Genomic DNA, 72,089 nt, shown 5'->3' on the forward strand with positions numbered 1-72,089 from the left:
CCAGAAGGAAGTGGCAGGACATATTTAAAGTGATGAAAGGGAAAAACCTACAAGCAAGATTACTCTACCCAGCAAGGATCTCATTCAGATTTGACGGAGAAATTAAAACCTTTGCGGACTAGCAAAAGCTAAGAGAATTCAGCACCACCAAACCAGCTTTACAACAAATGCTAAAGGAACTTCTCTAGGCAGGAAACTCAAGAGAAGGAAAAGACCTACAATAACAAACTCAAAACAATTAAGAAAATGGTAATAGGAATATATATATCGATAATTACCTTAAATGTAAACGGATTAAATGCTCCAAGCAAAAGACATAGATTGGCTGAATAGATACAAAAACGAGACCCATATATATGCTGTCTACAAGAGACCCACTTGAGACCTAGGGACACATACAGACTGAGAGTGAAGGGATGGAAAAAAGATACTCCACACAAATGGAAATCAAAATAAAGCTGGAGTAGCAATTCTCATATCAGACAAAATAGACTTTAAAACAAAGACTATTACAAGAGACAAAGAAGGACACTACATAATGATCAAGGGATCAATGCAAGAAGAAGATATAACAATTGTAAATATTTATGCACCTAACATAGGAGCACCTCAATACATAAGGCAAATGCTAATAGCCATAAAAGGGGAAATCGACAGTAACACAATCATAGTAGGGGACCTTAACACCCCACTTTCACCAATGGACAAATCATCCAAAATGAAAATAAATAAGGAAACACAAGCTTTAAATGATACGTTAAACAAGATGGACTTGATTGATATTTATAGGACATTCCATCCAAAAACAACAGAATACACATTCTTCTCAAGTGCTCATGGAATATTCTCCAGGATAGATCTTTCTTGGGTCACAAATGAATCCTTGGTAAATTTAAGAAAATTGAATCATATCAAGTATCTTTTCTGATCATAATGCTATGAGACTAGATATCAATTACAGGAAAAGATCTGTAAAATATACAAACACATGGAGGCTAAACAACACACTACTTAATAACCACGAGATCACTGAAGAAATCAAAGAGTTAATCAAAAAATACCTAGAAACAAATGACAATGAAAACACGATGACCCAAAACCTATGGGATGCAGCAAAAGCAGTTCTAAGAGGGAAGTTTATAGCAATACAATCCTACCTTAAGAGACAAGAAACATCTCAAGTAAACAAGCAAACCTTACACCTAAAACAATTAGAGAAAGAAGAACAAGAAAACCCCAAAGTTAGCAAAAGGAAGGAAATCATAAAGGTCAGATCAGAAATAAATGAAAAAGAAATGAAGGAAACGATAGCAAAGATCAATAAAACTGAAAGCTGGTTCTTGAGACGATAAACAAAATTGATAAACAATTAGCCAAACTTATCAAGAAAAAAAAGGGAGAAGACTCAAATCCATAGAATTAGAAATGAAAAAGGAGAAGTAACAACTGACACTGCAGAAATACAAAGGATCATGGGAGATTACTACAAGCAACTATATGCCAATAAAATGGACAACCTGGAAGAAATGGACAAATTCTTAGAAAGGTACAACCTTCTGAGACTGAACCAGGAAGAAATAGAAAATATAAACAGACCAATCACAAGGACTGAAATTGAAACTGTGATTAAAAATCTTCCAACACACAAAAGCTGAGGACCAGATGGCTTCACAGCGAATTCTGTCAAACATTTAGAGAAGAGCTAACACCTATCCTTCTTAAACTCTTCCAACATATAGCAGAGGGAGGAACACTCCCAAACTCATTCTACGAGGCCATCATCACCCTGGTACCAAAACCAGACAAAGATGTCACAAAGAAAGAAAACTACAGGCCAATATCACTGATGGACATAGATGCAAAAATTCTCAACAAAATACTAGCAAACAGAATCCAACAGCACATTAAAAGAATCATACACCATGATCAAGTGGGGTTTATCCCAGGAATGCAAGGATTCTTCAATATACGCAAATCAATCAACGTGATACACCATATTAATAAATTGAAGGAAAAAAACCATATGATCATCTCAATAGATGTAGAGAAAGCTTTCGACAAAATTCAACACCCATTTATGATAAAAGCCCTGCAGAAAGTAGGCATAGAGGGAACTTAACTCAACATAATAAAGACCGTATATGACAAACCCACAGCCAACATCGTCTTCAATGGTGAAAAACGGAAACCATTTCAACAAAGATCAGGAACAAGACAAAGTTGCCCACACTCACCACTATTACTCAACATAGTTTTGGAAGTTTTTGCCACAGAAATCAGAGAAGAAAAAGAAAGAAAAGGAATACAAATCAGAAAAGAAGAAGTAAAGCTGTCACTGTTTGCAGATGACATGATACTTTACATAAAGAATCCTAAAGATGCTACCAGAAAACTACTAGAGCTAATCAATGAATTTGGTAAAGTAGCAGGATACAAAATTAATGCACAGAAATCTCTTGCATTCATATACACTAATGATGAAATATCTGAAAGTGAAATTAAGTAAACATTCCCATTTACCATTGCAACAAAAAGAATAAAGTACATAGGAATAAACCTACCTAAGGTGACAAAAGACCTGTATGCAGAAAATTACAAGGTACTGATGAAAGAAATTAAAGATGATACAAATAGATGGAGGGATATACCATGTTCTTGGATTGGAAGAATCAACATTGTGAAAATGACTCTACTACCCAAAGCAATCTACAGATTCAATGCAATCCCTATCAAACTACCACTGGCATTTTTCACAGAACTAGAACAAAAAATTTCACAATTTGTATGGAAACACAAAAGACCCCGAATAGCCAAAGCAATCTTGAGAAAGAAAAACGGAGCTGGAGGAATCAGGCTCCCAGACTTCAGACTACACTACAAAGCTACAGTCATCAAAACAATATGGTACTGGCACAAAAACAGAAATATAGATCAATGGAACAGGATAGAAAGCCCAGAGATAAATCCATGCACATATGGTCACCTTATCTTTGATAAAGGAGGCAAGAATATAGAATGGAGAAAAGACAGCCTCTAGAATAAGTGGTGCTGGGAAAACTGGACAGCTACATGTAAGAAGAATGAAATTAGAACACTCCCTAACAACATACACAAAAATAAACTCAAAATGGATTAAAGACCTAAATGTAAGACCAGACACTATCAAACTCTTAGAGGAAAACATAGGCAGAACACAGTATGACATAAATCACAGCAAGATCCTTTTTGACCCACCTCCTAGAGAAATGGAAATAAAAACACAAATAAACAAATGGGACCTAATGAAACTTAAAAACTTTTGCACAGCAAGGGAAATCATAAACAAGTCGAAAAGACAGCCCTCAGAGTGGGAGAAGATATTTGCAAATGAAGCAACTGACAAAGGATTAGTCCCCAAAATTTACAAGCAGCTCATGCAGCTCAATATCAAAAAAACAAACAACCCAATCCAAAAATGGGGAGAAGACCTAAATAGACATTTCTCCAGAGAAGATATACAGATTGCCAACAAACACATGAAAGAATGCTCAACATCATTAATCATTAGAGAAATGCAAATCAAAACTACAATGACATATCATCTCACACTGGTCAGAATGGCCATCATCAAAAAATCTACAAACAGTAAATGCTGGAGAAGGTGTGGAGAAAAGGGAACCCTCTTGCACTGTTGGTGGCAATGTAAACTGATACAGCCACTCTGGAGAAGAGTATGGAGGTTCCTTAAAAAACTAAAAATAGAACTACCATAGGACCCAGCAATCCCACTACTGGGCATATACCCTGAGAAAACCATAATTCAAAAAGAGTCATGTTCCAAAATGTTCATTGCAGTCCTATTTACAAAAGCCAGGACATGGAAGCAACCTAAGTGTCCATCGACAGATGAATCAATAAAGAAGATGTAACACACATATACAATGGAATATTACCCAGCCATAAAAAGAAACGAAATTGAGTTATTTGTAGTGAGGTGGATGGACCTAGAGTCTGTCATACAGAGTGAAGTAAGTCAGAAAGAGAAAAACAAATACCGTATGCTAACACATATATATGGAATCTAAAAAAAAAAAAAAGGTCATGAAGAACCTAGGGGCAAGATGGGAATAAAGACACAGATGCCGGCAATGAACTTGAGGATATGGGGAGGGGGAAGGCTAAGCTGGGACAAAGTGAGAGAGTGGCATGGACATATATACACTACCAAACGTAAAATAGGTAGCTAGTGGGAAGCAGCCGCATAGCAAAGGGAGATCAACTCGGTGCTTTGTGACCACCTAGAGGGGTGGGATAGAGAGGGTGGGAGGGAGGGAGACGCAACAGGGAAGAGACATGGGGACATATGTATATGTATAACTGACTCACTTTGTTACAAAGCAGAAACTAACACACCATTATAAAGCAAGTATACTCCAATAAAGATGTTAAGAAATAAAAAATAAATTAAAAAAGGAGCTCCAGAGATGGATGTGAGCCACAGCTATCAACACGGGCTCCAGAGACAGGCATGACATGCTAAGGCTGCTGCTGCAGCCACCAAGAAACCTGTGTGCAAGCACAGGTCACTATCCACACATTCCTTCCTGGGAGCCTGTTTAGCCTGCCACTGCCAGGGTCCCGTGATCCAGGGACAACTTCCCCAGGAGAACACATGGTGTGCCTCAGGCTGGTGCAATGCCATACCAGCCTCTGAAGCTCCAGGCTCACCCCGCACTCCATAACCCTCCCTCCCCCTGGCCTGAGTGAGCCAGAGCCCCCGAATCAGCTGCTCCTTTAACCCCATCGTGTCTGAGTGAAGAACAGATGCCCTCAGGTGACATACATGCAGAGGTGGGGCCAAATCCAAAGCTGAACCCCAGAAGCTGTGCAAACAAAGAAGAGAAAGGGAAATCTCTCCCAGCAGCCTCAGGAGAAGCGGATTAAATCTCCACAGTCAACTTGATGTACTCTGCATCTGTGAAATACTTGAATAGACAACGAATCATCTCAAATTGAGGAGGTGGACTTTGGGAGCAAGAATATATATATATTTTCCCCTTTTTCTCTTTCTGTGAGTGTGTATGCATATGCTTCTGTGTGTGATTTGGTCTGTATAGCTTTGCTTTTACCATTTGTCCAAGGGTTCTGTCTGTCCGTTTTTTTTGTTTGTTTGTTTGTTTAATATAGTTTTCAGCTCTTGTTATCATTGGTGGATTTGTTTTTTGTTTGGTTGTTCTCTTCTTTCTTTCTTCCTTTTAATTACTTAAAATTTTTTTTTAATAATTAGTTTTTGTTTTTTATTTTAATAACTTTTTAATTTTATTCTATTTTATTTTAATCTATTTTATCTTTTCCTTTCTTTCTTTTTTTCTGCCTTTTATTCTGAGCCATGTGGAATGACAGGCTCTTGGTGCTCCAGCCAGGCATCAGGGCTGTGGCTCTGAGGTGGGAGAGCCAAGTTCAGGACACTGGGTGACAGAGACCTTCCAGCTCCACATAATATCAAATGGCGAAAATCTCCCAGAGATCTCCATCTCAATGCCAAGACCCAGCTCCACTCAACGACCAGCAAGCTACCTTGCTGGACACCCTATGCCAAACAACTAGCAAGACAGGAACATAACCCCACCCATTAACAGAGAGGCTGCCTAAAATCATATTAAGGTCACAGACACCCCAAAACACACCAGCAGATGTGGACCTGCCCACCAGAAAGACAAGATCCAGCCTCATCCACCAGAACACAGGCACTTCTCCTCTCCACCAGGAAGCCTTCACAACCCACTGAACCAACATTAGCCACTGGGGGCAGACACCAAAAACAACGGGAACTACGAACCAGCAGCCTGGGAAAAAAAAGAGACCACAAACAAAGTAAGTTATGCAAAATGAGAAGACAAAAAAACACACAGCAGATGAAGGAGCAAGGTAAAAACCCACCAGACCTAACAAATGAAGAGGATATAGGCAGTCTACCTGAAAAACAATTCAGAATAATGATAGTAAAGACGATCCAAAATCTTGGAAATAGAATGGAGAAAATACAAGAAACGTTTAACAAGGACCTAGAAGAACTAAAGAGCAAACAAACAGTGATGAACAACACAATAAATGAAATTAAAAATTCTCTAGAAGGGATCCATAGCAGAATAACTGAGGCAGAAGAACAGATAAGTGACCTGGAAGATAAAATAGTGGAAATAACTACTGCAGAGCAGAATAAAGAAAAAAGAATGAAAAGAATTGAGGGCAGTCTCAGAGACTTCTGAGACAATATTAAACGCACCAACATTCGAATTGTAGGGGTCCCAGAAGAAGAAGAGAAAAAGAAAGGGACTGAGAAAATATTTGAAGAGATTATGGTTGAAAATTTCCTTAATATGGGAAAGGAAACAGTTAATCATGTCCAGGAAGCACATAGAGTCCCATACAGGATACACCCAAGGAGAAGTACACCAAGACACATATTATCAAACTATCAAAAATTAAATACAAAGAAAAAATATTAAAAGCAGCAAGGGAAAAACAACAAATAACACACAAGTGAATCCCCATAAGGTTGACAACTGACCTTTCAGCAGAAACACTGCAAGCCAGAAGGAAGTGGCAGGACATATTTAAAGTGATGAAAGGGAAAAACCTACAAGCAAGATTACTCTACCCAGCAAGGATCTCATTCAGATTTGACGGAGAAATTAAAACCTTTGCGGACTAGCAAAAGCTAAGAGAATTCAGCACCACCAAACCAGCTTTACAACAAATGCTAAAGGAACTTCTCTAGGCAGGAAACTCAAGAGAAGGAAAAGACCTACAATAACAAACCCAAAAGAATTTAAAAAATGGTAATAGGAACATATATATCAATAATTGCCTTAAATGTAAATGGATTAAATGCTCCAACCAGAAGACATAGATTGGCTGAATGGATACAAAAATAAGACCCATATATATGCTGTCTACAAGAGACCCACTTGAGACCTAGGGACACATACAGACTGAGACTGAAGGGATGGAAAAAGATATTCCACACAAATGGAAATCAAAAGAAAGCTGGAGTAGCAATTCTCATATGAGACAAAGTAGACTTTAAAACAAAGACTATTACAAGAGGCAAAGAACGACACTACATAATGATCAAGGGATCAATCCAAGAAGAAGATATAACAAATGTAAATATTTATACACCTAACATAGGAGCACCTCAATACATAAGGCAAATACTAACAGCCAAAAAAGGAGAAATCGACAGTAACACAATCACAGTAGGGAACTTTAACACCCCACTTTCACCAATGGACAGATCATCCAAAATGAAAATAAAAAAGGAAACACAAGCTTTAAATGATACATCAAACAAAATGGACTTGATTGATATTTATCAGACATTCCATCCAAAAACAACAGAATACACTTTCTGCTCAAGTGCTCACAGAACATTCTCCAGGATAGATCATACCTTGGGTCACAAATCAAGCCTTGGTAAATTTAAGAAAATTGAAATCGTATCAACTATCTTTTCTGACCACAATGTTATGAGATGAGATATCAATTACAGGAAAAAATCTGTAAAAGATACAAACACATGGAGGCTAAACAGTACACTACTTAATAGCCAAGAGATCACTGAAGAAATCAAAGAGGAAATCAAAAAATACCTAAAAACAAATGGCAATGAAAAGATGACCACCCTAAACCTATGGATGCAGCAAAAGCTGTTCTAAGAGGGAAGTTTATAGCAATACAATCCTACCTTAAGAAACAAGAAACATTTCAAATAATCAAGCTAACCTTACACCTAAAGCAACTAGAGGAAAAGAATAAAACAACCCCAAAGTTAGCAGACGGAAAGAAATCATAAAGATCAGATCAAAAAGAAATGAAAAAGAAATGAAGGAAACAATAACAAAGATCAATAAAACTGAAAGCTGGTTCTTTGAGAAGATAAACAAATTAATAAACCATTAGTCAGACTCATCAAGAGAAAAGGGAGAAGACTCAAATCAACAGAATTAGAAATGAAGAAGGAGAAGTAACAACTGACACTGCAGAAATACAAAGGATCATGAGAGATTACTACAAGAAACTATATGCCAATAAATTGGACAACGTGGAAGAAATGGACAAATTCTTAGAAATACACAGCTTTCTGAGACTGAACCAGGAAGAAATACAAAATATGAACAGACCAATCACAAGCACAGAAATTGAAACTGTGATTAAAAATCTGCCAACAAACAAAAGCTCAGGACCAGATGGTTTCACAGGGGTGAATTCTATCAAACATTTAGAGAAGAGCTAACACCTATCCTTCTCAAACTCTTCCTAAATATAGCAAAGGGAGGAACACTCCCAAACTCATTCTACAAAGCCACCATCACCCTGATACCAAAACCAAAGATGTCACACAAAAAGAAATCTAGAGACCAATATCACTGATGAACATAGATGCAAAAATCCTCAACAAAATATTAGCAAACAGAATCCAACAGCACATTAAAAGGATCATACACCATGATCAAGTGGGGTTTATCCCAGGAATGCAAGAATTCTTCAATATGTGCAAAACAATCAATGTGATATACCATGTTAACAAATTGAAGGAGAAAAACCATATGATCATATCAATAGATACACAGAAAACTTTCGACAGAATTCAACACTCTATTATGATAAAAACTCTCCAGAAAGTAGGCATAGAGGGAAGTTACCTCAACATAATAAAGACCATATATGACAAACCCACAGCAAACATCGTCCTCAATGGTAAAAAACTGAAACCATTTCCACTAAGATCAGGAACAAGACAAGGTTGCCCACTCTCACCACTATTATTCAACATAGTTTTGGAAGTTTTAGCCACAGAAATCAGAGAAGAAAAAGAAAGAAAAGGAATCCAGGGCTTCCTTGGTGGCGCAGTGGTTGAGAATCTGCCTGCCAATGCAGAGGACACGGGTTCGAGCCCTGGTCTGGGAAGATCCCACATGCCGCAGAGCAACTAGGCCCGTGAGCCACAACTACTGAGCCTGCGCATCTGGAGCCTGTGCTCCGCAACAAGAGAGGCCACAACAGTGAGAGGTCCGCACACCGCGATGAAGAGTGGCCCCCACTTGCCACAACTAGAGAAAGCCCTCGCACAGAAATGAAAACCCAACACAGCCAAAAATAAATAAATTAATAAATTTTAAAAAAAAAGGAATTCAAATTGGAAAAGAAGAAGTAAAGCTGTCACTGTTTGCAGATGACATGATACTATACACAGAGAATCTTAAAGATGCTACCAGAAAACTACTACAGCTAATCAGTGAATTTGGTAAAGCAGCAGGATACAAAATTAATGCACAGAAATCTCTTGCATTCCTATACACTAATGATGAAATATCTGAAAGTGAAATTAAGGAAACACTCCCATTTACCATTGCAACATAAAGAATAAAATACCTAGGAATAAACCTACCTAAGGTGACAAAAGACCTGTATACAGAAAATTATATGACACTGATGAAAGAAAATAAAGATGATACAAATAGATGGAGAGATATACCATGTTCTTGGATTGGAAGAATCAACATTGTGAAAATGACTCTACTACCCAAAGCAATCTACAGATTCAATGCAATCCCTATCAAACTACCACTGGCATTTTTCACAGAACTAGAACAAAAAATTTCACAATTTGTATGGAAACACAAAAGACCCTGAATAACCAAAGCAATCTTGAGAAAGAAAAACGGAGCTGGAGGAATCAGGCTCCCAGACTTCAGACTATACTACAAAGCTACAGTCATCAAGACAGTATGGTACTGGCACAAAAACAGAAATATAGATCAATGGAACAGGATAGAAAGCCCAGAGATAAATCCATGCACATATGGTCACCTTATCTTTGACAAAGGAGGCAAGGATATAGAATGGAGAAAAGAGAGCCTCTTTAATAAGTGGTGCTGGGAAAACTGGACAGCTACATGTAAAAGAATGAAACTAGACCACTCCCTAACAACATACACAAAAATAAACTCAAAATGGATTAAAGACCTAAATGTAAGACCAGACACTATCAAACTCTTAGAGGAAAACATAGGCAGAACACTCTATGACATAAATCACCACAAGATCTTTTTTGACCCACCCCCTAGAGAAATGGAAATAAAAACACAAATAAACAAATGGGACCTAATGAAACTTAAAAACTTTTGCACAGCAAGGGAAATCATAAACAAGTCGAAAAGACAGCCCTCAGATTGGGAGAAGATATTTGCAAATGAAGCAACTGACAAAGGATTGGTCCCCCAAATTTACAAGCAGCTCATGCAGCTCAATATCAAAAGAACAAACAACCCAATCCAAAAATGGGGAGAAGACCTAAATAGACATTTCTCCAGAGAAGATATACAGATTGCCAACAAACACATGAAAGAATGCTCAACATCATTAATCATTAGAGAAATGCAAATCAAAACTACAATGTGATATCATATCACACCGGTCAGAATGGCCATCATCAAAATATCTACAAACCAATGCTGGAGAGGGTGTGGAGAAAAGGGAACCCTCTTGTACTGTTGGTGGGAATGTAAATTGGTACAGCCACTCTGGAGAAGAGTATGGAGGTTCCTTAAAAAACTAAAAATAGAACTACTATACGACCCAGCAATCCCACTACTGGGCATATACCCTGAGAAAACCATAATTCAAGAAGAGTCATGTGCCACAATGTTCATTGCAGCTCTATTTAGAATAGCCAAGATATGGAAGCAACCTAAGTGTCCATTGACAGATGAATGAATAAAGAAGATGTGGCACATATATACAGTGGAATATTACTCAGCCATAAAAAGGAACAAAATTGAGTTATTTGTAGTGAGGTGGATGGACCTAGAGTCTGTCCTACAGAGTGAAGTAAGTCAGAAAGAGGAAAACAAACACAGTATGGTAACACATATATATGGAATCTAAAAAAAAAAAAAAAGGTCATGAAGAACCTGGGGCAAGATGGGAATAAAGACACAGACCTACTAGAGAATGGACTTGAGGATACTGGGAGGGGGACAGGGAAGCTGGGACAAAGTGAGAGAGTGGTAGTGTATATATGGACATATATACAATACTAAATGTAAAATATATAGCTAGTGGGAAGCAGTCGCATAGCACAGGGAGATGCGCTTGGTGGTGACCAGCTAGAAGGGTGGCATAGGAGGCTGGGAGGGAGACGCAAGAGGGAAGAGATATGGGGATATATGTATATGTATAACTGATTCACTTTGTTATACAGCAGAAACTAACACACCATTTTAAAACAATTATAGTACAATAAAAATGTAAAAAAATAAAAATAAAAGCAATGATAACAACAATAATACCATCTATTGAGCACTTACTACATACAGGGCACTCCAATAAGCCCTTTAAATACACAAGCTATTTTAATCATTAAAATAAACCTACAATGTAGGTATTAGGATGCCAACTTTGCATATAAGGACACTAATGAAGGTGAAGTGACTTGTCTAGGAAAGTCCCCAAATTGGGATTTGACTCCAGAACCCAGTTCCTCAACCCCTATGGCAGTGATTCTTAAGGTTCATCCACATTAGAACCCATTGTAAAAGTACACGTTCCCAGCCCCCAACCCAAGTTGACTGAATCACGCTGTCTAGGGCTTTGGCCTGAGACTTGCACTCCTACCTTCTGGCATGGGGATTCACTACACAACTGGGGCAGATAGTATTTTCCAAAGATGGACACATCTATACTTTTATTCCAGGCCACCTGCTTTTCTTGTGATGTGACTGACACTCTTCCATCATGAGATGGGGTTCTAGATCCCCTCCCCTTGAATCTGGATGAGGTCTGTGGTTTCTCCAAGCTGTGAAGTGCAGTGGAAGTTATCCTATGTGACTTCCAAGGTTAGCTCATCAAGAGGATACAGCTTCTGCCTGGTGCATTCTGGTGCCCTTGTGCTCTCCCTCTCTGTGTGCTCACCTTTGAAACCCAGCCACCATGTTGTGAGGGAGCCCAGACTACATAGAGGGGCCCCTTGTGAGTGTTCCAGCTAAGAAACCCAACTAAAGTGTCAGCCAGAATCAACCGCCAGGCATATGAATGACTGAGCCTTCAGCTGATCCCAGAGTCCAGCCTTCAGCCCTTCTGGCTGAGGCCTCAGACATTGTGGAGCAGAGGCGAACTGTCCTCATTGTGCCCTGACCCACAGGTTTGGCTTCTGACCCAAGAAACTGTGAGAGATAACACATGGCAGTTGTTTTAAACCACAAAGTTTGAGATAATTTGTTACAAAGCAAACGATAGCTAATAAGGCACCCAAGTTTGAGAGCACTGTACTGGGTTACACAATTCCCCAAGGCTTGCAGGGCCCTTGGGCAATACCCTACTGTGGCCTGCAGCCCTCCACCCTTTGCCCAGGCTGAGCTGTGTATGTGTCCACATGTAGAGCCTGCCAGGCTGTGTACAAAGATCCACTGACTCTCCTGCTGCTGCAGCCTGTTTTCACACCTTCCTGGATAAATAATGCCACAGCTGTAGCAAGATCAGAAAAGAACTAAGGGCCAGGGATTCCTCTGGTGGTGCAGTGGCTAAGAATCCACCTGCCAATGCAGGGGACACGGATTCAAGCCCTGGTCCGGGAAGAACCCACATGTCACGGAGCAACTAAGCCCGTGTGCCACAACTACTGAGCCTGCGGTCTAGAGCCCATGTGCCACAACTACGGAAGCCCGCGCGCCTAGAGCCCGTACTCTGCAACAAGGGAAGCCACCGCAATGAGAAGCCCGTGCAGCACAACAAAGAGTAGCCCCCGCTCGCTGCAACTAGAGATAGCACACACACAGCAACGAAGACCCAACACAGCCAAAAATAAATATAAATAAATAAAATTTATAAATAAAAAAGAACTAAGGGCCAAGTTCAACTCTGGGTTGAACTCCAGATGGAGTTCAAGCACTTTATCTCAAGTATTTCAGGTGGGGGTGGGGAGCTGGGAGAAAGCTGAAACAGAATGTGTTTGGTAAGGAATACCAGTCTCTCTCCTTGGAGGGATTCATTTGCTCAGGGAGCAAGTCACAGTCGTTTGTAATTGACATCTAGTTTCTATGCAAAAAGAGAGGCAGAGTATAGCAGAGTCTTTGAAGCCAACAGTCTTGAATCTTATCTTGGCTCTAGTTCTCCCTAACTGCGTCAACTTGGGAAAAATCCCTTCACCTCTCTGAAACTCAGTTTCCTCATCTGTTAAATGTGTATACCACTTCATAGGATGATTGTAAAGACTGAGCAAGATAAGCCCTACTAAATCCTTAACAGAACCTCAGCAAATGAGAGCTATTATTAATAAAGTAGATGTTCCCAAATTATTTGAAACATCTTAAATCTATTTGGATTAATATCTGAAATCCACAATGCCTAATCAAAACTAACTGGTTGCTCAACATAACAATTATAAGGCATTGGGGGAAGGAAATGCAGTTCCCTAATTTTCAGCACACATAGGGAAAAAGGTGTTTTAGTCTTCTCATGCTACTATAACAAAATACCATGGGCTGAATTGTTTAAACAGTATAAATTTATTTCTCACAGTTCTAGAGGCTGGAAAGTCTAAGATCAAGGTTCAGTAGGGTTCAGTTTCTGGTGAGGAATTTCTTCCTGGATTGAAGATGGCCACCTCCTTCTCATTGTATACTCATGATGTAGACACAGAGAGAGAGGAAGCTGTATTTTCTTATAAGGGCACTAATTCCATCATGAGGGCTCCACCATCATGACTTCATCTAAACCTAATCCCTTCCCAAAGGCTCTCCAAATACCATAACACTGAGAGTCAGAGCTTCCACATGTGAATGGTGGCGGGGACACAAGTCATCTTAACTCTTGTCATTCCCAAGGGCAGCATCACCCTAAGGTACTTTCATGCCACCTTGGGCTTCTGGGAACAAAATGGAATTTGGTGAGCTTTTATTCTGACATCTTCCTGACCTTCTTGATAGGTTGCCTTGGAGACCTGGCTATTGACTTCTTTAAGGTCTAAGATGGTCATCTTTGAGAGCTAGGTAATTACAATGCATCCTCTCCTTACACAAGAGTGCGTGTATTTCCAGGAACTTTTTGGGATCATTGGACCACATATTAAGAAGCCTTGCAGAGGTAGATTTGATTCTGAGCACTGCAGGGCCATGCAGAGTTGTGCCAGACAGAGCCTTAAGTCCAGAGTGTGGCTGAGGCTGCTTATGAGCCCCCAGGCATTATTTTTGAGGTCTTCTGTGTGCCACCAACAATTATATCTCCTTCACCCTACAGGTAATCACTATTTTGAATCTTGTTTAGTGATCATTTGCTTTTCTTATAGACTTTTTTTTACAATTTTTGTATGCTCAAAAAATTTATTAAGTAGTTTTACATGTTCTTGAAAATATTTGTATTTTTACACCATGTGTCTGTTCTACTTAACTATTGCCCAGTTGTATTGTATAACCAGCAATCCCCAAATTCAGTAGCATACAACTATCAGCAGTTATTTCTCACCATACCTGTAGGGGTTGGTTGGGTTTTGAGCCAGGTTCAGCTGGTTTGTGGTTTCAGTCCAGGCCTGCTTCATGTGTCTCCCATTCTCCTAGGACCAGTGTCTTTCTGAAGCATCCTCTTCACAAGACAAAAGGCAGGAGCACAAGAGCAAGCCCAACCATGCAGACACTTTTATTATTTTTTTAATGTAATTTTATTATTTTTTTAATACAGCAGGTTCTTATTAATCTATTTTATACATATTAGCATATACATGTCAATCCCAATCTCCCAATTCATCCCACTGCCACCACCAACACCACCACCCCGCTTTCCCACCTTGGGGTCCATACGTTTGTTCTCTACATCTGTGTCTCTGCCTTGCAAACTGGTTCATCTGTACCGTTTTTCTAGATTCCACATACATGCGTTAATATACGATATTTGTTTTTCTCTTTCTCACTTACTTCACTCTGTATGACAGTCTCTAGGTTCATCCACGTCTCTACAAATGACCCAGTTTCGGTCCTTTTTATGGCTGAGTAATATTCCATTGTATATATGTACCACATCTTCTTTATCCATTCATCTGTTGATGGGTATTTAGGCTGCTTCCATGTCCTGGCTATTGTAAATAGTGCTGCAATGAACATTGGGGTGCAAGTGTCGTTTTGAATTATGGTTTTCTCTGGGTATATGCCCAGGAGTGGGATTGCTGGGTCATATGGTAATTCTATTTTCAGCCTTTTAAGGAACCTCCATACTGTTCTCTATAGTGACTGTATCAATTTACATTCCCACCAACAGTGCAAGAGGGTTCCCTTTTCTCAACACCCTCTCCAGCATTTGTTGTTTGGAGATTTTCTGATGATGCCCATTCTAACTGATGTGAGGTGATACTTCATTGTGGTTTTGATTTGCATTTCTCTAATGAGTAGTGATGTTGAGCATCTGTTCATGCGTTTTTAGCCATCTGTATGTCTTTTTTGGAGAAATGTCTATTTAGGCCTTCTGCCCATTTTTTTGACTGGGTTGTTTGTTTTCTTAATATTGAGTTGCATGAGCTCTTTATATATTTTGGAGATTAATCCTTTATCAGTTGATTCATTTGCAAATATTTTCTCTCATTCTGAGGGTTGCCTTTTCATCTTGTTTATAGCTTCCTTTGCTGTGCAAAAGCTTTTAAGTTTCATTAGGTCCCATTTGTTTATTTGTGTTTTTATTTCCATTTCTCTAGGAGGTGGGTCAAAAAGGATCTTGTTGTGATTTATGTCAAAGAGTGTTCTTCCTATGTTTTCCTCTAAGAGTTTTATAGTGTCCGGTCTTACATTTAGGTCTTTAATCCATTTTGAGTTTATTTTTGTGTATGGTGCTAGGGAGTGTTCTAAGTTCATTCTTTTACGTGTAGCTGTCCAGTTTTCCCAGCAGCACTTATTGAAGAGACTGTCTTTTCTCCACTGTATATCTTTGCCTTCTTTGTCATAGGTTAGTTGGCCATAGGTGGGTGGGTTTATCTCTGGGCTTTCTATCCTGTTCCATTGATCTATATTTCTGTTTTTGTGCCAGTACCATATTGTCTTGATTACTGTAGCTTTGTAGTATAGTCTGAAGTCAGGGAGTCTGATTCTTCCAGCTCCATTTTTTTCCCCTGAAGATTGCTTTGGCTATTTGGGGACTTTTGTGTCTCCATTTAGATTTTAAGATTTTTTGTTCTAGTTCTGTAAAAAATGCCATTGGTTGTTTGATAGGGTTTGCATTGAATCTGTAGATTGCTTTGGGTAATATAGTCATTTTGACAATATTGTTTCTTCCAATCCAAGAACATGATGTATCTCTCTATTTGTTTGTGTCATCTTTGATTTCTTTCATCAGTGTCTTAGGGTTTTCTGAGTACAGATCTTTTACCTCCTTAGGTATTTTTATTCCTAGGTATTTTATTCTTTTTGTTGCAATGGTGAATGGGATTGTTTCCTTAATTTCTCTTTCTGATTTTCATTGTTAGTGTATAGGAATGCAAGAGGTTTCTGTGCATTAATTTTGTATCCTGCAACCTTACCAAATTCATTGGTTAGCTCTAGTAGTTTTTTGGTGGCATCTTTAGGATTCTCTATATATAGTATCATGTCATCTGCAAACAGTGACAGTTTTACTTCTTCTTTTCCAATTTGTATTCCTTTTATTTCTTTTTCTTCTCTGATTGCTGTGGCTAGGACTTCCAGAACTGTGTTGAATAATAGTGGCAAGAGTGGATATCTTTGTCTTGTTCCTGATCTAGAGGAAATGTTTTCAGTTTTTCACCAGTGAGAAGGATGTTGGCTGTGGATTTGTCATATATGGCCTTTATTATGTTGAGGTAGGTTCCCTCTATGCCCACTTTCTGGAGAGTTTTTATCATAAATTGGTGTTGAATTTTGTCAAAAGCTTTTTCTGCATCTATTAGGATGATCATATGGATTTTATTCTTCAATTTGTTAATATGGTGTATCACATTGATCGATTTGCGTATATTGAAGAATCCTTGCATCCCTGGGATAAATCTCACTTGATCATGTTGTATGATCTGTTTAATGTGTTGTTGGATTCTGTTTGCTAGTTTTTTGTTGAGGATTTTTGCATCCATATTCATCAGTGATATTGGTCTGTAATTTTCTTTTTTTTGTAGTACTTTTGTCTGGTTTTGGTATCAGGATGATGGTGGCCTTGTAGAATGAGTTTGGGAGTGTTCTTCCCTCTGCAATTTTTTGTAAGAGTTTGAGAAGGATGGGTTAGCTCTTCTCTAAATGTTTCATAGAATTCACCTGTGAAGCCATCTCGTCTTGGACTATTGTTTGTTTGAAGAGTTTTAATCACAGTTTCAATTTCATTACTTGTGATTGGTCTGTTCATATTTTCTATTTCTTCCTGATTCAGTCTTGGAAGTTTATACCTTTCTCAGAATTTGTCCATTTCTTCTACTTTGTCGATTTTATTGGCATAGAGTTGCTTGTAGTAGTCTCTTATGATGCTTTGTGTTTCTGTGGTGTCTGTTGTAACCTCTCCTTTTTCATTTCTAATTTTATTGATTTGAGTCCTCTCCCTCTTTTACTTGATGAGTCTGGCTAAAGGTTTATCAATTTTGTGTGTCTTCTCAAAGAACCAGCTTTTAGTTTTATTGATCTTTGTTATTGTTTTCTCTGTTTCTATTTCATTTATTTCTGCTCTGATCTTTATGACTTCTTTCCTTCTACTAACTTTGGGCTTTGTTGTTGTTGTTCATCTTTCTCAAGTTCCTTTATGTGTAAGGTTAGATTGATAATTTGAGATTTTTCTTGTTTCTTGAGGTAGGATTGTATTGTTATAAACTTCCCTCTTAGAACTGCTTTTGCTGCATCCCAAAGAATTTGGATCATCGTGTTTTCATTGTCATTTGTCTCTAGGTATTTTTTGATTTCCTCTTTGATTTCTTCAGTGACCTCTTGGTTATTTAATAACGTATTGTTTAGCCTCCATATGTTTGTGGTTTTTACATTTTTTCTGCTGTAATTCATTTCTAATCTCATAACGTTGCGGTCAGAAAAGATGCCTGATATGATTTCAATTTTCTTAAATTTACCAAGGCTTGATTTGTGACCCAAGATGTTATCTATCCTGGCAAATGTTCCCTGTGCACTTGAGAAGAAAGAGTGATCTGCTGTTTTCAGATGGAATGTCCTATAAATATCAATTAAATCTATCTGGTGTATTGTGTCATTTAAAGCTTGTGTTTCCTTATTAATTTTCTCTCTGGATGATCTGTCCATTGGCTTAAGTGAGGTTTTAAAGTCCATCACTATTACTGGGTTACTGTCAATTTCCTCTTTTATAGCTGTTAGCATTTGTCTTATGTATTGAGGTACTCCTATGTTGGGTGCATATATATTTATAATTGTTATATCTTCTTCTTGGATTAATCCCTTGATCATTATGTAGTGTCCTTCCTTGTCTCTTGTAACATTCTTTATTTTAAAGTCTGTTTTATCTGATATGAGTATTGCTCCACCAGCTTTCTTTTGATTTCCATTTGCATGGAATATCTTTTTCCACCCTGTCACTTTCAGTCTGTATTTGTCCCTAGGTCTGAAGTGGGTCTCTTGTAAACGGAATATATATGGGTCTTGTTTTTGTATCTATTCAGCAAGCCTGTGTCTTTTGGTTGGAGCATTTAATCCATTCACGTTTAAGTTAATTATCAATATGTATATTCCTATTACCGCTTTCTTAATTGTTTTGGGCTTGTTTTTGTAGATCCTTTTCTTTTCTTGTGTTTCTTAGAGAAGTTCCTTTAGCATTTGTTGTAGAGCTGGTTTGGTGGTGCTGAATTCTCTTAGTTTTTGGTTATCTGTAAAGCTTTTGATTTCTCCATTGAATCTGATTGAGATCCTTGCTGGGCACAGTAATTTTGGTTGTAGGTTCTTCCTATTCATATCTTTAAATATATCGTGCCACTCCCTTTTGGCTTGTATAGTTTCTGCTGAGAAATCAGCTGTTAACCTTATGGGAGTTCCCTTGTATGTTATTTGTCGTTTTTCCCTTGTTGCTTTCAGTAATTTATCTTTGTCTTTAATTTTTGCCAGTTTGATTACTATGTTTTTTGGCATGTTTCTCCTTGGGTTTATCCTGACTGGGACTCTCTGTACTTCCTGGACTTGGGTGGCTATTTCCTTTCCCATGTTAGGGAAGTTTTTGACTATAATCTCTTCACATGTTTTCTTGGGTCTTTTCCCTCTCTCTTCTCCTTCTGGGACCCCTATAATGTGAATGTTGTTGGGTTTAATGTTGTCTCAGAGTTCTCTTAGGCTGTGTTCATTTCTTTTCATTCTTTTTTCTTTTTTCTGTTCCATGACAGTGAATTCCACCATTCTGTCTTCCAGGTCACTTACCCATTCTTCTGCCTCAGTTATGCTGCTATTGATTCCTTCTAGTGTATTTTTCATTTCTGTTATCGTATTGTTCATCTCTGTTTGTTTTTTCTTTAATTCTTCTAGGTCTTTGTTAAACATTTCTTGCATCTTCTCAATCTTTGCCTCCATTATTTTTCCGAAATCCTAGATCATCTTCACTATCATTAATCTGAATTCTTTTCCTGGAAGGTTGCCTATCTCCTCTTCATTTAGTTGTTTTTCTGGGGTTTTATCTTGTTCCTTCATCTGGTACATAGCCCTCTGCCTTTTCATTTTGTCTGTCTTTCTGTGAATGTGGTTTTTGTTCCACAGGTTGCAGGATTGTAGTTCTTCTTGCTTCTGCTGTCTGCCCTCTGGTGGATGAGGCTATCTAAGAGGCTTGTACAAGCTTCCTGATGGGCGGGACTGGTGGTGTGTAGAGCTGGGTGTTGCTTTGGTGGGCAGAACTCAGTAAAACTTTAATCTTCTTTCTGCTAATGGGTGGGGCTGAGTTCCCTCCCTGTTTGTTTTTTGCCTGAGGCGACTCAGCACTGGAGGCTACAGGCTCTTTGGTGGGGCTAATTATGGACTCTGGGAGGGCTCATTCCAAGGATACTTCCCAGAGCTTCTGCTGCCAGTGTCCTTGTCCCCACAGTGAACCACAGCCACCCCCAACTCTGCAGGAGTCCCTCCAATACTAGTTGGTAGGTCTGGTTCAGCCTCCTATAGGGTCACTGCTCCTTCCCCCTGCTTCCTGATGCGCACACTACTTTGTGCATCCCCTCCAAAAGTGGAGTCTCTGTTACCCCAATCTTGTCAAAGTCCTGCATCAAATCCCACTAGCCTTCAAAGAATGATTCTCTGGGGATTCCTTCTCCCATTGTCGGACCCCCAGGTTGGGAAGCCTCACATGGGGCTCAAAACCTTCACTCCAGTGCGTGGACTTCTGTGGTATAATTTTTTTCCAGTTTGTGAGTGACCTACCCAGTGGTTATGGGATTTGATTTTATTGTGATTGCGCCCCTCCTACCATCTCAGTGTGGCTTCTCCTTCGTATTTGGATGTGGAATATCTTTTTTGGTGAGTTCCAGTGTCTTCCTGTCAATGATTGTTCAGCAGTTAGTTGTGATTCTAGTGCTCTTGCAAGAGGAATTGAACACACGTCCTTCTAATCCACCATCTTGAACCAATTTCCCATCCATGCAAACACTTTTAGCATTAGCTTATGTCTCGCCCACCAACATCTCAGTGGCCAAAGCAATCATATGACTTAGTTTAAAATTCAGAAGTGAGGAATTCCTCTCTGCCTACCCTGAGGCATTGGGAAAGGTGTGGGTCTGTAACACAACAGAAGGAAGTCATAAATGGATGCTGTAACTCAATCTACCACACTGACACAATTATGTTTATTATATAATTCCATCTAGGAACATGTAGGTGTACTTTTTCATCTTTTTTGTTTTATTTTATTTATTTATTTATTATTTATTTTTTAACATTTTTATTGGAGTATAATTGCTTTACAATGGTGTGTTAGCTTCTGCTTTATAACAAAGTGAATCAGTTATACATATACATATGTCCCCATATCTCTTCCCTCTTGTGTCTCCATCCCTCCCACCCTCCCTATCCCACCCCTCTAGGTGGTCACAAAGCACCGAGCTTATCTCCCTGTCCTATGCAGCTGCTTCCCACTAGCTATCTATTTTACTTTTGGTAGTGTATATATGTCCATGCCACTCTCTCACTTTGTCCCAGCTTACCCTTCCCCCTTCCCGTATCCTCAAGCCCATTCTCTAGTAGGTCTGCGTCTCTATTCCCATCTTGCCCCTCGGTTCTTCATGACCATTTTTTTTTTTTTTTTAGATTCCATATATATGTGTTAGCATACAGTATTTGTTTTTCTCTTTCTGACTTACTTCACTCTGTATGACAGACTCTAGGTCCATCCACCTCACTACAAATAACTACTTTTTCATCTTAACTGAGGTAGTACTCATTGTAATGATTTTAATGATGTTTCCATGATGCTCTTTATGGATATTTGAGTTTTGTTAATACAAACAATGCTGCTTTGAATACTTGTACATGTCTCCTGGGGCAGGTGTGTGAGAATTGCTCAATATTAAACTACTGTATAGCAAAATTACCCAAAAGTTGGAAATAAAGCAAAAAGATGATTGTATGACCTTTAAATAACATTCTAAGAGCATTTTTATTAAGCGTCCTGGAGATCATCTAACTCTCTCAGGGATGTAACTTTGTTGACTTATTAATAATTAATTTTATAATGAAGTTCTATAATTTAGGACAGGTAGAGATGAACTTGTAGGAAAATGATAAGTTGTGATGATTTTTGTATTTGGTAAAAATGATAACCCTGAAGGTTGCAGCTTTATTGTCCTTTGGTACAATAATATTTTGTATTCTATTCAGCAATTGTTCCTCTATATAAATCCCAGTTTCTCATATCGTCATGAAATTAGTTTTTGTCACTCTTCTGTTTCCTTAATTAAGCAGTTAAATAAAACTTTGACATATGCTCATCATCTATTTGTATGAGAATAGTTTTTATTCCCCTACTGAAGCCTTTTATTCTGAATTTGTTTGTGCTTAAGGAAAGCAGCTATGCCTGTAATTCATGTGCCCCGGTCTTATGACACCAACTTGTATTTGGCTAATTAGGAACGAAACAAAACTGCATTCTTCTTAGGTCTATTCAGTTGATAAATGTCATTTAACTGATTTCTTTGATATAATCTTTAACAAGAACTCGTAAGTCACATTAATTATGCCCCAAGAGATGAGGGACCTGTGGTAATTCAGGTGGGCACTTCTGAAAAGACTTGTCAGTTTTCTGTCCTGTTCTAGTCAGACTTTTTGGAAAACCTTGGGGAAAGACTGAAGTTTCCCACCAATCTGAGACTACATGTGAGTTTTTACAGCATTAACTGGGAAAACAAGATTCCCAACATGGCACCCAATAGACCTCCACAGACAAAGTCATGACCAAAAGAGCCCTGTGAGTCATAGTAGTAAGCAGATACTCCTTTTTTTTTTTTAAGGACCAATAACAAAGACCATTTATTACGGTATGTTTATGGTAATTGCACGGAGATATTAATTTCAAGAAGTTTCCAGTTCAAAGAACTCAGACCCTCACCCAATATAACAAATTCATACAGTATTTAGTGTACAAAAGCTCCTTTTGGTTAAGAGACAATACTAGGAAACTCATTAATGACACCAAAAGTGCCTGTCTCAGAAGAAGTTTGCCAAATCCATTTCTTCACTCTCTCATTGGTAAGAAAGTCCCCTCTGATACTCAGCACAAGATGAGAGTGTTTCTACACCAGATGTTGAAGCCTAGATTCAGAGTCCAAGCTGACAGCGGCCACTGGTCCTCAGGGCTTCAAATTCTGCTCCTGCTGCAGCATAGCCTCTTCTTGGGCTGGCTGGGTTACTGCTGCTGCCGTTAGCTTTAAAACTCTGCACTGTTGATTGCCATTCTTCAGCATTCAAAACCTCCTAGCAGGACAGATGCCGGGGAGCACAGTGTATCACTCTGCGTCGTGCCCCATCTGTCCCCTCATGTTGCCACCCACCATCGCCGTGTCATGACCACCCTGCAAATAGTCCTCCAGGGCCAGGGACCCTGGAGCTTCCGCCTTGTGGGGGGCAAGGATTTCAAACAGCCTCTCACTAGTTCCTGGGTCACTCCCAGAAGCAAGGCTGCTATAGCTAATTCTGTGTGTAATCACAGCCATTGATGGGGAAAATACCAGCAATATGATGCACTTGGAAGTTCAGAACAAAATCAAGGGCTGCACAGACAACATGACTCTCATAGTAGCCAGATCTGAAAGAAAATCTGATCTCCTCTGGTGACAGAGGAAGGGAAACATCACCCACACAAGATGAATTTAGTCTCTGAACCCCAAGAGGTCCTACACATAGGAAGCACCCACCACAAAAGTGCCATGCCCTTTACCGCCTCACCTGCCTCCAGCTCTGCCCCCAGGGTCATCACAAGCCAGTACAACAACCCAGCTGACCTCTACTCTGAAAACATCTCCAACTTCAACAACGCCTTGGAGTCAAAGAAGGCAGCCAGCGGGCAGGAGACGAATGGTAGAGCCTTAGACCATTCTCAGCTTCCAAGCGGACTCGTCATTGACAAACATTCTGAAGTCTTCTTCAGGAGAAACAGGAGTTAAATGAGCCTCTGAAACAGTCCTCTTCATTCCTGGTTTTGCAGGAAATCCTGGAGTCTGAGGAGAAAGGGGATCCCAACAAGCCATCAGGATTCAGAAGTGTTAAGGCTCCAGTCACCAAAGTGGCTGCATGGATTGGAAATGCTCAGAAGTTGCTCATGTGTGATAAAAGTGGCATTGGCATTGCTGGCATGTTTTGTGAAGCTGCGGGACCGTCCCCACCACCCTGAGTGTTATCTGTGCACGGACTGTGGCACCAGCCTGAAACAGAAAGGTCATTTCTTTGTGGAGGGTCAGATCTACTGTGAAAAGCATGCCCGGGAGTGGGTCACTCCACCCGAGGGCTCCGATGACATGATCACTGTGTTCCCCAAGTGAGCTGGCAGCTCTGCACCCAACACTGTTCTCCAACGAGCCCCTTCTGCATCTTGTCCTCTAAAAGTTCTGGCCTCTCTTTTCTTGAAAGTTGTCAATTACTTTGGTTTTATCCCTGCTCATTAAACGTCACGTGCCCCTTTGCTAGCTGACTCATGCTGGCTGCATGATGCCCGCTTTTATAATCAGCAGAGAATGGTTTTGTTCGTTGTCCCCTTGCCAGCGTCACTGTGTCTTCTCTTCACCTCCATTCATCTCTGCTGCAAATGAACATCAGCCAAATTTGAACCAAACTGAATTTAATGTCTGACAATGATTTCATTTTTACTCAATAAATTAATAGACTTCAAAAACAAACAAAAAAACGCCCCAACCCGCCGCCCCCCCCCCAAAAAAAAACCTCCTAGCAGGCCAATGTGCCTGTCCCATACTCAGCTGTTGGTGATCACACGCTGGCAGCCCTTCAACTAGTCTGCAGCACCGGTGGGGGGAGTTGGAGGGATGCTGCTCCCGCCTCCAGTACCCTGCAGTGGGTCTGCCATCCAGTTCTCTGAGCTGCTCACTCCCAGCGGTGAGCCCGGGCGGGGAAAGGGGTCCCGGCCTTCAAGGCCTTCAGGGTCCCGAGACGGTGGCAGCCCTGCTGGACAGACACACGCGGTCCTTCAACCTCAGCCACGCGGCCCCAAGACTCGGACACCCGGCCACGATGCCTGCCCGGAGGCCTGTGTGGACGCAGCCGTCGACCTCCCGCCCAACCCCCCACCCCAGCTTCACTTCCCGAGAACATCGTTCAGAGATTAGAAAGGCTCTGTCTGGTTCCCTCTCGTCACCGGCCGAGAGGCCTAGAAGGAAATACCACCCACCTCCATGATACCTACAGTGGAGACAGATGCTCCATAATGGGACCTCGAAGGCCAAAAAAAAAGAAAGAAAAGACATTGCTGAATCTGTTACAGAAAAGAATGGGCACCAAACCTCGATAAATACTAATTCCATGGCATTTCAGTGCCTTGAAAGCCTGGTAAGTGTTTGTAAATTTGTCGTGATGCTTGTGGTCTTGAAGCGATGTTTGAACTCTTTCCAATGGAGTGAAAATTCCTTCTGTTGACCCTGCAAGTACTGCCGCTGGGCTCAGGGTTGCAAACTCCGGGGAACTGATAGGCTTACAGGGAAGGCAAGATAAATCCTCATAGAGACAAAACGTAAGTGCCAACATAGCTGTCTTCTGCATTAATGGGAGAAGGATTCTAGGATACAAGTTTCGAAATCCATCCCTCCTCAACTGAAATACTGCATCCCAGGTTTTGATTCCATACAGCTGTCGCTGGAAAGAGGACTTTCCGAATGGGAAATGTGGCTGCTACATTGCTGAAAGCTCACAGCAGCCACACAAGTGATGCTTCATTTCGCCAACATTTGCAATATGAGGTGATATATCTCATTTTGAAGACGTTAGGATTGGAGGCCTCTTTTCATAAGCTTCTGAATTTGTGTTGCTTAAGATCTTTCTTCTTCAAGATGGATTTTTTTTTAACCCATTACCACAGGCGCCGGACTCCACACCTGATGGCCGCCCACTCACAAGTGGGGGAGCCCAGGAGCCCTCAACCCAGCACTGGCGCCAAGAATTACAGTTTTTTGTTGTTTGTTTTGTTTTTTTGGCCGTGCTGCCTGGCTCGTGGGATCTTAGTTTCCCAAACGGGGATCGAACCCGGACCCCAGCTGTGAAAGCGCAGAGTCCTAACCACTGGATCACAAGGGAATTCCCGAGAATGATGTTTTTAACAACTTGAGAATGTCACTTTGCAGTACCTGTGTCTGACACTGCCACCTGGTATACTCCATTTGAGAGACTGTCAGTGCTTGTTATTGGGTCCTAGTGGACACTGAAAAGCTAAAAAAGTAACAGCAGGTGGTACTACACCCTGACATCCCTATCCTGAGATGGGTCAGAAATAAGAACACCAACAAAGTGGGTATTGCCAAACAAGCCTCCATTACTAATGGAAATGGTATATCCAGGAAATTAAACCAGGCATTAATGACATCTTACAGGTACATGAAAAAGTGCCCACTCATTGGCCAAACATGGCTATCTCAGATGCAGGGTCTGTGCCAGCCACTCTGGCTTCTTCCAGGCTTTGTTACACCCAGTTTCCTGAGGCTACCTGGGCCTGGTTCACAGACAGACTGGCTAATTAAAGGATGATGGGGTATACCCAAATAAAACTGCTTAAAACTGTGCAAGGTAAAGGGAACTCTGCTCAGTGGGGGGAACTGCAGACTGTGATGCTTGCCTGGAAACAACCCCCCCCACCCCCTGCCCAAGTGCACCTTATTATATTTTCACTGACTCTGAGGCAACTGAGGCAATCACCGTGGTGGGACAACTGGCTGAAAAAGTTTCATTTTCTATGGGGACAAACCTTATGGCAGCACATTGCACAAGACCCAAACCCCCTGTTTGTGACCCATGTGGATGCCAAAGAGAAAGGATCCTTCGATGATGAACATCATTGGAATACACAAGCTTGTCAAACCTGTACTGCCAGGTAGCAGGTGCCCTTAAAGGATGGAACGGGCCCCTCTGAAAGGAGAAACTGACCAAGATAACTGACAAAGTAGGCTCAGCTCCCAGTGGAGCATACTCTTCATAAAGACACTTTGGGGTCTAAATGTAGCAATTCCTAGAAATAGTACTGCCTATTTAAACAGAATGTTGGTCATGTTAGGGGATGGAGGAGACCTAGACTACTTGTAAGATTCCCACACTGCATAATTAACCCTTCTTGCTGTACCTCCCATGCTTACCTCTTGGGAAACTGGGCTACTGGAGTTTCAGAGTAGCAAAAAAGAACTGGGGGTGGGTGACTCTAATCTGGTGTTTCTTTTGCCGTCTGGCTATATTTGTTGAATTGAGGCAATTATGCCTATGATAATGATCAGGAATATGAGGTTGTCATATTCCACCACAACTCCTAAGGTCGTCCTGCTGCGACCACACATCAGGGGGTGAGAGAAATTTTCAAGAGTAGTACAAAGTATATATACTGCTGAGCCACATCTGGATGAGTCTGAGTTTATGGTGTGGGTAAGACACGGGAAGGATTCTTCAAACATGATGGAGTGACAGCTGCAGGAACTGGTCATTCTGATTATCTGGCTGTGGAAGGACCCTGGCTGATGGGAAGAAAACACTTTAGAGCCTGGGATGTCAGGGGTAAAGGGAGGTACCTAATCTCACTCTGAGCTATTTGTCTGTAGGGAATTTGGCCAATTTAACCCAGACTGCCACCGCCACCCTCCAATATGCTGGCCAGCATTGAATCTTCATCAGAAACCTCCCAATAGCCACTGATACCAGAAAGGAATAGCCTCCACTTGAAACAACAGAAAAAAATTGACTTTGTGGACACTGATATTATTGTTAGACATTTTTGTACATTTCTCTTTGACTACTGATTCTTCTAAATTCTATAGCATAAGTGCACTGATAGAGGCTTAGACCAAATCTGTTTCATGTCTTGGGCAACACTGGACAAGAGGGTCTATGCTAGTATGACTCTCCATCTGGGCCAAGTCAGTTAACTATGTCATAAACCTAGGTGCAGCATGAGGTGTTGGCAACCACACACACACACCACAGTAACTGGCCAGCAGAAAGTCCAGGACAATGTGATTGTCCATTATCAGTTACTTAGAGCATGTGATAGGATGGCTTTTGCTACCAAGAATTCTTGGTTGAATATGTAAAAGGCCAAAGGGTGTGGACATGTAGGGGAATGGCTCCACCTGGGCACCCTGGCAACCTTGCATATATCAACATAAGCCTCACAGGCAAAGGTTTGAATCACAGGTAATCTGACTTTTGGCAGAACACCTTGTGACCCCCACCCTGGAACACAAGAGGATGCAATGTCTGTGAGAGCTGCTCTGGGCCATTTCCTACTCACTTCCCTATGTTCCCTGAAGGCTGCCACTGCCTCTTGTGTTCTGAGGAGGTATGAGGCTTCCTGTCCCATCCACCACCACCCCTCAGAATAGAGTTGCAGAATATAAAACTGCTTAGCTGCAGTCTAGAATTGGCTCCTCAGCAGTGGGTATACCCCAGCCTGTGCCTTGCCTTTTTTGGTGTGTAAGCTTGACAAATGAAAGACCCTGCAACTTCCCCTCCCTACTAAGAAGTAAAACAGAAAACCAGAAGAAAAACAGCATCACTCAGGGAACTCTATGGATTAATGCCACAGTCCAAGACTTGAAAGAAGCAGGGATGGTGATATCTATCATATTTAAATTCACCAGTTTGGCCTGTGCAGAACTCAAATGAATTTTGGAGATTGACTGTGGGTTATTATTAACTGAGGCAGGGACTCTAATTATGATTGCAAGCTCAGATTTAAAAATTTTACTGGAGGGACTTCCCTGGTGGTCCAGTGGTTAAGACTCTGTGCTCCCAATGCAGGGGGCCCGGGTTTGATCCCTGGTCGGGGAACTAGATCCTGCATGCATGCCGCAACTAAGAGTTCACATGCCGCAACTAAAAAGACCCACATGCTGCAACTAAAGATCCCACATGCCACAAGGAAGATCCTGCATGCCGCAACTAAGACCTGGCACAGCCAAATAAATAAGTAAATATTTTTTTAAAAATAAAAAATAAAAAAATTAAAATGTTCCTGGAGCAAATCAACATGGCCCCTGGAACTTTGTACATAGCTGCTGACCCAGCTAATGCCTTTTTCTTCATATCAACTTGCAAGGATGACCAGAAAGTTGCCTTTACCTATCAGTGGTCACCGCATACCTTCACAGCACCATGAGGCCAGGTCTATTCTTTTCTCTGCCATAATATAGTCTACAGAGATATTGACTTGACATTCCACAAAACATAACACTGGTTCACTATATTAAAATTATGCTTTTTGGATTTAATGAGCAGGAAGAAGAACTTTAGATGCCTTTATTAAGACATAGGTGAACCACATTAATGGGAGATACAGCCAATGAAAATCCAGGGAGTTGTCACCTGAGTGTAGTTTCCAGGGTTTCAGTAGTCTGTGGCAAAAGACCAGGTTCCACACCTTGTACCACCTACCATGAACGAAGGTACATAACTCTTGGTAGACCTTTTTGGAATTGAGAGGCAACATATATCACAGGTGAGTATACTGTCTTGACTCATCTACAGAGTTGCTCAAGAGAAGGCCAGTTTCAAGTTAAACCAGAGAAAGATGAGGCTCTGTGATAAGTCCAGGCTGTAGTACAAGCTGCTGTACAACCTGGTGCTTATGCTCCAGCAGGTCCAATGATACTCAAAGTGTGGCAAATACAGTTGATGTATAGAGCTTCTCACAAACATGAACAGGAGAACGACAGCTTGATTTCTGGGGGTTTTTAGAAAATATCCACTTCTGGAGATAACTATTCTCTTTCTGAGAGTAGCTTCTGGTTTACTACTGGGCCTTGGTAGATACTGAACTCCTAACTCCAGAACATGAGGTAGTCCTGTGGCCTGAGCTTCCCATCATGAACACACTTGGCCATAAGTTTGAGCATGTGCAGAAGCAATTTGTCATCAAATGTAAATGGTATGTAAGAGATCAGATTTGAGTAAGTTGGGAAAACCTAAGTAGGTTGCATGAGCAGGGGGCTCAGACTCCTTTGACATGAATTCCTGTTGCATTGTCTGCTCTCTTTCGATCCATGCCTATGACCTCATGAAATGTTCCTGATGACCAACTGACTGAGGAAAACACTTGAAACTGGTTTACATCTGGGTCTGCACAATTAGCTGGTAATACAGAAAAGTGGCCTGCTATTAGCACTGCAGGGGTGACCCTAAAGTACAAAGGATTTTCCTTCCTTGCCTGTAATGCTTCTGCCAGCAACAGCATCTGTGGACTCACAGGATGCCTTATGCACTTTCATGGTAATTCACCCACTGTTGTATTGAATCAAGGAGCTCATTTCACAGCAAAGAATGTTCAGCAATGGACTCATGCCCATGACATTAACTGCTCTTACCATGCACCCCATCACCTGGAAGTGGCTGGCCTAATTGAAAGGTGGAAGGGCTTAGATTCAGTGTGGCATCTGTTGGGAGAGGTTTGGCTGTGTTTAACAGTTTAAACAGTATATACTTTGTGTCAGAGACAATTATATGGTGTTGTCTCCCCCCATGGCCGGAATACATTGCTCTGTGAGTGAGGAATAGAATTGGGTGTGTCTCCTGTGACAATTACATCTAGTAACCCATTTGCAGAATTTTTGCATTTTGTCCCAGAGAATTAGAGTTATGATAGTTCAGAGGGTTAGTCCTCAAGGAATTAATATCAGAGGACATAGCAATTATGAGACTTCTATCTGAATGTTTTACACTCTTTATTCCATTGAACCAACAAAAAGAGATTACTGTCCAGTGTGATTGATCCTGATTTCCAAGGGGTAAGGGAGGTTGCTGCTACCCAGTGGGGGCAATGAGGGCTATGTTAGGAACCCAGGGGATTCTTGGAGTGCCTCTTTGTGCTTCCATGCCCAATTGTAAAGATTAATGGAAAACTACTACAACTAAAAGGTGGCAGGATTGAGGACTCAGACCCTTTGGGAATATAGTTTTGAATCACTCCACTTGATACAGAACTGAGACTAATTGAGGTTCTGAGTGAGGGCAGGGGAAATACAGAATAAGTAGTGAAAGAAAGAAGCTACAGATTTTAATCAGGGCCCCCTGACAAATTACAGGAACAAGTATGACAATAGCTTTGCCTATTTTTTTCTTTGCTTGTAATATGTATGTGTTGATAGTACATATTCACCATTTTGATCTTTTCTCTCCTACCACTGTTTTACATATATACAAATTATTAGAATTTAATTTTTTTCTTTTTTTAATTTTTAATTTAAAAAATGTTTTATTTTATATTGGAGTATAGCTGATTAACAACGTTGTGTTAGATTCAGGTATAGAGCAGAGTGATTCAGTTATACATATACATGTATCGATTCTTTTTCAAATTCCTTTCTCATTTAGGTTATTACAGAGAATTGAGCAGAGTTCCCTGTGCTATACAGTAGGCCCTTGTTGGTTATCTATTTTAAATATAGCAGTGTGTACATGTCAATCCCAAACTCCCAGTCTATCCCTCCCCCCCCAACCTTTCCCCCCCTGGTAACCATAAATTCGTTCTCTAAGTCTGTGGGTCTGTTTCTGTTTTATAAACAAGTTCATTTGTATCATTGTTTTTAAGATTCTGCATATAAGCAATATCATATATTTGTATTTCTCTTAGTATGATAATCTCCAGGTCCATCCATGTTGCTGCAAATGGCATTATTTCATTCTTTTTTATGGGTGAGTAATATTCCATTGTATATACATACCACATCTTCTTTATCGATTGATCTATCGACAGACATTTAGGTTGCTTCCATGTCTTGGATATTGTAAACAGCACTGTAATGAACATTGGGATGCATGTCTTTTCAAACTGTGTTTTTCTCCAGATTTATGCTCAGGAGTGGGATTACTGGATCATACAGTAGCTCTATTTTTAGCTTCTTAAGGAACCTCCATACTGTTCTCCATAGTGGCTGAACCAATGCACATTTCCACCAGAAGAGTAGGAGGGTTCCCTTTTCTCCACATCCTTTCCAGCATTTATTGTTTGTAGACCTTTTGATGATGGCCTTTCTGATTGGTGTGAGGTGATATCTCATTGTAATTTTGATTTTCGTTTCTCTAATAATTAGTGATGTTGAGCATCTTTTCATGTGCCTGTTGGCCATCAGTATGTCTTCTTTGGACAAATGTCTGTTTCAGTCTTCTGCTCATTTTTTGGTCGGGTTGTTTGTTTGTTTTTTTGATATTGAGACACATGAGCTGTTTGTAAATATTGAAGATTAATCCCTTGTCGGTCGCATGGTTTGCAAATATTTTCTCCCATTCTTTGGGTTGTCTTTTAGTTTTGTTTATGGTTTCCTTTGCTGTGCAAAAGCTTTTGAGTTTAATTAGGTCCCATTTGTTTTTATTTCCATTATGCTAGGAGACGGATCAAAAAAAATATTGCTGCAATTATGTTAAAGAGAGTTCTGCCTATACTTTTCTCTAAGAGTTTTATAGTATCCAGTCTTACATTTACGTCTTTAATCTATTTTGAGTTTATTTTTGTTCATGGTGTTAAAGAATGTTCTAATTTAATTTTTTTACATGTAGCTGTCCAGTTTTCCCAGCACCATTTATTGAAGAGACTGTCTTTTCTCCATTGTATAGTCTTACGTCCTTTGTCGTAGATTCATTGACCATAGGTGCATGGGTTTGTTTCTGGGCTTTCTATCCTGTTCCATTAATCTATATTTCTGTTTTTGTGCCAGTATCATACTGTTTTATTGACTGCACCTTTGTAGTATAGTCTGAAGTCAGGGAGTCTGACTCCTCCAGCTCTGTTTTTTCTTTCTCAAAATTGCTTTGGCTTGGAATTTAATTTTATAATTTAGTTTTCAGGTAACAGAATATTCAGTGGAACCATGATGAATTCTGAAGAATAATTAATATAGTCAGCAATGTATATAATGACTGTTGGAACTGTGCATTTCCTTATTTTGGAGAGAGGGTGAAAATGTCTTCAGATATACAGAAGAAAGCTGTATTTTGTTTGGTGGAAATACACAGTTACATTGTTTTATGTAAGTTCTAACATGTGTTGAAGGGTGCATAAGGACACTCAGCAGCCAAAAGTGTGGGCAGTTGTCCCTTTCCTTTCTCCTTGTAGGTGAATTTACATTCTAAGGGGCAGAGTCTGCTTTAGACTTAATCTCTCATAGCAAATTTTGAGAAATATGTTCACCATGTTGACTCAGAAAATATTCAAGTCATACACAAGCAAAGGTGGGATTCAGGAGTATAATATTCTATCTGCTGTCTTGGGAGTGTGGAGGTTGGGTAGGTGGGAAGAACACAAGAGACAGGAAAGAGCAGAGAAGGGAGGTCGAGTCAGAAGAAGCAGAGTCACCAACCATGATGTTCTTTGTAGAAGTGGGAGTTTTGAGCATTGTGATTGGAAGAGTCACTGTGGCTGTGCTGAGCAAGGAGAGAGTTGAGAAGGGAATGGCTTCAGAGATGAAGGGGACCAAGAAAGAAGGGCATTGGCTACACAATACCTCTCCCTGGAACGCTCTTCTTCCCACCCCCCTTAAAAATCTCATTCCTCCAAAGCTCACGTCTCTCCCAGGAAGGCTGCACTGATTTCAGTGGTCTGTGCCAGCCCTCTTCTCGGGACTCCCTACCTGCGTGCTCACTCCTCTCCCCCACTGTGGTCACACTCTGTCTCTGATTAGAGTCAATTATTGTTTCCTTCTCTGGCTCATCCAATGAACCACGAACTCCTAAAGGAAAGGAACAGAGTCTTACTTTTGCCTTTTATCTTCAATATCTGCCACATAGGAAGACACACACAGAAGACAGGTCAATTTATACATGTTTGGTTTGTGAATGATTTCAGAGGTGCAGAGTGGGCATTTGATTGTACCTTTGCAGAGTGGTTCTTGGGGATTCCCTAGGTGGGCCCCAGTGATGGAAGTGAAGCTCTCCAGGTAGAAGAAGCCCATAAACCTGCCATCCTGCCAACTGAGGAGCTGTGGTGCAATCTTGGAAGCTGTTATGGGGGCTAGGAGATGTGGTCATGCTTTTGAGGGCTCTCTCCCAAACTGTGGCAAACTGTCTGCTAGAATTTGCAAAGAGTATGATCTTTGTGGGGCTCTCATAGACTAAATTTAAGGAACATGTGTACTCTGAGCCCCATCTTCAAAATGACGCTGTTATGAGACCATTCCTTTTTGCTCTGATAGGGTGCATTTCTTACCTGCACTGTGGTCCAGGACATTCAAGGAACCATCTCCACCAGCTTTCTCTCATTTTGAAGCAGGCCTGATGACCCCAGTCAGGCATGGACATGCAGGGACAGATCACCAGGAAAGTCAAAGGGGAGCCTGGAGGCAGGGTTTTTTTTAAGGAAACCTAAGAGCAGGACCCAAAGAAGGAGAGAAGCTGGAGGTGGGTGGGCCACAAGTGGAAATGGGGAGAGGATGTGGGATGGCTGGGCCATCCTCAATGCAGCCCCTGCATCGGGCTCCTCTCGGCAGGTCTCATTAGCATGGTACAGCCAGCCCCACCCTGCCACTGACCCGCAGTGAGAGACGCCAGTGATCTGCTTCTGCCGGGCTCAGAAGTGTCAGTGGGCACCTGCCCTGAGCCCTACTGAGGAGAGAGAGAGGAGAGGAAGTCGGAGTTCTTGTTAGAGGAGGTGTGAAGGGGTCAAAGAGGTCGGGAGCACCATCTTTCTGAGCCTGTCTCCCTGTTGGGCTCAGGTTCTAGCAACCAACCTCTGATTTATCACCCCCCTCCGTTTTCTTAGCCAATCCCTGCTCCAATGGGCAAGGAGTGTGTCACAATGGGACCCTCATGACATCCCTGCAGCCCATCCCCCCATTCCTAACTGTGAAATGCTCCTAGTCACTGCCCCAGAGGGACCCAACCACTCACAATCCTTTCTTCTAGCTCTTGCCTAGCTCTCACCCTATCCCACCTCCATCTGTCCAGTGTCCGGATATGTCAAGTGAGCTGGAGAAAAACGATTGGAGCTCAAAAATGGTGACATTCTCACTTCACACCATCATGTTGAAGCCCACAAGCCCTTGAACCAGGAGCTCTCAGAGAGTCAGGACACCACCTGGACCAGCTGCTTCCAGGATGACGGACAGCTGAAGAACCCAGCACTAGGGCTGCCCAGAAACACTGGGGGTGGGGTGGAAAATTTACCCTGCCCCCTCTCTTCTGATCTTGCCCCTTGAGCATCTGGCTGACAGTTTTCCTTTCTTTTCTTTTCTTTCTTTCTTTCTTTCTTTCTTTCTTTCTTTCTTTCTTTCTTTCTTTCTTTCTTCTTTCTTTCTTTCTTTCTTTCTTCTTTCTCTTTCTCTCCTTCTCACCTCCTCTCTTTCTTGTTTGTTGAAGTATAGTTATTTCACAATGTTATAGAAGTCTCAGGTGTACAACATAGTGACTTACAATTTTTAAAGATTATACTCCATTTATAGGTATTGTAAAATATTGGTTATATTCCCTGTGTTGTACAATATATCCTTGTAGCTTATTTTATACATAATAGTTTATACCTCTTAATCCCCTACTCCTATGTTACCCCTCCTCCCTTTCTTCTCCCCACTGATAACCATTAGTTTGTTCTCTATATATCCGAGTCTGTTTCTTTTTTGTTATATTCACTAGTTTGTTTTATTTTTTAGATTCCACATATAAATGATATCATACAATATTTGTCTTTCTCTGTCTGACTTTGAAATAAACATAATGCCCTCTAAGTCCACTCTTGTTGCTGCAAATGGGAAAATTTCATTCTTTTTTATGACTGAGTAGTATTCCTTTGTGTGTGTGTGTGTGTGTGTATATATATATATATATCCCATCTCCTTTATCCATTCATCTGTTGATGGATACTTAGGTTGCTTTTATATCTTGGCAATTGTAAATACTGCTGTTATGAACATTGGGGTGCATGTATCTTTTCAAATTAGTGTTTTCAGTTTTTTAAGGATATATATACCCAGGAGTGCAATTGCCAGATCTGTGGTAGTTCTACTTTTAGTTTTTGGAGAAACCTCCATACTGTTTTCCATAGTGGCTGCACCAATTTACATTCCCACCAAAAGTGTACAAGGGTTCCCTTTTCTCCACATCCTCCCCAATGTTTGTTTTTTGTGTTCTTTTTGATCATAGCCATTCTGACAGGTGTGAGGTGATATCCCACTGTGGTTTTAATTTGCATTTCTCTGATGATTAGTGATGTTGAACATCTTTTCATGTGCCTGTTGGCCATATGTATGTCTTCTTTGGAAAAATGTCTATTCACGTCTTCTGACCATTTTTAATTGGGTGTTTGCTTTTTTGATGTTGAGTTGTATGAACTATTTATATATTTTGGATATTAACCCCTTAACAGTCATATCATTTGCAAATATTTTTTTCCCATTCAGTAGGTTGTCTTTTGTTTTGTCGATGGTTTCCTTTGCTGTGTAAAAGATTTTGTTTAATTATGTCCCATTTGTTTATTTTTGCTTTTGTTTCCCTTGCCTTAGGAGGCAGATCCAAGAAAATATTGCTACGATTTATTGCAAACAGTGTTCTGCCTATGTTTTCCTCTAGGGGTTTTATTGTCCCATCTTACATTTAGATCTTCAATCCATTTCGAGTTTATATTTGTATATGGTGTTAGAGAATGTTCTAATTTCATTCTTGTACATTTAGCTGTCCAGTTTTTCCAGTGCCACTTGAAGAAACTATCTTTTCTCCATTATATATTCTTGCCTCCTTTGTCATAGATTAACTGACAATAAATTGGGCTTATCAGAGCTATCTATTCTGTTCCATTGATCTATGTGTCTGTTTTTGTGCCAGTACCATACTATTTTGATTACTGTAGCTTTGTAGTAGAGTTTGAAGTCGGGGAGTGTGATACCTCCAGCTCTGTTCTTCTTAAGATTGTTTTGGCTATTCAAGGTCTTTTGTGTTTCCATACAAATTTTAAAATTATTTGTTCTAGTTCTGTGAAAAATGCTATCAGTATTTTGATAGAAAATTCACTGAATCTGTAGATTGCTTTTGGTAGTATTGTCCTGCCATTTTAAAACGCCTTCCAAAGCTGAATGCCTGGGGTTTCCATAGTGATGGAAAACAAGCTTCCATTGCCTGGTCCACCCCTGCCAAGACGCTGGTCACCCCAAATCTTATTTTGTCATCAAGAGTGATAGTCCAATATATACACTACCAAATGTAAAATAGATAGCTAGTGGGAAGCAGCCGCATAGCACAGGGAGATCAGCTCGGTGCTTTGTGACCACCTAGAGGGGTGGGATAGGGAGGGTGGGAGGGAGGGAGATGCAAGAGGGAAGAGAAATGGGAACATATTGTATATGTATAACTGATTCACTTTGTTATAAAGCAGAAGCTAACACACTATTGTAAGGCAATTATACTTCAATAAAGATGTTTAAAAAAAAAAAAAAATAACAAAAAAAAAAAAAAAAAAAAAGAGTGATAGTCCAGACGTGCAGCGGTTATGTGCAGGGAGGTGGAGAAGTGCAGCCCTAATGTGGGGGCCTGGCCTTGGGAAGGGGAGATGTGACTCTGTGGTTGGTGACTCTCAACCAGAACACTGGGCAACACTGATTGAAAGAACAGGGGGTTGGGTGTCTCTGTTCTCCAGCTCCTGTGAGAAACAGATGCCAAGAACAGACTAAACTTGCAAGGATTTTGATTAGAGGATACAACTGTATGAAAAGAAAATGATATGGGATCTGCAAAAGACTAGGAGAGCTGTCAAACCACGATGAGAGTCTCATCCCCAACATTCACAGAAAGGAAGACAGTGGGAGTGCCCCAGCCACCGGGTCAGTTAAAGGAAAGTTCGGTAGAGCTTTTGGGAGTCTTTGAAACAAAGCCAGTCAACAAAGAATTTTCCTGGCAGGGAGTCGGATTTGGGATCCCCTCACACTCTGGAAGAGAGCTGGCCTGGTGGCGTGGCTTGGTGCAAATCCCCGGGTGGATTCAGAGCGCAGTCAATTCTACTCCAGCAGTGGGAGGTGGGCCACAGGGTCTCAGGTATGGAAACTGGAAACTGCAGAAGAAAGTGAGGCTGAGAGAGCCCAGAGGTTCCTAGGCGTCCAGAGTCCAAAGCTAAGACCAGCCAAGGGAACACCCACTGCAGTTCTGGGAAGTTCCAGTTCTAGGAAGAACTAGAAGACCTTGCTGGTGGGATAGTCTTAAAAGGAAGCAGGCAAGTGGGGCCTGAGCTGAGTGATAGTCAAGAAAGAGGTTCTTTTCTATTTAATTTTTAAAAAATCAGTTATACATTCACTTGGAACCAGCGAACGATGTGTCAGATATCTAAGGGGCTTTGTTTCAGAAAATAGCAACTCTGTACCTCTTTCCTCATTTCCAGCCCCCTCAGAAGCCATTTTCTCCTCTGTGAGCTGAGCCACAGAAGTTTTCTCCTACACTGTCTACCTGGAAGGTGGGGGAAATGCGCTGGCTACCCCTTATTCTGTGAACCCTTAGGTCCATGAATGATTGCTGCATTGGTTATTTGTTGCAACAATTTATTGACCACAGTCTGACACTTAACCCAGTTGTCTGTGTGTATACCTTTTCATAGTGGATTAAGTGAGACTAATTTTCACTTCTAGTGCTGATTTTCTTTTTTTTAATTAATTAATTAATTAATTAATTAATTTATGGCTGCGTTGGATCTTCGTTGCTGCGAGCGGGCTTTCTCTAGTTGCAGCGAACAGGGTCTACTCTTCGTTGTGGTACACAAGCTTCTCATTGCGGTGACTTCTCTTGTTGCGGAGCATGGGCTCTAGGCGTGGGCTTCAGTAGTTGTGGCTTGCAGGCTCTAGAGCACAGGCTCAGCACTTGTGGCGCATAACTACTTAGTTGTGGGCTCCTGCTCAGGCAGGAGTCACCTGGGTCCAGCGTCTGGGACACCCCTCTCTGACGGTCCCTCTTGGAGTCTGACCACTTGATGCATGCAACACCATCGAGCACCAGCCGGAGCAGAATCAGCAAGAATAAGGTCAGTCTGAGGCATGCCTGCTGACTGTTACATTTGCAAATCCTTCCCTGTTTTCTGAGCATTAGGTTTTTCAGACATATGAGGATTCTAAAAAATAATATCACAACCAGCAGGTGAACAAAAGTTTTATTTTGTTTCCATGACTCTGGTCCCCTAAGGGTCAGGAAAGCAGTGACCATATTCCCGTTTTCTAAACTGCAGGGCCCAGGCCCAGGTGGGTGGTGGGGATGCTTGCATCCTATGGCCACCTGGGATGGCAGAAATCAGGTATTTCATGTGGGAAAATTGGCCCCTAGATGGCAGGAGTGGCCTTTCAGCAGATGTGGAGTTGCACCTCTGTCCCAGTCTATACAGATCTGAGAGGTGCTGGGGGAGGGCACTGGTCCCCTGTCCTCATCCCAGGGGAACACGTCAGCCACTCCAGTGGCCTCCTTCTGCTCTTGGGCTACAGGGAGGAGAGCAGGGGTGTGCCTGATTGTGGCCGTGTCTCGGTGTGTCTGCTATCGGCGTGCACGTGTCTGTGGTTTGTGGGCACAGGCTCAGCGAACCACCTCTTAGCTGAGTGCCCAGCTGATTCTTCTCATCAGCTCAGGAAACCATCCTTGTGGGCCCTTTAAGTTCTGTGGCCCTGGACTGTGCCTACCATGCCCACTGTCCAAGGGGGCCGCTAGTCTGCCTGTGGCTGTGCTCCCTCCACTCACCCTCTGCCCCAAGACGTTCCACACGGCATCTTTCCTCCCAGAGGACAGAGGCCAGTAGCTCTATGTCCAGGGATGGCTCCCACATCACCGCTGAGTGACATGCGTCTGCCCTGCTCACAGATGCTCTGTGCCTGCTTCCTTCCTTTACATCATCTGCTGACATGCGTGGGGTGCTTCCCAGGGCCCGGGAGTGCTCTAAGCCTGTTCCATTGACTAACTCCAGATCCTCATCTCACTCCCACGCAGAAACACTGTCATCTCTCCCGCTTTACAGATGAGGAAATGGAAGCACAGAGAAGGGATATGAATGCCCCAGGCCCGGGGGTCTCTAATGGGGGAGCTGGTATTGGAACCCAGCAGTCTAACCCAGAGCTGGTTCCCTTCCCCTCTGTGTGGACCATGGAAGCCATTCCAAGAGCCGGGCCAGCTCATTCGGGCCCTGTCTTTACTTCACATCAGTTGGGTGGCTGGGATGAGGGGACAAAGGCATCTAGGATGCAGATCTTGGCCCCAATGTCACCTTCATCTCCTTCCCGCATTTTCAGACTTAATTCTTAACCTAGAGATTCTGCAATCTGGCCTCTCTGGTCACTGGAGTTCCTGGAGTTGGAAAAACCAACTGGGTCTGTTTTTCTTTCAGTTGAAAGAAACGACCAAAGTGACAGTGTTTTCTATATTATGTGTCTTTCTCTGGCAAAAACAAACCAGAACCGGGTGTCTGGCTGACAGCCAGGAGAGGAGCAGGAAGCAGCCCTGGGTGACCTGCCTGAGGGTCCACCCATCGTCTTACCAGACTCCCGGGGGCTGCAGTGACGTGGTGTCTCGAGCTCTCAGGGAAGAGGCGGTGTCCTCCTGGGCACCACACACCAGCCCTGGGGCCCCGAGGGTGTCCCTGCCCCGGGGCAGCCCCTACAGGAGGATGAGGCTTGGCTGCTCAGAACGGGACTGTCCTGAATGCATGTGATCCCCCGAGGGAGGGGCTGTTCCTGGCATTTAAATATGAGGAAACAGAAGCACAAAGAGGTGACATCACTTGCACAGGTTGGCCTTGTGGTCATGACAGAACTCAGATGCAGTCCAGGTGTACTCAGGTCCCTGCAGCCCACTCTCCAAGGAGGACAACAGGATGGGCACTTAAGGCTGAATTTGCACTCAGCACCAGGGGTCCCGCCTCATTCAGGCCACGGCTCCTGTGGCACCTTTACCTGTGCCCACCAGGAGGAATCTGGTAAAACCAAAATCAAGGTTCAGACAGTGATCCCCAACAGCAACCATGGTGGGTGCTCTTCTCATTCCCCAGGGGCCAGGCAGCCCCCTCTTGACCCCAACAGCTCAGATCCCAGGATCCTGTCCTAATCCCCGTGCCCAGAACTCCTCCTCCCACTTCTTCCCGGGTCCCAGCCTATCCCCAGCCTGCTCCAAAGGAGGCCTGTCCTCCTTCAGGTTACAGGAGGGAGTCCAGCCCTGGGAGAGAGCCTGCTCTGGGAGGGGCACTCATCCTGCCCCATCCCTGCTGTGTGCTGTCACCTCTTACCAGGCAGATGGGGACTCTCCTTCCTGGAAGCTCCTCTGCCTGCCCACACGCAGCCAGGTGTCTGCCCTTCTTTGGGCCCAGGGCATGCTCCCACTCTGTCCCTGCACTGCCTCACCTTCCACTGCCTCTCTGGCCACAGATATTCCTCAACTACACTCCTGACTGAGCCTAGACCAACAAATAGTCCTGACTCACTGAGGAATCTGATGGAGGCTTTGTCACTTTAACTGATTCTGTCTCCAAGGAACCAAATGCTGGATGATCCTGATTGGCTGAGCCGTGCAGCCCACCTGACCAACTGAATGGCCAACTGCTGCCTGTCAGTGTTACCAGCTGCCTGTCAGATGGATGGACCCTGGGATCCTGGAGGGGCTGACAGACAGACGGACATCAGGCAGGAGAGGGGGCCTGGATGGGGAATGCCTAGGGGTCATCCATAGCCTCTTTGGTCACTTTTCTTTCTTCTTCTCTTTTTTGTATTTTTACAGATTTATTGAGATATAATTCACATACCACATAATCATCCATTTAAAATGTACACTGGTTTTTAGTATATTCACAGAGTTGTGCATCCATCACAATCTAATTTTCAAACTTCTTTATCACCCCAAAGAAAAACTGTACCCCTTAGCAGTCATTTCTATTCACCAAGATGCCCCCAGTCCTAAACAACTACTGTCTAGGTAATCTGCTGTCTCTATAGATTTGCCAACTTGAACATTTCTTATAAATGGAATCATACATGTGGTCTCTTCTATACTATCTTCTCTTCTAGATTATCTTCTTTCATTTAGTATGTTTTCAAAGTTTGTTCTTATTGAATCATGTATCAGAACTTCATTCCTTTATTGCTGAAAAATAGTCCATCTTATGTATAAACCACATTTTATTTAAATAAATGGATGGGCATTTGGACTGTTTCCACCCTTTGTCTATTATGAACAAAGCTGCTATGAGCATTCATGTAAAGTTTATGCCTAGATGTAGGTTTTCATTTCTCTTGAGTACACGCTTAGAAGTGGAATTTCTCGGTCAAAGTGTAACTCTATGTTCAACATTTTGAGGAAACACCCAACAGTTTTTTAAAGTGCCTGCACCATTTTAGATTCTCACCAGCAATCTACAAGCATTCCTTTTCCCCCTATCCTGGCACTTTCTGTCTGTCTTTTTAGCTACAGCCATCCTAGTGTAGTGGTATCATTCATCTTAGTGGAGTGGAATCTTATTGTGCTCTCAATTTGCATTTCCCTAGTGACTAATGGTGTTGAGCATCTTTTCATGTGCTTCTTGGCTATTGGAGAAATGTCTATCCAAATTTTTTACTCATATTTTAGTTGGGGTTTAGGGTTTTTAAGTCGAGTTGTAAGAGTCATTTATGTATTCTAGGTAAATTCTCTTATCAGATATATAATTTGCAAATATTTACTCCCATTTTGTGAGCTGTCTTTTCACTTTCACTTTTCACTTTCTCGGTGGTGTCCTTTGAAGCACAAATTTTTAATTTTGATGAAGTCCATTATTTTTTCTTTAGTCACTTGTGCTTTTAGCATCATAGCTAAGAAATTATAGCCTAATCCAAGGTCACAAAATTTTATTCCTATTTCTTCTTCTAAAAGTTTTATAGTTAAGTCTTTGATTCATTTTGAATTAATTCTTGTATAGGGTATGAAATAGTGGTACAAATTTATATTTTGCTGGTGGCTATCTGGTGGTCCCAGCACCATTTGTTGAAAACACTATTGTAATAGTGGCCTCCCCAGCCTGAACCTGAAGGCCCTTCTCTCCTCCCTCCCTGGCACCAGCCCGCACATGGTTAAGGCAGGGGCCACTCACCTCTCCTCTCCCCACTTGGCCGCACCTAGCCCACCAGACTGGCCCAGCACCTGCCGTCCACCCACTGAAGCTCTGCTCTGGGACACCAGCTCCCAGGCCACCTCATGGGTCACGAACTGACCAGTGAAGCCAGGAGCAGGCTGATCCCAGGGAGCCCCTGCCTCAGATGGTGGTCCCAGTAATGCGCGCGTCAACTGCCTCCACGTGGCCACCGTGGTTTCCGCCGCTTGCGGGCCTTGCTCCACTGCAAGCTGGAGGACTATGTTGCTGGCAGCCTGGTACTTCTTCAGACCTGGATGCTTTCTGGTGTCGCACCTTTCTACTCAGGGTGTAATAGTAGCAAGGCAGGCGCAAGCTATAACAGCCTTGCTCAGCCATTGGTCGGTGCCACAGTGGCCCCTCCTCCTTTTGTATATAAAAGGAGCCCAAATTCAGACTGAGGTAAGATGGTTCTTTGAGAGGCTAGTCGGCCATCTTCTTGGTCTGCTGAGCTTCCTGATTAAAAGCATTATTCCTGTTCCAACAGCTCATCTCCTGATTTATTTGCCTGTCCTGTGGTGAACAGAACAAGTTTGGGCTCAGTAGCACTATCTGTTCCCTATTGAATTGTTTTGGCATCTTTCTCAAAAACAAATTCACCATAAATATAAAGATTTACTTCTGGACTCTCAATTCTGTTCCATTGATCTGTATGTCCAAATGCTAGTACCACACTGTTTTGATTACTGTAGCTTTACAATAAGTCTTGAAAGCAGGAAGTATGAGTCTTCCAACTTTGTTTTTCTTTCCCAAGGTTGTTTTAGCTATTCTGGATCCCTTGAATTTTCACATGAATTTTAGGATCAGCCTGTCAACTTCTCTGAAGACTCCAGCTGGAGTTTTGATAGGTATTGTGTTGAACCTGTAGATCAATTTGGAGAGTTATATTAATCAGGGTTCACCAGAGAAACAGAATATGATATATATCTATATCTATATCTATATCTATATCTATATCTATATCAGCAAGAGAGAGAGATTTATTATAAGGAGTTGGATCACATGATTAGGAGGATGGTGAGTCCAAAATCTGCAGGCTGGGCCAGCAGACTTAAGACCAGGAGAGCCAATCTTCCAGTTCAGTTTGAAGGCCAAGAGCTGATGGTGTATTTCCAGTCTGAAGTCCAGCAGGCAGACTCAGGAAAGCTTTTGTGTCAGTTCCAGTTCAAAGTTGGGCAGGCTGGAGACTCAGGGGGACCAATGATGCAGGTGAAGTCTGAAGGCCATTTGCTCAGCAATCCCGCCAGAGTGGTCCCTGGGGGGCACTGCCATGAAGAGGGAAGTCTCTCTTTACTGTGGGTCTGTGACACCCAGTAGAGTGGAAAACTCCCACCTCCGTTCAGGGCCAAGACCCCATATTTTGAACCGAGAGACCTGGCCCTGCTGTCTGGGGTGGGCAGGGCCCTGCACCTGTGTGCACACAGGGAGAGAGCACATGCCCATGTGTCTCTGGAGGTACACACACACACACACACACACATATGACACAGCTGATACCACTGTGTGTTCATGTCCCTAGGGACCCCTGAGAACCTACAGTGTCTGCACACTGAAGTGGAGCCATAGACCCCCACCACCTTCCCTTCTGAAAGCTCCATGGAGCTCTGTCTGGCACACTGCCCATGATCATTAATGTTCCAGGAGGGGCAGGTGCTGGGTGTTCTGCTAACAAGCAGGTCCTCTGAAATCACAACCCCCAGAGATTCTCACAAGGCTGCAGGGTGAGGACCCCACAGAAGAGTCCCTCCCATGCTGACTGGCAGTACTGATGAGAAGCTCACTTCCTCGGGTCCCTGGACTGGAATTTAAGGTTAGAACCCTGCTGTAACCACGTGGTTGTCATCCTGTCTGCACATGAGGCCCACCTGGGATTGCTCCCAAAGTTACTGCCACCAGGACCTCACTTCCCCAGCTCCAGCGATAATTGTTTTGTGGTGATGAGCGAATATCAGGAGTTCTAAAGTTCCCCAGATTATTGCAATGAACAGACATGGTTGAAACCTTCTGCTCCATTTGGCACATCCCCCATCAGAACTCCTGTTGTCACTATGGTCACCAAGTGTCCTGGTTTGCCTGGGGCTGTGGGAGGTTCCGATGATGTGGGCCTTCCAGTGCTAACACCAGCTCAGGCCCGGGCAAATCAGGATGGCTCATCACTCTAGTTGCCACATACAAATCCCAAGTCTCAGCCTCACCTTCCCCTGAACCAAGGCCTCACGCTTCCTCCTCCAGTCCAGCAATTTATCCTCACTGGCTCCTAGTTGTAATCCCAACACTCAAGCCCCCTCTTTTCTTGTAACTCACTTATAGCAATTCCATCAGCTATCGTATAGACACGGGTCTCTATGGAGCAGCTATACTCGAGGGCCACAGCTCCAGCCCTTTCCCCAAAGACCTCACCCCACAACCCACTCGCCTGCTACCACCTCCCCACTTGATGTCTCTCAAGAAGCCCAGCCTGGTTCCTTGCACCAAAGTCTAAGGATTCTTCCACCAATCCCCCCATGTATCCTTCTCAATCCCCTACTTCCTTATCAACCACATCCCAATTCCAAATCCCAAGCTCCATTTTTCCCCTAAATTCCCTATAGATGTCCCATCTTTAATCCCAGAGACCCCACTCAAATTGAAGGGATTTTTTTCAGTGCATTTACCACATTTCCTGTAGTGACTTCCTTGAGTCCCCCTGAAGGCCCACACACTGCTCTCTTACAGGTGCTTGTTTTTCTCCTCACTGGAGCCTGGCTTTCCCTCACCATCCTTTCAGCTCTTTCACTCATCCCCACCACCCCCTGTACACATACGTGCTCAATGTCTACCATGCATTTAACCACTGCACTCAACCCTGAGATACAGCCACAAACAGGGCCCACTGTGCCCTTTCACAGACCTTAAAATAGCCTATATAGGGACTTCCCTGGAAGTCCAGTGGTTGAGACGTCGCCTTCCAATGCAGGGGTTGTGGGTTTGATCCCTGGTCGGGGAGCTAAGATCCCACATGCCTCTTGGCCAAAAAACCAAAACATAAAACAGAAACAATATTGTAACAGATTCAATAAAGACTTTAAAAATGGTCCACATGAAAAAATTGGAAAAAAAAAGTATATATATATATGTATACACACACACACACACACTACACATCATATATTTGAGAGGTTGAGTTTGAGATGCTCAATAAACCAAGAGGAGATGGTCAGGAGCAGGCTACTGTTCAGGTCGTAGACTAGGGGAATATGCTGGGGAGTGGCCAGTGTAGAGATGGCAACTGAAGCCATGACAGGGACATGCTTGTTGGGTGGGAGAGTAGAAACGGAAGAGAGGAGAAAACCCAGGGCTGATCCTGGAGATATTCCTATATAAATTTATGTAAAAGAGAGTTAGTTGTGCCCTCCCAGAACCCCTGATGTCCTGTTTATCAGTCTTGGTCAGTGTGTCTCCCCCCAGGGACTAAGGGGGCTTAGCTTAGCTCACCCCTCCTCCATCCTCTGAAGGATCATTCTTGAATCCTCCTTTCTGCCAGACCAGGGAGTTGTGCCAGCCACCTCCTCCAATGCCTGAGGCAAAGGCCTGCCTGGGGTGATGGGGAAAAAAGTCTGGAGACAGGACAGACTATGCAATTCATAGTCCACAGTACCCCAGGGTCAGGTGGAAGCTAGATTTCACCACACCCACAAGCAGGGAGCCCCACCTGCTCACTCCTTTACAGTTTCTCCTGGGAGCCCCCAGTGAGGCACATGCTCATAAGTCCTGCACCCAGGCTCTGCTTCCAGGATCCTAAACAAAGACATTGAGGGAATAGAATCCAGGGTGGAAAAGCGATGTGTTAAGCTGGAGCTATGGGAATGTGGTGCCGCTGAGGCCTAGGGCAAAGAGGGATCAAGAAGGACAGAGTAGGGCTTCCCTGGTGGCGCAGTGGTTGAGAATCTGCCTGCCAATGCAGGGGACACGGTTTCGAGCCCTGGTCTGGGAGGATCCCACATGCCGCAGAGCAACTAGGCCCGTGAGCCACAACTACTGAGCCTGCGCGTCTGGAGCCTGTGCTCCGCAGCAAGAGAGGCCACGATAATGAGAGGCCCGCGCACCGCGATGAAGAGTGGCCCCCGCTTGCCGCAGCTAGAGGAAGCCGTCGCACAGAAACGAAGACCCAACACAGCCATAAATAAATAAATAAATAAATAAGAAGGACAGAGTAGCAGACCCAGGGGTCCTGTCCACAGGTGAAGGGTCAAACGAGGATGAGAGACCTGGTAACCATGGGGATACCAGGTTTGGGATGGAGTGGTGGGTTATGAGGTCAGATAGGATTGGGCTAAAACTGTTCAAAATGTGTTGTTGTCATCTCAAGAAATTTGCCTGTGAATGGAAGAGGGAATGAAAAGTGGGTAGAGAGGGATGAAAAAAATCAGATGACCAAAAACTATCAATCCATGGCCAGAAAAGAGTTCTAAACAGAGAATGCAGCCCATACGAGAGAGAGAGGGAAATAGAACACTTTCCAGGTTATTATGCAGACTCCTTTTTGATGTTGGGTCTCTTCACAAGCATCCGTTAATTTTAAGGTTGTACATATTTTAGTGTTTTTATTATCTTAATAATTCTGATTTATTTTATGTATTTATTCAATCATTTAACAAGTATTTACTGAGCACCGACTATGTGCCTTACACTGTTCTAGACCCAAAAGAACAACTTTGAAAAGGCAGAGGAAATCTCTGTCTCCTGGAACTTACATTTTAAGATGGAGGGGAAAACAACAATAAATATATGTAGAGAGTGATATTGGGTGGTGAAAATTGCTATGACTAAAAACATTTTTTTAAATAAATTTATTTATTTATTTATTTAGGCTGCATTGGGTCTTTGTTGCTGCATGCAGGCTTTCTCTGGTTGCGGTGAGCGGGAGCTACTCTTTGTTGCGGTGCACAGGCTTCTCATTGCAGTGGCTTCTCTTGTTGCAGAGCATGGGCTCTAGGCACGCGGGCTTCAGTAGCTGTGGCACGCTGACTCAGTAGTTGTGGCCTGCAGGCTCTAGAGCACAGTCTCAGTAGTTGTGGCACATGGGCTTATTTGCTCCGCAGCATGTGGGATCTTCCTGGACCAGGTCTCAAACCCGTGTCTCCTGCATTGGCAAGCAGATTCTTAACCACTGTGCCATCAGGGAAGCCCTGACTAAAAACATTTGATGGAAGAGGAAGGGGAGACTTATTCTTGTGAACAGCAAAAATTAATGTATTTGCTGGGAAGTAGAATAGAGGGAACTTATTGTCTGGCAAAGAGTTTGGAAAAGAGTTTGGCTTTATCCAATGAAGCTGAGTGTGAACTTTGGCCCTGCAATTCCACTACTAGATAAAACTTTGCATGTGTGTCCCAGAAGACAGGTAAATCTTGTTCAAAGAAGCAAAACTGAAAACAGACCAAGTGTACATTAACAGAAGAATGGAGAAATAAATTGTGGTGGAGACATTGCACTAGAATACTTCACAGATGCAAAAATATACAAACCACCATTCTACGCCACCAGATGCAAGGAAGTCATACACATGGTACAGAGCAGCAAAATGAGTTAGAAGACCAATGCAAAGAACTGAAATCAAAGTAAAAAGAAAGGCAATCAATTGAGAACCATAAAATTCCAGATAGTGGTTTCCAAGATTGTGACTCATGGAGAGTGTGTGGGGCCTGCAGAATTAACACAGGGTCTGTTTCCAGAGCTGAGGGATAGCTACATTGGGAAAGCTTCTGTAATTAGTTCTCTTTCTGTTTGTTTTTTCATGTTAGCTACTGCATCTTATGTCTTCAAATAGAGAAAAACACCCACGTACAAAAACCTTGGCTTCTAGTAATTTATGAGAATAGGCCACAGCACTCAATCCTCCTTTGGATGAACTTCCTGCTAAAAACCAATCTGGGAAAAAAAACCTCATTCAAAAATAAGTAAAAAGAAGCTGGGGAGAAATATAAAAAACTACAAAAAGAAGTGGAAAGAAAAGGCAAAGCAAGGCTTACTGAAAACACTCACCAGAAAAACACTGCTTTAGAGCAAAGACGCTATGACCCAAAATGTTGGAACAAATGGCAGTGTAGCAATTGTGAGATCTAAGTGCTCACACACAGCAGACTGGAGACAGCAGGATGCCTTGAACTAGAGCTGGCCATGCTGGGGTGTGGGGAGAGGGAGGGAATATAAGAGAGTATCTTTGTGACTCAGCTCAAACAGGAGAAAATGGCTTTCTAAGGGGGCAGGCAATGGGGACAGGCCAGGGCAGGAAGTGGCTATTTCCTGAATTAAAACTTTTTAGAGGTTATTTGTTCAATCTATGTTGAATGAATAAGTTTGATGTAAAAAATAGAAAATAATAGAAAGGAACCTCTGGGAATTCCCTGGCAGTCCAGTGGTTAGGACTCTGCACTTTCACTGCCAAGGGCTCAGTTTCAATCCCTAGTGGGGAACTAAGATCCCACAAGCTGGATGGCATGGTCCAAAAAAAAAAGAAAGAAAGGAGCCTATTTCCTGGCCATCACCCAATGATGACTCACAGATGGTGTTCCCTGCAGGAGGAGTCTCAGACCTCTGTTCACACATCCAGAACACCCACCACCCCACCTGCCCGGTCCCTTCCAGGACAACCCCATTAAGCACCAAGGTCTTCCAAAGATAGAGCACACACACACACACCCTTACCTCTCCCAGTGTATCTTCCTCAGGCTGGTTCTAGTGCTGGCCACCAAGGACCCAGGAACATATGGGCTCCCTCAGTCAAACCTCACCCATGTTCCCCAAAGCTGCTGAGACCCTGATTTCCTGTGTTCCCTGTCTCTGCCACCCTGATACTCAGGTCCAGAGCCCCAGGTTTCAGTGCCTCTCCTTTCCTTGTCTGAGTCCTCAAGGCTTGGCACTCTCCTGGAGGATCCATTTCTCTGTGTTCCTGCTCATTGCATCTGTACATCTGGGCTATCAACCTGTGACAATATTATACTCTTTGCACCTCAGTTACTTTTTTCTTGTGCAAATTTGGGATGTGTAATCAACTTCACTCTGGACAGATGGGGGTGGGATGGGGTAAGATGGAAACAGGAGCTAGAAAAAGGGAAGCACTATTGCTGGATTGGTACCTCTGAGACTGGGAGTTGGGCTGGGGCAGGTTGGGAGGCAATTCCCAGAATAAAGTAACTGGGGTAGGGGCAGTGATGTCATGAAGGTCCCATTGTGACACCTACCCACACACCAGGAGGGGAGCTAGGATTGGCCAGGAGGGCATAGAAGGGAATAAAAGACATTTGCCCAGCTATCAAAATAGAAATTCATAACAAATAACAAGAAAATCTCCAAAGTACTTGGAAACTAAACCATACATTCTAAATAATCCATGGATCAAAACGGAAGTCTCAAGGAAAAAATTTTAAATAGAGTGAAATAAGTAAAAATGGAAACACGACATATCAAAATTTATGGGGCACAGCTAAAGCAGTGCTAAGAGGGGAATTTACAGCACTAAATGCTTACATTAGAGAAAAGAAAATATCTCAAATCATTTACCTAATCGCTCCCTCAAGAACCTAGGAAAACAAGAGCAAAATAAACCAAAAGCTAGCACAAGGAAGGAAATAATAAAAAACAGAAATCAATGAAATTGCAAACATAAAAATAGAGAAGATCAATAGAGCAAAAAGTTTGCTCTTTGACAAGATTGGTAAAATTGACAGACCTCTAGCAAGAGTGACAAAGGGAAATAAAGACTACTAATATCTCTCTGATAATAGTTCTTAGAGATTATAATACATAAACTTCTAATACTGTAGTGAAACAGAAGATATCACTGTTACCAAGCTTGTTCTGCTCAATGCATGACAGGCCAATAAATTGGGAGACGAGTTGTTGTGGCAAGGAATAACAACTTTAATCAGAAAGCTAGCAGACCGAGAAGATGGCAGACTAGTGTCTCAAAAAAACCATCTTCCCTCAGTCCAAATTTGGACTCCTTTTATACAGAGGAAGGGGAGGAGGAGGGGCCCACTGTGATTCCAACCAGTGGCTGAGCAGGACTGTTAATGGTTACTCACTAACAGCTGCTCCCTAATGGTAGCTCACTAATGGTCACTCGCTTGGGGGAGGGGTCCACTGCAACCCCAACCACTGGCTGAGTGGGACTGCTACTGGTTGCTTACTAACAGCCATGCACCTGTCCTGCCCCTATTACAATTCCCCACTGTCAATGTCCGTTTCACAATCTTGTGGGGAAAGGGGTGATGATCTTTCTGGCTACTTCCCGCTGAACAGGGGTGAGGAGGGGGTGATTGTGAAATGGAATTGATCAACCTTGTGTTGGGAATATTCCTTAAAATTCTTAGTAAGTAATACAATTCTTTCTTTATCTACAACAATTTGAACCTGATGAAATTCCTTCTACAATGAAATTTTAATCTCAATTCTTACCCTTATCGAAGAGCAACCTTAACCCTTCTAAGGGTTCACAAACCCATTGCTGTCTAGGCCTCTCAGTGTAATAGAGCAGGGTAGTGAGCAGCTCTTAGCACGTGGCCATCACTGAGCGCCATTACTGGGCAACCCATTACAATGTCTGCCCAAGAGGGATGTTGAGTGGCAAAGATAGAAGTGAAAAGTTCAGTCATGCAGAGGGGGTCCTCTTGGTAAGAAGGTTTATGATTTTTACAATTAAACCAATCTGAAATTGAGAATGGCTTGTGCACCCATAGAAACCCAGCTGGTTGGCCATCTGCATTAAGACCTCTTACAGGATATTGGCGCAAGGGAAATTGCCCTGCTCTGGAAGTGGGTCCCAGTCCAAATTGGGTGCCCTGTCAGGTCTTAGATGGTGACACCAAACCAGGCCCCTGTGCCCTGGAGGTTAACACAGAAACTTCTAATTGATCCCCATAAGTAGGGGAAACAGGAGATGGTGAAAGGAGTGAATATATTGGTGGCATGAGGGCAGTTGGAACAACAGCCAATGCAGCCTGCTCAGCCAGTGGGAGAGCTGGGTTTGCTGGAGGGGGGTTTATGTTTTGAAATAACATGTCCTCAGTCTCATTTTCTCCCTCTCCCTCTTGTAGAACAGGTTTTCCCTTTACACTGCTGTACCATAAGACAACAGCCATCTGACTTCTTTTCCTCCTGATGCAATAGCATAAATGCTTCTACATATTAGAATCTCATTTTAACCTGCTCTTTCACAAGACAATTCTAATTTCAAGATTGTATAATAATTAAGTGAGCCATTCAAGGTCCATCGCTCTCCTGATCCTAACATATATTTGGACCACACACTATTACAATAGAATATCATCTCTTTCTTAGTCACAGGCCCACAGCAATATTTTGCCCACTTATTTAAGATATGTCCCAAAGGCCTTTCCTTAGGGACAGATGGAGTATTTCCCAAATTTATAAGCTCAAAAACAGCAAAACACAAAAAGCACAAGCAAATTCCAATACCAAAAGCACACATCCCATCATGAATGAATGCAAAACAAAAGCAAATAAACCAGTTCACAAATCAGGTAGAGTCCAACAACAATTTCCCTCTCCAACAGGCTACCCCAATCAAATGTAAAACAAATTGGCTTTTCTCCTAAAGGAAAAGGCGAATACCCTAATATATGGAGCCCATTGGCTCCCAAATGTTGATTCATTGCTCCAACTGCCAAGCACTGGGGCAGCCGGTGCCACTTCAGGAAATTTTGAAAGGAAGAGCCTCAGGACAAGTGGTCCAGGCAGCTGCTAGGGCCTCACCCTAAAATTCTCCAACCAGGGCAATTGGCCACAAGCAGCAAGGCTCCTGGCTGGCTTTGCCAAAATTGCTACCAAGCCCAGGCTCACTCTGCTCACTGCATGACAGCCCAATAAATCGGCAGACGAGTTGTTGGGTCAAGGAATAATGACTTTAGCCAGAAAGTTAGCAGACGGAGAAGATGGCAGACTAGTGTCTCAAAAAAACCATCTGTAATAAGGGCGGGGCAGGCACAACCTGTAGCATCCCCACTCAGCCATTGGTCAGTGTCACAGTGTGCCCCTCCCCCAAGTGAGCAATTGTCAACAAGCAACCAATAGTGGTTCCACTAAGCCATTGGTTGGCACTGCAGTGGGCCCCTTCCACTCCCCCTCCTCTGTATAAAAGAAGCCTGAATTCGGACTGGGACAAGATGGTTTTGGGGACAAGAGTGAGCTTGGGCTCAGTAACACATCTTCCCTTTATCCAAATTCAGGCTCCTTTTATACAGAGGAAGGGGAGGGGAAGGGGCACACTGTGATTCCAACGAATGGCTGAGCAGGACTGCTAACGTTTACTCACTAACAGTTGCTCCCTAACGGTTGCTAGCTTGGGGGAGGGGCCCACTGTGACGCTGACAATGGCTTAACAGGACCACTACTGGTCACTCGCTAACAACCATGCACCTGCCCTGCCCCTATTACATCACTACAGACCATGCAGACATCAAAAGATAATAATGGAATACTATAAGCAACTCTACACACATAAATTTAACAACTACTACTACAAAAGCACAAACTACCACAACTCACCCAATTGAAATAGATAATTTGAATAGCCACATAACTACTAAATGCATTGAATTTATAATTAACCTCCTGAAAAAGAAATCTCCAACCCAGATGGTTTCATTGGAGAATTCTAGCAAACATTTAAAGAAGAATTAAAATTAACTCTACAAAATCTCTTCCAAAATAGAATAAGAGGAGTGAACATTTCCCAACTCATTATAGGAAGCCAGTATCACCCTCATACCAAAACCAGATAAAGACTGTACAAAAAAAAAAAAGAAAAGAAGAAAATGAAGAAAAGAAAAAGAAAACTATGGGCCAATAGTCCTGAATATAGATACAAAAATTCTTAACAAAATATTGACTAGTAGAATTCAGCAAAATATAGGGAGAATTATATATCATGAACAAGTAGGGCTGGTTCCAGGAATGCAAGACTGATTCAATATTTGAAAACCAATTATACAATGTAATCCACCATATTAGCAGGCCAAAGAAGACAATCACATAACTATATCAGAAATTTCCTAGCAAAATAAATGGGTCCTCTTTGTGGATGACATGTTGTTCTACCTAGAAATTCCCAAAGAATCTAAAAAAACAGTAATAAAAAAACCTCCTAGAACTAATAAGTGAGTTCAGCATACAAGATCAACCTACACTATCAACAAATATGTGGGCACTAAATTTGAAAATACAATACCATTTACAATTACTTAAAAAGATATACTTACATGCAAATGTAACATAACTTGTACAAAACTTACATGCTGAAAACTACAAAACACAGGTGAAAGAAATATAAAGAGGTCTAAATAAATGGAGGAACATACTATGTTCATGGATTGAAGACCCAATATGGAAAAGAGATCGATTATCCCCAAATTGGTATACAGGTTTAGCAAATCATATAAAAATCCCAGTAGGACTTTTTTGTAGATTTAGAAAATATTATTGAAAAATTTATAAGGAAAGGCAAAGGAACTATGATAGTTAAAACAATTTGAAAAATAAGAATAAAGGGGGAGAAATCAGTCTGATTTCAAGGCTTATTACATAGCTATAATTAAGACTGTGTTGTATTGGCAGAAGAATAAAGATATAGATCAAAGGAACAGAATAGAAAACCCAGAAATAGCCCCACACAAGTATAGTGAATGCATTTTTGACAAAGGTGCAAAAGCAGCTCAACAGAGGAAAGACAGCCTTTTCAAGAAAGGGTGATAGAACAATTGGGCATCCATAGGCAAAGAACAAACCTTGACCCAATTCTCACACCTTATACAAAAATTAACTTGAAATGGATCATGAACTTTAATGTAAAATGCAAAACTATAAACCTTTCAGGAAGAAAAAAAAACAAGAGAAAATATTTATGATCTAGGGTTAGAAAAGAGTTGTTAAATTTTATACCGAAATCCTGATAAATAAAGGGCAAAATAATAAATTTAACTTCATCATAACTAAAAACTTTTCCTGTGCAAGAAATTCTTTAAAGACGATGAGCATCTCTAGATAGGGAGAAAATATTTGCAAACTACATATCTGAAAAAAATGACATATCTAGAGTATATAAAGAACACTTAAAACTCAATAGTTTGGGACTTCCCTGGTGGTGCAGTGGTTAATAATCCACCTGCCAGTGCAGGGGACACGGTTTGAACCCTAGTCTGGGATGATCCCACATGCCGTGGAGCAACTAAGCCCATGTGCTATAACTACTGAAGCCCATGCACCTAGAGTCTGTGCTCCACAACAAGAGAAGCCAGCTCAATGAGAAGCCCATACACTGCAACGAAGAGTAGACCCCGCTCACTGCAACTAGAGAAAGCCCGCACACAGCAACAAAGACCCAACGCAGCCAAAAAACAAAAACAAAAAAAATCAATAGCTTGAAAAAAACCCAAACCAATTACAAAATGGGCAGAAGAGACACACACTGAAGGGGCTATACAGATGGCAAATTGACACATAAGAAGATGTTCAACATTATGAAACATTAGGGAAACGCAAATTAGGACCACAGTGAGATATCACTATATAGTTATCAGAATAGCTAAAATAAAAAATAGTGACAGGAAGAGATCAAGATGGTGGAGTAGGAGGAGGCTGAGCTCACCTCCCCATGAACACATCAAGAATACCTCTACATGTGGAGCAATTCTCACTGAAAACAAACTGGAGACTGGCAGAAAGACTCTTCTATAACCAAGGCTCCCACACAGAGTTGGGTAGGAAGGGAGGAGAAGTGATCAGCCAGTACCTGAGTCCCTAGCAGCAGATACAGAAGAGGAGGGGGATTACACAGGCTTGATGATCCTCCCTGGGGAGTCAGTATTTAGAACCACATACTGGGAACCCCAGTCCTGGGGTCCAACACACAGAAGACAAGTCCCCTTCGCTGGTTTGAAAACCAGTGGGACTTAGAGGACGGCTGTGAGAAACCTAGACTTTGCTCATGAAGTTCATGCACCTGCTTGCTTACTCCCAAGAAACAGATGAAACTGCCCAGGGCTCTAGCTGTTTTTCTGCCACCACCCCAGTGTGTCCCCAGCCCATGATGAGCATCCGCTCAGGGCACTCTGGCTCCAGCACAGCTCCCTGCTACGGTGGTTGCCATTGCTGAGGAGAGTACACAGTTCAAGGGGACAGAGCTGGGACTGGAGGGGACAGAGCAGGGACTGCGTCTGAATGTAGCAAGGGTCCATTGCTGGTGCTCACAGAGGTGGTGGAAAGGGAGCTGTCCCAAGTTCTGACTGGAATTCTGGGACCATCCCAATGCACAGTGAGCACACAATCTTGCCCCTTTTGATCCAAAACTGCTCCCCCCTTGGGCAAAGGTGCTATTGCTGGAAGGGGGGAGAGTGTACACTTAGAGGAAATGGAACTAGCTCAAACCTGACCCTCAGGGCTTCTGCTCCAATATCTTGGAACCCACCCCTGCCCCCAATAGGGTGGTGATGGTGCTGAGCATAGGAGAAGCCCTGGCTCACACCTGGCTCTGGCTCTAGCTCCTCCTTCTCTAGCCCCACCTCTCACTAAGGTGATAGCTGCCAACACACCCTGGGGGAAGATGCAGCCCATGCTCACTTCACATCAAGCTCTCCCACCAAAGCCACTGGGCACTTGTAGACTACATAGGGACACTCCCACACAAAGACACCCCTTCAAGACCAAAATAGATAACTGTTTCACCTAATTTTATAGAGACAGAGAAAGTTAAACAAAATGAGAAGACAGGGGTATTTGTTTCAAATGAAAGAACAAGGAAAAAAACTTGAAAAAACAGCTGATGATACAGAGATAAATAATTTACCAGATAAAGAGTTCAAAACATTAGTAATAAGAATGCTAACTTAACTTGGGAAAAGAACAAATGAGCACAGTGGAAATTTTAACAAGGAACTAGAAAATATAAAAAGAACCAGTCAGAGCTGAAGAATACAATAACTTAGATGAAAAATACAGTAGAAAGAATTAACAGCAGACTAGGTGATACAGAAGAATGCGTAAGTGATCTGGAATATAGAATAGTGGAAATCATCTAATCAGAACAGCAAGAAGAAAAACAAATTTTAAAAATGAGAATAGTTTAAGGGACTTCTAGGACAAAATCAAGCGTACTAACATTCACATTATAGGGGGTCCCAGGAGATGAGAGAAAGGGGTCAAAAATCTATTTAATGAAATTACGACTGAAAATTTCCTGAATCTGAAGAAACAGATACCCAGGTACAGTAAGAACAGAGAGTCCAAAACAAGATGAAACTAAGAGACCCACACCAAGACATAACATAATTAAAATAGCAAAAGTTAAAGATAAAGAATTCTAAAGGCAACAAGAGAAAAACAAAGAGTCACATACAATGGAATTCCCATAAGGCTATCAGCTGATTTTTCTGTAGAAACTTTGTAGCCAGAAAGGAGTGGCATGATATATTTTAAGTGCTGAAAGGGAAAAACATACAATCCCTAGATTGTTTTTATTATAATCCAGAAATATTATAATTCAGAATTGAAAGGGAGATATGAATTCCTCAGACAAGCAAAAACTAAAATAGTTTGTCAATATTAAACTGACCCTAAAAGAAGTGTTATAGGGGCTTCTCTAAGTGGAAAAGGCTACAAGAAGTAAGAATTTATAGGGAATGAAAAATCCCACTAGTAAAGGCAACTATATAGTAAAGGCTGTGGATCAACCACTTGAATAAGCTAGGACAAAGACTAAAAGATAAAAATTGTAAAATCAACTATAATTACAATAAACAGTTAAGGGATAAACATGAAGAAGTAAAATATGACATTAAAAACACAAAACATGAAGAAGGGGATTAAAAATGTAGATCTTTTAGAATGTGTTTGAACTTAAATGATTATCAGTTCAAAACAAGTAGATATAGTCAACATATATGAACCTCATGGTAACTACAAATCAAAAACCTACAATAGATACACAAAAACTAGAGACAGAGGAACACAAGCATACCACTAAAGAAAGTCATCGAACTACATGGAAAAAATGAAAAGGAGAAGAACTACAAAAACAACCAGAAAACAAGTAGCAAAATGGCAATAAGTACATACCTATCAATAATCCCTTTAAATGTCAATGGACTAAATGCTCCAATCCAAAGACGTAGGGCGGCTGATCAAATTTAAAAGAACAAGACTGAGTACTGGCACAAAAATAGACACACAGATCAATGGAACAGAATAGAGAGCCCAGAAATAAACCCACACACTTATGACCAATTAATCTATGACAAAGGAAGCAAGAATATACAATGGAGAAAAGAAAATCTCTTCAATAAGCGGTGCTGGAAAAACTGGACAGTGACACATAAAAGAATGAAATTAGAACATCCTCTAACACCATATACAAAAATAAACTCAAATAGATTAAACACCTAAATGTAAGATCAGAAACCATAAAATTCCTAGAAGAAAACATAGGCAGAACATTCTTTGACATAAATAATAGCAATATATTGTTGGATCTGCCTCCTAAAGCAAGGGAAACAAAAGCAAAAATAAATAAATTGGACCTAATTAGAGTTAAAAGTTTTGCACAGCAAAGGAAACCATTGACAAAACAAAAAGACAACCTACAAAATGGAAGAAAATATTTGCTAATGATATGACCAATAAGGGGTTAATATCCAAAATATACAAACAGCTCATATAATTCAACAGCAAAAAAACAAACAACCCAATTTTAAAATGAACAGAAGACCTGAATAGACATTTTTCCAAGGAAGACATACATATGGCCAACAGACGCATGAAATGGTGCTCAACGTTGCTAATCATTAGAGAAATGCAGATCAAAACCACAAGATATAACGTCACACCTGTCAGAATTGCTACCATCAAAAAGAACACAAATAACAAATGTTGTCAAGAATGTGGAAAAAAGGGAACCCCTGTACACTGTTGGTGGGAATGTTCATTGGTGCAGTCACTGTGGAAACAGTATGGAGTTTCCTCAAAACACTAAAAATAGAAGTACAATATGACCCAGAAATTCCACTCCTGGGAACATAGTAGAAAAAAACAAAAATGCTAATTTGAAAAGATACATGCACACCAGTGTTCATAACAGCATTATTTACAATTGCCAAGATATAAAAACAATCCAAGTGTCCATCAACAAATTATATAGATAAAGATATACATACACACACACACACACACACACACACACACACACACACACACTAAATGGAATATTACTCAGTCATCAAAAATAATGAAATTTTGCTATTTGTAACATGGATGGACTTAGAGGGTATTATGCTAAATGAAATAAGTTGGAGAAAGACAAATACTATATGATATCATTTATATGTGGAATCTAAAAAATAAAGCAAACTAGTGAATACAAAAATGAAATAGACTCACAAATGTAGAGAAAAAACTAGTGGTTACCAGTGGGGAGAGGAAAGAGGGGAGGGGAAGACAGAGGTAGGGAATTAAGAGGTACAAAATACTATGTAAAAAAATAAGCTACAGGGATATACTGTACAATGCAGGAAATATAGCCAATATTTTATAATAACTATAAATGGAGTATAACCTTTAAAAATTGTGAATTACTAAAAAAAAAATTGTGAATTACTATGTTGTATACTTGTAACTTATATAATATTGTACATCAACTATATCTCAATAAAAAAAAAAGACCCATCTATATGCTGCTTACAAGAGACTCACCTCAGAGGTAAAGAAACACACAGACTGAAAGTGAGGGGGATGGAAAAAAATATTTCATGCAAATAAAAATGACAAGAAAGCTAAGGTAGCAATACTCATATCAGACAAAGTAGACTTTAAAATACAACAAAAGACAAAGAAGGACATTGTGTAATGATTGAAAGATCAATACAAGAAGAGGATATAACATTCATTAACATATTTGCATCTAATATAGGGACACCTAAATATATAAAGCAAATATTAATATACATAAAGGGAGAAATAGACAATAATACAATAAAAATAGGAGACTTTAACACCCCACTTACATCAATGGACAAACCATCCAGACAGAAATGAATAAGGAAAGAGTGGTCTTAAATAACACATCAGACCAGTTGAACTTAATAGATATCTACAGAACATTCCATCAAAAAGTGCAGAATACACATTCTTTTCAAATGCACATGGAACGTTCTCCAGGATAGATCACATGCTAGGCCACAAAACAAGTCTCAATAAATTTAAAGGGATAGAAATTATATCAAGCAGTTTTTCCAACCACAAAGGTATGAAACTAGAAATCAGTTACAAGAAGAAAAATGGGGAAAACACAAACACATGGAGACTAAACAACATGCTACTAAAACAACAACAACAACAACAATAGGTCAATGAAGAAATCAGAAAATACCTCAAGACAAGTGAAAATAACAACACAACTTTCCAAAATCTATGGGATGCAGCAAAAGCAATTTGAAGAGGGAAGTTTATAGTGATACAGGCCTACCTCAAGAAATCTATGGGATGCAGCAAAAGCAATTCTAAGAGGGAAGTTTATAGTGATACAGGCCTACCTCAAGAAATCTATGGGATGCAGCAAAAGCAATTCTAAGAGGGAAGTTTATAGTGATACAGGCCTACCTCAAGATACAGGCCTACCTCAAGTTTATAGTGATACAGGTCTGTATAGTGATACAGGCCTACCGACTATCTAAAGGAATTAGAAAAAGAAGAACAAACAAAGTCCAAAATCAGCAAAAGGGAGGAAATAAATAATATAGAGACCAAAAAAAAGAAATAGAAAATATCAATGAAACAAAGAGCTGTTCTTTTGAAAAGATAGTTTTAGCGAGGCTCATTAAGAAAAAAAAAGAAAGTAATTGCTTTGGCAACACATATACTAAAATTGGAATGATTTTCCATGTGCATTTGAAAAGAATGTGTATTCTGCTGTTTTGGATGGAATGTTCTGTAGATATCTATTAAGTTCAACTGGTCTGATATGTTATTTAAGACCACTTTGGCCCCTGCACAAGGATGGCATGCAAATTCATGAAGCATTCCATAGTTAAAAAAGAAAGAAAAGAAAAAAAAAGAGAGAGAGAACACAAATAAATAAAATAAGAAATGAAAGAGGAGAAATTACAACCAACATCACAGGGAAAGAAAAAATCATAAAAGAATACTACAACAATTATATGCCAACAAATTGGACAACCTAGAAGAAATGGATAAGTTTCTAGAAACATACACTCTTCCAAGACTGAATTGGAAGAAATAGACAATCTGAAGAGACCAAACACTAGTAGTGAAATTGAATTAGTAATAATTAAAAAAAAAAAAAAAACCTGCCAGCAAACAAAAGTCCAGGACTGAAAGGCTTCACAGGGAAAGTTTACCAAACATATAGAGAAGAGTTAATGTCTATTCTTCTCAAACTATTCCAGAAAAAACTGAAGAGGAGGGAACACTCCCAAATTCATTCTATGAGGCCACCATTACCCTGATATGAAAACCAAAGACACTACAAAAAAAAAAGGAAGTTATAGGCCAATACCTCTGATAAATATAGATGCAAAAATCCTCAACAAAACATTAGGAAACCAAATTTGACAATATATTAAAAGGATCATGCACCACGATCAAGTGGGATTTATTCCAGGGATGCAAGAACGGTTTGATATCTGCAGATCAATCAATGTAATCCATCACATTAATAAAAGGAAGGATAAACTCACATGATCATCTCAACAGATGCATAAAAAGCATTTAAAAAATTCAACATCCATTCATGATAAAAAAAAACTCTCATCAAAGTGGTTATAGAGAGAATATATCTCAACATAATGAAGATTATATGTGACAAACCCAAGCTGACATCATACTTATTGTGAAAAGGTGAAAGCTTTTCCTTCAAAGTTAGAAACAGGACAAGGATACCCACTCTCACCACTTCTATTTAATATAGTGCTGGAATTCCTAGCCAGCAATTAGACAAGAAGAAATAAAAGGCACTCAAATTGGAAGGGAAGAAGTAAAACTGTCACTATTTGCAGATAACACAATACTATACATAGAAAACCCTAAAGTCTATAAACTAAAAACTTATTAGAACTAATAAATGAATTCAGTAAAGCCACGGGATAAAAGATTAATATACAGAAATCTTTTGCTTTTTTATACACTAGTAATGAGCTATCAGAAACAGAAAGCAAGAAAACAATTTCATTTAAAATCACATCAAAAAGAATAAAATACCTAGGAATAAACTTAACAAGAGAGGTGAAAAACCTATACTCTGAAAACTATAAAATATTGATGAAGGAAATTGAAGATGATACAAAAAAAAAGGAAAGATATCCCGTGTTCATGGACTGGAACAATTAATATTGTTAAAATGACCATACTTCCCAAAGAAATCTACAGATTTAATGTAATCCTTATCAAAATAGCCGTGACATTTTTCACAGAACTAAAATAAATAATCCTAAAATTTATATGGAACAACAAGAGACCCCAAATAGCTAAAGCAAACTTGAGAAAAAAGAACAAAGCTGGAGGTTCATACTCCCTGACTTCAGACTTTACTACAAAGCTATGGTACCCAAAAGAAAAGAGAACTTATGTATACAGATGTTGATAGCAACTTCATTCATAATAGCCCCAACCTAATAGCACAATCCAGATGTCCTTCAGTGGGTGAATGTCCAGAGAAGTTTGAGAGCAGATACTGCAGAAGTTTAGACTTGGATTGTTTGTGACTTTCCAGAGAATGAGTACATGACTGGGGCAGAGTTAGGGTGTGTGCTGGGAGGCTGGGAAAGAGCAATGATGACACACTAGCAGAACTGAATACTTCAGTGTATAACTGGTAAATATTGAACTACATCTCTAAGGCCTTAGGTTTCCCAGATCTGCTTCAGTCCAAAGCACTTAGGAAACAGAGACTCAATAGGGCAGCCTCCTAGGCCTATGGAGGGACATGTGGTTTTCCTTCTTTGGAAGAGATGTGCCTTGTCATCCGTTCTCCTACATTTAGAATAGCCTGTGAATAACTTCATGGGAAAAGTGGCCCATTTTGTGGAACACAATTTTTGTGTGTGGATTTATGGGTGTTTATGTAAGATGTATGTGTATGTAGTATGCAGTATGCAATGCTCAGAAAGGTTAAACCTCACCAAGTGAGTTAACAGCGCCAGAACACATCAGAGAAATGTTCCTCAAAATACCACGAGATGGCAGCACATGCACACAGCATTTAATGCCCCTTCACCCAGAGAACTTTGCAATTAAACTGTCCTCCGGTAATACCCCTGCCATCCTGGAAAATCCTGCACTTAAATAGACATTTCTCCAAGGAAGATATACAGATTGCCAACAAACACATGAAAGTATGCTCAACATCACTAATCATTAGAGAAATGCAAATCAAAATTACAATGAGTTATCACCTCACCACAGTTAAAATGGGCATCATCAGAAAATCTACAGACAACAAATGCTGGAGAGGATGTGAAGAAAAGGGAACCCTCTTGCACTGTTGGTGGGAATGTAAATTGATACAGTCACTATGGAGAACAGTATGGAGGTTCCTTAAAAAACTAAAAATAGAATTACCATACGACCCAGCAATCCCACTACTGGGCATATACCCTGAGAAAACCATAATTCAAAAAGAGTCATGTACCACAATGTTCATTGCAGCTCTATTTACAATAGCCAGGACATGGAAGCAACCTAAGTGTCCATCGACAGATGAATGGATAAAGAAGATGTGGCACATATATGCAATGGAATATTACTCAGCCATAAAAAGAAACAAAATTGAGTTACTTGTAGTGAGGTGGATGGACCTAGAGTCTGTCATACAGAGTGAAGTAAGTCAGAAAGAGAAAAACAAATACCGTATGCTAACACGTATATATGGAATCTAAAAAAAAGAAAAAGAAAAAAGGTTCTGAAGAACCTAGGGGCAGGACAGGAATAAAGATGCAGATGTAGAGAATGGACTTGAGGACACAGGGAGGGGGAAGGGTAAGCTGGAATGAAGTGAGAGAGTAGTATTGACATATATACACTACCAAATGTAAAATAGATAGCTATTGGGGAGCAGTTCCATAACACAGGGAGATCAGCTCGGTGCTTTGTGACCACCTAGAGGGGTGGGATAGGGAGGGTGAGAGGGAGATGCAAGAAGGAGGGGATATAGGGATATATGTATACATTAAAGCTGATTCACTTTGTTATACAGCAGAAACCAATACAACATTGTAATGCAATTATATTCCAATAAAGATGTTAAAAAAAAAGGTTTATGATGAAGTATGCTTTTATGATAATGTGTTGCAAACACGAAGAATTTTGAGGTAGATACATAGATTCAAAGGATGACAAGAGATCGTGTAGTTAGAATTCTTCACCTTTTGGTGAAAAGTATGTTTCTTGCACCTGAAGCCAGAAAGTAATGATACCAGATAAAACTTTTTTTTTTTTGAAGTATAGTTGATTACAATGTTGTGTTAGTTTCAGGTGTACAGCACAGTGATTCAGTTATACACATATATATATGTATCTATTCTTTTTCCGATTATTTTCCCTTATAGGTTATTATAAAATATTGAGTATAGTTCCCTGTGCTATACAGTAGGCCCTTGTTGGTTATCTACTTTATATATAGGGGTGTATATATGTTAATCCCAAATTCCTAGTTTATCCCTTCCTCTCCCTTTTCCCTCTTGGTAATCATAAGTTTGTCTTCTATGTCTGTGGGTCTATTTCTGTTTTGTAAATAAGTTCATTTGTATCTTTTTTTTTGATTCCACATATAAGTGATATCATATGATGTTTGCCTTTCTCTGACTTACTTCATTTAGTATGATAAATCTCTAGGTCTATCCATGTTGCTGCAAATGGCATTATTTCATTGTTTTTTATGGCTGAGTAATATTCCATTTTATATATATATATATATACCACATCTTTTTTATCCATTCATCTGAGATGGACATTTAGGTCACTTCCATGTCTTGGCTATTGTAAATAGTGCTGCAATGAACATAAGGGTGCATATATCTCTTTGAATTAGAGTTTTGTCAAGATATATGCCCAGGAGTGGGAATGTTGGATCATATGTTAGTTCTATTTTTAGTATTTTTTAAGAAACTAAAAACTGTTCTGCATAGTGGCTATACCAATTTACATCCCACCAACATTGTAGGAGGGTTCCCTTTGCTCCACACCCTCTCCAGCATTTATTGTTTGTAGACACTTGGATGATGGCTATTCTGACATGTGTGAGGTGATACCTCATTGTAGTTTTGATTTGCATTTCTCTAATAATTAGCAATGTTGAGCATTTTTTCATGTGCCTGTTGGCCATCTGTATGTCTTCTTTGGAGAAATGTTTATTAGATCTTCTGACCATTTAAGAGGATTTGTTCAGTACAGGTATCCCTCTTGGGTTCATGGCTTGAGGCTGGCTGTGCTGTACACTATCCCTGCATCTCATAATTGCTACTGTTCATTTATTGAGAATTTAGCTTGATACTGGGCATGTGCATTATGCATTAAACTTTACTGCAGCTGTCTGGTGTAGCAATTGTTATCCTCATTTTACACATGGGAAAACTAACTATTAGAGCCACTAGGAATCTTGGTAATGGAACAGAGATAGTAAAGACTGAGGCGCACTCTTAATCCCATGAACTTCCCAACACTCCCCCAGTACACAAGGACTCCTCCAGGTGGTGCTCATGTCTAAGCTTTTACTGCTTCATGATGGCTGAAATCTAGGACAAATACTCTAACTGAAGGTGTCTTCCTTCTCTTCCATCAAAAATATCTTGGCAATCCCTATCAAGATACCAATGGCATTTTTCGCAGAACTAGAACAAATAATTCTAAAATTTGCATGGAAATATGAAAGATCCTAAATAGCCAAAACAATTTTGAGAAAGAAGAACAAAGTTGGAGGTATCACACTCTTGGATTTCAAACTATACCACAAAGCTACAGTAATCAAAACAGTATGGTACTGGCACAAAAACAGACACATAGATCAATGGAACAGAATAAAGAGCCTATAAGTGAATCCACACTTACATGGTAAATTGATTTATGACAAAAAAGGCAAAAATATACAGTGGGGAAAAGACAGCCTCTTCAATAAATGGTGTTGGGAAAACTGGACAGCTACATGTAAAAGAATCAAACTGGACTACTTTCTCACATCATATACAAAAATAAATTCAAAATGGATTAAGGAATTAAATGTAAGACCTGGAACCATAAAACTCCTTGAAGAAAACATAAGCAGTAATGCTTTCACAATGGTCTTAGCAATTTTTTTTTTTTTGATATGTCTCCTCAGGCAAGGGAAACTAAAGCAAAAATAAACACATGGGACTACATCAGACTGAAAAGCTTTTACATAGCAAAGGAAACTATCAACAAAACAGAAAGGCCACCTACTGAATGGGAGAGGATACTTGCAAATGATATATCTGATAAGGGGTAAATATCCAAAATATACAAAAGACTCAAACAACTCAACATCAGAAAACTCAACAATCCAATTAAAAAATGGACAGAAGATCTGAATACACATTTCTCCAAAGAAGACATGTAGATTGCCAATAGGCACATGAAAAGATGCCCAACATCACTAATCATCAGAGAAATGCAAATCAAATCCACAATGAGATATCATCTCACACCTGTTATAATGGCTATTATCAAACAGACAACAAATAACAAATGTTGGTGATGATATGGAGGAAAGGTTACCTTCATGCACTGTTGGTGGGAATGTAAACTGGTGCAGCTACTGTGGAAAACAGTATGGAACTTCTTCAAAAAATCAAAAATGGAACTACCATACAATCCAGCAATTCCACTTCTGGGTATTTTTCTGAAGAAAACGAACACTAATTCAAAATGATATATGCACCCCTATTTTCATTGCAGCATTATTCACAATAGTCAAGATATAAAAACAACTTAAGTGTCCATCAATAAATGAATGAAAAAATCAGAGAAGAAAAAGAAATAAAAGGAATACAAATTGGAAAAGAAGAAGTAAAGCTGTCACTGTTTGCAGATGACATGATACTATACATAGAGAATCCTAAAGATGCCACCAGAAAACTACTAGAGCTAATCAATGAATTTGGTAAAGTTGCAAGATACAAAATTAATGCACAGAAATCTCTTGCATTCCTATACACTAATGATGAAAAATCTGAAAGAGAAATTATGGAAACACTTCCATTTACCATTGCAACAAAAAGAATAAAATACCTAGGAATAAACCTACCTAGGGAGACAAAAGACCTGTATGCAGAAAGCTATAAGACACTGATGAAAGAAATTAAAGATGATACCAACAGATGGAGAGATATACCATGTTCTTGGATTGGAAGAATCAATATTGTGAAAATGACTATACTACCCAAATCAATCTACAGATTCAATGCAATCCCTATCAAATTACTAATGGCATTTTTCACAGAACTAGAACAAAAATTTTCACAATTTGTATGGAAACAGAAAAGATCCCGAATAGCCAAAACATTCTTGAGAAAGAAAAACGGAGCTGGAAGAATCAGGCTCCCAGACCTCAGACTATACTACAGTCATCAAGACAGTATGGTACTGGCCCCAAAACAGAGATATAAATCAATGGAACAGGATAGAAAGCCCAGAGATAAACCCACACACATATGGTCACCTTACCTTTGATAAAAGAGGCAAGAATATACAATGGAGAAAAGACAGCCTCTTCAATAAGTGGTGCTGGGAATACTGGACAGCTACATGTAAAAGAATGAAATTAGAACACTCCCTAACACCATACACATAAATAAACTCAAAATGGATTAAAGACCTAAATGTAAGGCCAGACACTATCAAACTCTTACAGGAAAACATAGACAGAACACTCTATGACATAAATCACAACAAGATCCTTTTTGACCCACCTCCTAGAGAAATGGAAATAAAAACACAAATAAACAAATGGGACCTAATGAAACTTAAAAGCTTTTGCACAGCAAAGGAAACCAGAAACAAGACGAAAAGACGACCCTCAGAATGGGAGAAAATATTTGCCAATGAAGCAACTGACAAAGGATTAATCTCCAAAATTTACAAGCAGCTCATGCAGCTCAATATCAAAAAAAACAAACAACCCCAACCCAATCCAAAAATAGACAGAGGACCTAAATAGACATTTCTCCAAAGAAGATATACAGATTGTCAACAGACACATGAAAGAATGCTCAACATCATTAATCATTAGAGAAATGCAAATCAAAAGTACAATGAGATATCATCTCACACCGGTCAGAATGGCCATCATCAAAAAATCTACAAACAATAAATGCTGGAGAGGGTGTAGAGAAAAGGGAACCCTCTTGCACTGTTGGTAGGAATGTAAATTGATACAGCCACTCTGGAGAACAGTATGGAGGTTCCTTAAAAAACTAAAAATAGAACTACCATACGACCCAGCAATCCCACTACTGGGCATATACCCTGAGAAAACCATAATTCAAGAAGAGTCATGTACCAAAATGTTCATTGCAGCTCTATTTACAATAGTCAGGACATGGAAACAACCTAAGTGTCCATCATCGGATGAATGGATAAAGAAGATGTGGCACATATATACAATGGAATATTATTCATCCATAAAAAGAAATGAAATTGCGTTATTTGTAGTGAGGTGGATGGACTTAGAGTCTGTCATACAGAGTGAAGTAAGTCAGAAAGAGCAAAACAAATACCGTATGCTAACACGTATATATGGACTCTAAAAAAAAAAGTTGGTCATGAAGAACCTAGGGGCAAGACGGGAATAAAGACGCAGACCTACTAGAGAATGGACTTGAGGACACGGGGAGGGGGAAGGGTAAGCTGGGACAAAGTGAGAGAGTGACATGGACCTATATACACTACCAAATGTAAAATAGATATCTAGTGGGAAGCAGCCGCATAGCACAGGGAGATTAGCTCGGTGTTTTGTGACCACCTAGAGGGGTGGGATAGGGAGGGTGGGAGGGAGGGAGATGCATGAGGGAAGAGATATGGCGATATATGTATATGTATAGCTGATTCACTTTGTTATAAAGAAGAAACTAACAAGCCATTGTAAAGCAATTATACTCTAATAAGGATTTTTTTAAAATAATAATTTCAATTAGGTTAAAAGCTGAAGCAGTATAAAATATTTTTCTGTTAATCACAGCTTTATTGTTTTGGTAGGACTACATTTCACTTTAACTGTTGAAAACCCAAATTGAAAGATGCTCTAAGTGCAAAATACACACCAGATTTCAAAGTCAGTATTTAAAATATGTAAAATAGCTTATTAATATTTTTATACTTTTTGCATGATGAAGTATGTTGGGTTACATAAATATGTTTTTGCATGTTGGACCTGTTGTGTGAGAAAATCTGTTATTAAAATTAGTTTTACCTGCTTCTTTGTACCTATTTTAATGTGACTACTAGAAAATTTAGAATTACATATATGGCTCACATTACATTTCTATTGGGCATTGCCAACTTAGAGAAAGATGAAGGAAACTCCTAGAGAAGAGATGGGGGACATAGGACACTTAGATGACAACTGGCTAAGTATTCCAGGAGACACAGTAGAAAGACTTCTGGGGTTGGCTGGGGCTGCCAGAGGGGTCAGAGAGGCAGAAGCACAGTCATACGGGGATGGGTGACTTGGGATTGAGGGATCTCCAGGGAGTCCTGGGCCTCTTGTGGTGTCTGGAGAAAGCAGAGACAAACATCATAAAGAGTTAAGTCCTGATTTTCTCAAGGCAGGTACTGGTGGTGAAGCTGTGACTCTTTGGAGGTAAGAAGGCTATCCAGTTCTAGTCAGGGGCCCCAATTCACTCTGCCAAAGGAGGCAGGGAAAACAGAAAAATTTTGAAGGAAGCATATTTTTCGAGGCATGGAAGTAAACGAGGAGTCAGGGGTGACTCCAAGATTTGGCATGAGCAACTGGAAGGATGGAGTTGCCTTTTATTGAAAAGGGAAGACTGTAAGTCAAAGCTGCGGTGGAGGTGATGGATAGCATGAATTCACATTGGGACACGTTATGTTCAAAGATCCTCTTAGACTTCCAAACAGAGACCTTGAGGCACTTGGTGGTAGGAATCTGCAGTTCACAGGAGAGATGAGGCTAGAGATATCAATCTGAGAGTCTTCAGCATCTAGATGGTATTTAAAGCTATGGAATGTGAATTCTGAGGTCAAAAAATTCTAGCTCAATCCAGTTATTTCCCAATAGTTTGCTGAATAACTATGGTATAAATAATAGCCAATTCATTTTTTAGGGCGATTTCCCCCCCTGATGTATCTTCCTGTTGACATTTAGCTCAATCTTATATTACCCTGAACACCTACCAGCTAATAGAGAGTACAAAGGTCTAGAAGCCAGACTGGTGTTTCTACATTTCATAACATAGAGAACCTATCACCATCAACTCATCGAGAACTTTCTAACCACTGCTCACCCTGCTCACAAGTTGTTCCTGCCTCGTTGCAAATATTTCCCTGCATACATAAAATTTTGTTACAAAAAATAAAATGTTGGGTAAGAGCCTTTTGAATTCAACCAGCCATGTCACCCCAGCTGAAGAAAGCCATTCCCTCTGCATTAGGCCAACTGGTGAATAAGCAGTTCTCCTGTCCAGACCCTTAGCACAGAGCTTTCTGCACAGTAATTAACCAAGAGCATACACAAGAGAAAGAAAGAGAGAGAGAGAAAGAGAGGGAGGGAGGGAGGGGGGGAGGGAGGAAGGGAGGGAGGGAAAGAAAAGCAAAAAAGAGGGACATTGCATCAGATGAATCTGTCTTCCCTTTTGTGGCTCCTTGGTTAGCTGAACCAAAACACAAACTTGATTTTCACCACTTAACCCTGGGTTGGTTCTGCATTCCTCTTTCCTCTGGAACCTCCCTCCCCTTCCCAAACAACCTGTACTATGGATGCCTCCCATCATGGACATAACTGGGAAGGCATTTTAAAAGTGCCTTCCAAGTCGAAGAGAGGATAAAGAACCACAGAGGTCAGACTGCAAGATTGTCATTTTGATTAATCGATTTGCTGATAAGGAGACTGAAGCTTAAAACTGGTGGTGACAGAATCAGAACTAGAACCCTTACCCCTTTTCTGCCTCCTTTTTTAGCTTCTTGTTGCAGAAAATTACAAACACATACAAAAGTAGACAGAATACTATAATGATTCCGTATATACCCATCATTCAGCTACAAAAATTATCACCATTATCAACATTTTGCCAGTATTGTTTTATCCATTCCCCCTTCTATTTGCACTGAATTGTTTTAAATAAAATCCAAGATACTATGTCATTTCTCTTCTACTCTGGCATGCTTCTCTAACTGATAAAAATATTTATAAAAAGAAAAACACATGCCATTAAACATTCAATAAAGTTAATAACAACTCCTTTAGTATCATCTAATATCTGTCGATATTCATTTTCCTGATTATCAAAGGTGTCTTTGTAGTTGGGTTGTTGGAATCAGGATTAAAAAATTTATGCATTGCATTTGGTTGTATGTCTCGTAAGTCCCTTGTAGTCTATGGCAATCTTATCTCTCTTTTTGATTTAATACCATTGATTTCTTCAAGAGGGTGGATCAAATGGCTCCCAGAATGTTCCTTGCTCTGAGTTTGACTTTTTGCTTCCTGTGGTGTCATCTGTGTCCCATGGTTCTCTCTTGTTACCTGTATTTCCCGAACACCAGAAGTCAGGTCTAGAGCCTTACTCAGATTCAGATTCAACTTTTTAGGCAAGAAGACAGGAGGTATTGTGCATTTGCTATGGCTATCCATCAGGGGCATATCATAGCTCCTGGCTATTTCTGGTGATGCTAAAGCTGCTCACCAGGTCCAGGTGGTATTGGCCTGATCCTTCCATTATAAAGCTTCCTATGAATTTTCACATTGTGGTTCTAGCATCTCTTGAAGATCACTGCCTACACTCACTGTTTCATTAATGCTTGCAAGATGACGATTTTTCTAATTCTGTAATTCCTTTTGCTTCTATTAGCTGGAATTCTTCTATAAAGGAAAATTTTTCCTTATTAACTACTTGGTTTTCCTGAAATACAGCTGATCTGGTCAAGGATAAATGCTTAATTCTGTCCCTTTATTTATCAATTGTCAGAGAACTGAGTTGAGCCCTGGAAACTTCTAGTGGTGACAAATGCAGGGTTTTTGTTTTTTCATTTTGTTCTTGTATCATTATGATACGTTTCAGTCTATTATCTATTTTGGTGCTAAAACTGTTCAAACTTAGGTGACTGAAAGTCCCTTCAGATTGGCTCG

The 72,089-nt window shown here is 40.9% G+C and overlaps 2 pseudogenes across 2 annotated transcripts; one reads left to right on the forward strand and one right to left on the reverse strand.

The window, feature by feature from the left end:
• The first annotated feature begins 20,268 nt into the window (after positions 1 to 20,268).
• LOC309613399 (PDZ and LIM domain protein 1 pseudogene) lies at positions 20,269 to 24,646 on the forward strand (annotated as a pseudogene). The gene has a single exon. The product of its transcript is annotated as a PDZ and LIM domain protein 1 pseudogene (transcript).
• Positions 24,647 to 24,735: 89 nt separating this feature from the next.
• On the reverse strand, positions 24,736 to 49,667 carry LOC309614230 (mitochondrial nicotinamide adenine dinucleotide transporter SLC25A51 pseudogene; annotated as a pseudogene). The gene is made up of 2 exons: positions 49,489 to 49,667; positions 24,736 to 25,482 (listed from the first exon to the last, which is right to left on the reverse strand). The product of its transcript is annotated as a mitochondrial nicotinamide adenine dinucleotide transporter SLC25A51 pseudogene (transcript).
• Between the last annotated feature and the right edge of the window lie 22,422 nt (positions 49,668 to 72,089).

Source organism: Balaenoptera borealis (genome assembly GCF_965194805.1).
Source record: "Balaenoptera borealis genome assembly, chromosome: 16".
NCBI lineage: Eukaryota > Metazoa > Chordata > Mammalia > Artiodactyla > Balaenopteridae > Balaenoptera > Balaenoptera borealis.